The 66,761-nt window shown below is 37.4% G+C and overlaps 1 protein-coding gene across 3 annotated transcripts; it reads right to left on the bottom strand.

The window, feature by feature from the left end:
• Window positions 1-7,215: 7,215 nt before the first annotated feature.
• Window positions 7,216-36,488, bottom strand: LOC103467057 (uncharacterized). 3 transcript variants are annotated; one of them, XM_081608616.1, is made up of 14 exons: window positions 36,357-36,488; window positions 36,200-36,235; window positions 35,797-36,108; window positions 34,401-34,709; window positions 33,812-34,123; window positions 33,346-33,654; window positions 29,838-30,116; window positions 27,354-27,638; window positions 26,912-27,190; window positions 22,543-22,827; window positions 11,034-11,318; window positions 10,560-10,883; window positions 9,203-9,337; window positions 7,225-9,118 (listed from the first exon to the last, which is right to left on the bottom strand). In XM_081608616.1, the coding sequence occupies exons 1-14, from the start codon at window positions 36,403-36,405 to the stop codon at window positions 8,808-8,810; spliced, it is 3,510 nt and encodes a 1,169-aa protein (XP_081464742.1). In that variant the 5' UTR covers window positions 36,406-36,488; the 3' UTR covers window positions 7,225-8,807. The 3 variants fall into 3 exon arrangements, with proteins under 3 accessions (XP_081464744.1, XP_081464742.1, XP_081464745.1); XM_081608618.1 differs by lacking the exon at window positions 22,543-22,827 and having other exon boundaries at window positions 7,216-9,118; XM_081608619.1 differs by lacking the exons at window positions 7,225-9,118; window positions 9,203-9,337; window positions 10,560-10,883; window positions 11,034-11,318 and adding exons at window positions 20,368-20,776; window positions 20,872-21,009; window positions 22,073-22,396 and having other exon boundaries at window positions 36,357-36,486.
• Window positions 36,489-66,761: the final 30,273 nt, after the last annotated feature.

The raw sequence follows: 66,761 nt of genomic DNA, 5'->3' as shown, positions 1-66,761 counted from the left end.
TTCAAAATCTGTCTGCAGATCAAGTATCATGTTGAAATGTTTTGTAACTTTCCTCTTCCTGCCACTAATGTGCAAATGAAGTTCCTGTTACTTATTATTTACAGCTGCCCACCAATATTGGCGGGCAGCTGAGTTGTGGTGTAATGACAAGAATAGCATGAGGGAAAAATCTATTTGGGGAGAACTTCCTCTATAGTTGTCAAAACTGCCTGATCACTTAAGTTATCTCAATCTAGCCTTGTTGGTTGTCCCTTGATGATGTTCCTCAGGACAGTTAGGAAGCAAAAACGAATATAGTGTAGGTAGATATGACATAATAAACACAGACTGATGTGAAATAATGGAAGCATTTCATTTTGTTCCTTGTGGTGGATTGGTGACCCATCTAGCGTGTACCCCACCTGTTGTTCAATCACTACTGGAGGTAGACACCAACCCTCATCACCCACAAGGATAAGTGAGTATTGATAATGAATGGATCCATCCGTCCGTCCATTTTCTGTACACCCTTGTCCCTTAGTGGGGTTGGGAAGGTTGCTGGTGCCCATCTCCAGCTAACGTTCCGGGCAAGAGGCGGGGTCACCCTGGACAGGTCGCCAGTCTGTCGCACAATGAATGGATGGTTATTGTATTTTTTCTTCTGATGAAAAGTATAAGTTTTGATACAAGACTTTCTGTTTTATAAAGAAATGAGCAGCAATGTTTAGGAATTTTGCCTACATTACACACGTGTTCTTGTTAGTTTGGCTTTGATTGTGCTTGAACCTGCTGCAAATTAAAATATAAGCATGGCGTCAGACTCCAAGCATTACCAGCTGCTGTGGATAAAACCGATTATTATTGACTCAGTTTTATCGTCCTGCTTAGTGTCCCGGTTTGGTATTCTATCTCTTAACAGCAAGAACTGCTTGAACCTAATAGTAAAATGGCCCAGTGAGCTGACAGGTGGGGTGCAGCCAAATCCCTGTACTTCATGCAAAGATTACGAGCAACCATCTCAAAGCTGCTGTATGTAACTTTTACAAAAACATAATTTTAAACATTTGTTTAAACTGTCACTATGCTGTGAGAGTGTGCTATGAGTCAGATAAATAATAATAAAAAAAAAAAATCAAGCTCCTCTGCCTCTTGGACCGCCTTTGTTTTAGGTGAGGGGTTAGGTTTAGAGGTTAGGCGTGAATTACATTTGGTTTGGTTTTGTGGGTTCACTCTTTGAGGCTGCGGGCCCACCATGATTGGTTCCCTGCCCGCATTTAGGTACCTCAAAGGGTATGCACTCTCACTCGAGATCGGGGACCACTTTGAGCAACAGGGATTATCTTTTAGGGTTGGTGTATGGTGCATGCGGTGTGCTCCAGGGTTAGGAAAATACTGCTACTGGTTAGGATGAGTGAAACAACCAATCAGAGACCAAAGGAGGGTCTAATTGCTGTCAGTCAACCTTGTGAATGTGGTCTTCAATGTGCAAATGGCAGAAAAACAACAGTGTCTGTTGTTGTGTCTGTTGTAAGACAAAAGTATGCTTTGGTATTGGTCTCCAATATCAACACTAAAGGATGTACCAAAAAATAAAATATATATATATCTATATATGTATATATAGATATATATATGCAGAAATGTGTCTCATCTTCTGCATGGTGAGTTTAGGCTTCTCCTATCTGAATGCAGATATTTGACCACTAAATGCAAAACTGACCCTTTTTGTTCCTGTTGCTATATGTTTCCAAAATCAGTATAGTTTTAATATTGATTTTTTTTTCATCTTGTTCTTTTGAGGATATTGTGATTTAGGCTGTGCTTTCATTTTAGCCTATTGCTTTTATGGTTTTTAATATTTAAAAGTATTTACCACTGGACTACTTTTATTCATATCATATTTATATTTATTATCATTTTATGCCAACTTTCCTAATAGGTAAGAAAGCTGACTTACCTCAATGTAACCAAATCTACCTAATGGAATAAACAAAGCTGACTGATTGATAGACTCATCATCAGGAGTCACATTGACTGTAATAGAAATCCTGGACATGAAGTTCTGCATCGTTCTAGTCAAACTCTTGGTGACAGGCAGATCACCTCCTACCTTGGTCATTTATATATTTCACATAAACAAATGAACAGTTTCAATTTTCCCTCACAGCTTTAATAAATTATCCAGCTGCTGCTTTTGAACTCTCAAGTTTTAACAAACACCTAATCATTCACCAACAGTCTGTCATTATGTAGATGTTTCCATGACGACTAAATGATCAGCTTTAATAAACATGAGGATAAAAAAAACTGATCAGTTATTCACCTGAGAATAACCAAGATTACCATTTATAACATGAAGGTCGATGTACTGAAAAACAACATCGTGTCATGTCCATATGTGAAGACTTTTGAACTTTACCTTATATGTGAGACAGAGGGTCCAATTCACAGTTCTCAATCTCTTTGACCGCCTGTTCAACCATAACAGTCACCTTTAGATGTCTGCAAAGGTCTGATGAGTCCCTGTGGGACTGACAGCTTAAAAGCTCAGAACTCTGTCAGCTTGGTGTGGCGACCCACACCAAGCTGTAAAATTGTGGGTATGGATATTTACTGGTTTTACGTTAGTATATTTTATTATTCAGTAACACAACAAACCAAAAACAACAAATATGCAATATCCTAACAGAAAACTTTTGAATCTATAAGTGTGTGAGACCTGCAGCGCTTATGCTGATGCAAGTCACTGGGGAGACATCTGGAGTCTGTTGTAACTTGTATCTGGTGATTGAACTCTCTTTGAAAACGGATATTCAGATTATTCATTCCATAAAAATTGAAACTACATGTTTGAAAGTTTGAAGATCTCATGCCTTCTTTAAAATTTAGTTTCACACGAAGCACGCCTCTGATCTATTACGGTGTGAGTTGTCAGCAGACTTCCTTAGGAATTACTTACCAAACATTTTGTTGTTTGATCTAAACACTTCACTGAAAATTGAAGTCATAATGAAGGACATCATAAGTTTATGAAGCCTATGTGAGTCTACTACTGGATACCTCTGATGTGTAAGCGGAGCACTGTAATAGCCATGGTGGGGGGATGCACTGTACCTTAATATAGAAAAGTTAGTAAGTGGGTGGAAAGAAGGAATGGAGTTTACAACAGCATGGGTGTTGATAGAGAAGGTGAGGACAGCCTGTCTGGGTTCAGTTACAGATCGGCATCCCACTTTGTGGTTAGATCTGTCAGTTTAATGGAGACGTACACACATGAACTCATAACCATTTGCTTACTAAAGCTTTATGTTTTCCCATCAGCAAATGGACAACATCCCTTACTGAGCTGCAATTAGGGTTTGTTTTCACTGATATGTAGTTCAGACATACAAAGCTTTTAGACTCTCGGTTTATGTCGCAAAAAAAGATCTTACAACTCTTACGTATTTAAAGCGAAATTGCACAAATAATAATAAATGATCAAACCTATTAATATGTAATTCCAGACTTAATATCCTTCCAGCATCACTCGTTGTTATAATTCTTTAAATAGATGACTGTGCTCGCGCTGTGACTGACACCCAGCAGGATTTCTGGGACCTGTCCTCTCCTCAGTGATGTATAGCAAGTCTGTGATTCTCTTGGTCATTGATCCAGACTGTTGGGATGCTCTGGAACTTGGTTACAGCTAAAAGAAGGAAGCAATTTGACATCTGACTCATTGAATCAGTTCTAAATACAGAAATGGAAAAGACCAACAAACAACTGTGATATCGACCTGCCAACGGCTGTTCCCAGGGCCAACGACGGCGCTGACGTTACACTCACATGCACCTTCTCTAGATTTATGGCGTTAAACATTGTTTTTCATTCTTCCTCCACTTTATTCAGATATTATTCTTCTCAGGCAGGGTTATATAGATATATATACATTATTTGACAAGCAAATTTCTACAGGTGAAAACCTTTTAGATTTAACCCAGTTAATCCCAAATATTTTCCAGACATGAAAATATTAAAATCAGATGTCATTCATAGCCCTTTGAACTAATCAAGGGGAAATAATTTTAAAAATTGTGGAAAAATATATGAAAAAGTGTGTTTTATGATCAGTCACAATTGTGACCGGTGGAATAATATGATGTTCTTATACTAAGATGAGCTAAAAGTGCTTTTTCCAAATAGACATGATCATAATATGTGAACATTGTTTCTTTATTGGAATATATCTTGCCACAGCATTACTTTAGTGCAACATTTGCTCTGTAAAGTACAAATTTGACTATCTGTATATTCTAAACCAAGGTAAATTTGAGTGCTTGAGTGTTTATGCATAATTATATTGAACTTTAGTCAGTTGTAGTGTCATCACAGTAACATAGATCATAAAGATAACATCTACAGTAGAGACTTTCATTTATATTTCTGAAAATTATGAACATTTGCCACACTGTCATACAGTAAAACTCAATAGACTTAGTCCAGGGGTCTCCAATTCCAGGATTTGAGGGCCGGTGTCACACATCTTTTCCATCCGCCTCTGCTTCAACACACCTGAATCAGGTGATTAGCAGGACTCTGGAGAACTGAACTGCATACTGAGGAAGTGATCCACTTAATTCAGGTGTGTTGGACCAAGGACACACCTGAAAGTTGCAGGATGCCGGACCCCAAGGCCCTGAATCAAAGGAGAGTTGTTTGGCTCCTTCTCACCATTTGTTGACTTTGGTTTTCTTCAGTTTTGGGTTATTTCATCCTCTCCTTACTTTCCATGTTCTTTCTTGAAGCACTCAATGTGCAATAAAGCTTTGAATTTCTCCAAGGCATGGGTGGTGCAAAAGCAACATTTCTGGAAACGATTCTTGCATTGACTGACCAGTAAGTGTCTTGGTCACATCTTGTCATAACTTGAAGAAAAGTGTCCATTTTCTTTCCATGACTTGCTGGCCCTATGCCAAACCTTTGCATAAGATAATAAGTCACAACTCAAGATGAGCAAATGATGTCGTTCCTCCTACGACACATTTGTAAAATAATATCTGAAAGGTAAATGGCCTGTACTTGTATAGTTCTTTATCAAGTCCAAATGACCTGAAAATGCTTTTCACCACATTTAGTCATTCACCCATTCACACACATTCACACACGGATAGCAGTAAGCTACTAGATTGTAGTTACAACTTCCCTGGCACAGTTTGACAGAAGTAAGGCAGTCATACCCTGGCACCACCAGGTCCTCTGACTACCACCGGCTGACATGGTGGGTGAATCGTCCTCTTGATCAAGGTCACAACGACTGACAGACAAAGTGGGGGTTCCAGCAGGCAACCCACTAGTTACAAGATAAACTCCAACCTGCTAGGCTACCATCACCCTGTTTACAAGTGTGCTTTTGAGATGGGCCACCACCACTTCTTGGACCTGACCATGACACTGAACCTTGAGGGGTTTAGGTCATGAAGGTCTACACATCTCATGTGCTCATTGATCTAGTTGACATCAGTCTCTGTATAATTCTTTCTCATCTTTGTTTCTACTATGAAAATATTGTTGTTTTTCTAGTGGATCAGCAGTTTCTCATCTTGTGTCGGAACCTCATTAGAATCCTCTTTAGTTTTAAAGGGTACGTCAGAGAGACAGTTGTCCCTTCATCATAAACTTTTGCAGGTGGTAACAGAGTGCCACATGACTGATGAAGGGTCAGATTATCTTCTTTTCCCATGAACTGATCATATGCATTCAAAATCAGGCGTGGAAAATAGTCCATCTTCCCCATATAGTCCACGTCTAAGCCACCACTATCAAAATCAGTAAGGATTCCATTTTTCTCACTACTATATTGTTGTATGCTTTGTCTGGCCATCACTAAGTCCAACAGATCAAGAACCACACTCAAAATTAATCTTAAAAAGGAAGAAGTTAGGAATTGGAAGAATATGATATGTATTTAAATAAGTGCACCTAGGTTGTTTGACCTAGGTGCACGTGTTATCCCACCGGTCACTATTGTGACTGTCAACATGTTTACACATTCTGCTCACACATCAAACAAATTTTTGTAAATGCAAAGGTGTATATCATAATTAGACACTTTAAAGATGATGTGCACCAAAAATCTTTGTTGTATGTTTATTTAAACATACATTGCTAGCCTCTTCTTGGGAAGGTTTGTGGCAGTCTAATTCTTGCCAAGGTGCAACCAAGATATAATCAGGTCTGGTCATGTGATAATTTACTCTAAACATGTGATACTGCATAAGTATTATCCAAACACTCTAAACTTTCAATGTTTGCTGAACATTAACTGAAAATTTAATCAGGAAGCTTTTTAGATTCCTTGAAAGTGAAAAAAAAATTCTTGGTCACTATTGGGACCGGTGGGTGAGACATCTGGCACCAATTGTCTACTATAATGATTTTCTATTTAATCTTTCGTTGTTCTGTATAATCAGTCCCATGAAAAATGTAATTTTTACCAAACTGATCAAGGATGTACGTAGATGGGACCAAATCCTCTGAGCCTGACTTTCTTTTGACGGTCCCACCAGGCTCCATTCCTGGTCTTCACATTTTATGTTTAATGATTTACCTGAAACTTTATAAATCCAAAGTATTAGTAATTTTTACACATGCAAATATTTCCGTTAAACATTTTTAAATTTCTCATCAGCATAAAAAGATTTTAATTCTTGTGAATCTTTTCAAATGAAAATATAATTTACTCTCTAAAATCCTTTAGTGTCATGGTTTGTGTTTGAGGAGTGGCAGAGGTAGCAACTGAGTTTGATGATTTAATTAAGATAACTGGAGAGTACAAAAGTTCAGGCAGCACAGGTGAGCACTGAAGCTAGAAGCTCAGACCCTGGTAGCAATTGGAAACTTGACAACACAACGACACGACGAACAACAGCTACAAGGACCAAACGGAAACACAGACAGGTAGGATTAAATGCACAAGAAGTAATCAGGGAACACAGCTGGGAGCAATCTGGGCAGACAAAACGACACAGACACTAAACAAGCACACAGACAAACCAAATCCTTACATTTTGGTTATGTTACATTAAAATGTCTTTCTGAGGAGAGAAGCTATATATTGTACCTACATATTAATGTCTTTGGTTATTCTAGAGCTTAATTTCAGCTTTCAAATATCAAAAAATCTTTGCAAAAACTGTACCAGCCAAGTAGTAATCAGCCAAGATCATATTTAATAGTTTGTACTGCGTTTTTGTATACAATTATAGTTTTTAATTACCATTTTGAAAGGTAATTTTTGAAAAAGGTATGAAAACTTTTCACAAAAATTACTCATTATTTAGTTATCGTAATATTTAGCAGAAACACAACTATATTTTGGAGAGTACAAGACCTTCTACCATCATCTTACAGGGAAGCAGCGTCAGAGCCAAACTCAACAAGCTGACAAGAATGGCTCTGTTTGGGTGAAGCATTGGATCACCAAGTATTCTCCCAAAGAAAAATACTTAGAAAACTGAATAATATTATGAGCATTTCTGAACATTGGCTTCTTCACACAACAGTCAGAAGCTTTTCAGAGTCGCTGTATGACAGACCACTACAGGATTTCCTCCCTTCTCACAGCTAAGACCATACACAATGACTTTTCAAAAAATACAGAGAAGATGGGCTACATCAGTATTTAATTCGTTTTTAGGAGTCAAGTAGTTATTTTGATACAAAGTTAACTAAATTTAAGCTTTTTACAGTTGAACACATGAAACATTATGGCAGCATTTCTACTTTTATAATTACACGTCTTAAAGTAAAAATAGTAATAAGGGCAGTCTAAGCTTATGGAAAGAATGACATAAATTAATAACTTTAGCAAAACTAAATAAATTCACCATATATCATAATATATTAAGAAAACTGCAAATATGTTCTGATATTTAATAAAAGGAAAAACAAATTATTTTTCAGGTCTTTTTCAAATTTACCAACAAAAAAGGAGCAACTCTGATTCACTCTTTGTCAATCTCATTTCTTGTTTTCTTTTAAAACTTGTCTTTCCCAGGAATCTGTTTTACTTCCTGTATTACTTTTATTTATTTTAATTATTTCTGATGAAGCCTGGTGTTCTGTTTCTGTTTTCTTTGTTCTGTGGTTTTTTTGGTCAGCCATTTTCTCCTAGCTCAGTTTCAGTTACTTGCTTTCTTTTACAGTTGCACCTGTTCCTAATCCACCACATCCTTTTTTAAAGAATCGCCTCTCCAGCTGAAATATCACTTAGCCATTCCTGTCTCCTCTCTTGTTAGTTTTTCCTCATTTAATGACTGACTACATGGTGACCATTTTACTTTCAGATAGGTTTTTTTTATCTGATCAAGTATTCATGGCAAACCAAACACAATCAGGTCATCCAAACCACAAAATTCTTCAGTATGGAAGACGACTTTAGCTAGCTATTTATTTTTCAGGACTTTAAAAATGAAGTTTGGAAACAAAATGTGCAAAGATTCTATGAAGAACACAATATTTTCTACAGAGGTTTGTGGTCTGTTGCATCAGGTAATCTTCTGGATAACATATGGTGAAAGGAAGAATCTACGCAACAGTGATGACTTTCAAGTTAATGGTTATCCTGCTGTGCTAATATTAAAAGCTACACCCAGCTAGAAATGCAATCTGTCTTATAAAGATGATATTTAACAGAGAAAAAACAATACAACTTATACATACATATAGGAATATGTAATCATGCACTGTGTACTTCACGATGACCGTTTACTTATATAAACTAAATTCTTTCAGGCTAAATATCTTTTATTCTACCTAATTTTGTCTCGGTAATTTTCAGCTTTCATCTATTGGTACACATTTTCACGTTTTTTAACTTGCACCTCATTATCTTTCCAGGTTGCATCAACATTCATGTAGACATCTTCTTCATCAGTGCTTTCTTCGTCTTCTTCAGATCTTTGTTCGGATGGTGCGTAATCCTTTACACCAACACTGATTTGTCTTAAATCAGGGTCTGCTTCCTCATAATCAGGATCATCATCACTTGTTGACTCTTTGTCCATCTCCAGCTTCTTTACTGAGTGAAAAACGTCAATATTTTCATAGTCATCACAATCATTCTCAAGCTCTTGTGTGTTAAACTGCTGGAAAGTCACTGAAAAAAAGGAAACAAAAGAATTTATGAATAAAATGTAGAAATAATTTTAAATGCCTGAGCTTGTATCTCTTGAATACAGACTTTGGTTTTGGTCAGACGGTGTGGGCCGTTTAGAGCAAAGTCTCGTCCTGCAGCCCAGGCAGACTGCTAGAGACACCAGCAGGACCAGCAGCAGGATTCCACTGGAGACTGAGGAAACCAGCAGCAGTGAAGAGGCTAGGAGAGAAAACACTTGGTCAGTTTATGGCTCTAAACCTGCGTTTTACAAACTTTTCCAGGCTGAGGAAGATTAACCTATTTAACCAACAGTCACAGACCATCTAACTTGAAATGACCCAGCAGTAATACATCTTAATATATACAACTTGAAATGAAAATATTAGTCTCTTACTCTTATTTTTGTTTTATTTGTTTTTCCATGCTGTTTAGTAAATGGGAATGGCCACAACAAAGCAATGGACAAGTCTACTGGGGCATTTTGAGTTACTTTGTAAGTGTGAAGTACGGGGGTGGCAGCATCATGTTGTGGGGCTCTTTTACTGCAGGAAGAACTAGTGAAACCCCTAAACTAGATGGCATCATGAGGAAAGAACATTGTGTAGAAATATCAATGCAACATCAAAAGAAATCAGCCAGCAAGTAAACAATTGGGCACAGATCGGTCTTCCAAATGGACAATGACCCGAAGCATACAGCCAGTGGTTACAACGTGGCTAGCGGACAACAAAGTCAATGTTTTGAAGTGGCCATCACAGAGCCATGATCTGAGTCCTGTGGAGAGGTTGTGGGAAGGTCTGAAATCTGAGGCGGCCAACCAAAAGGGACTCAGTTCTACCATTTCTGTCAGGAGGAATGGGCCAGAACTCCATTAAGCTACTGTGAGAGGCTTGTGGAAGGAAACTAGTCTGGTGAAAACCAGCTCCTTATCCCTGTGCGTGTGAGGAATGAGGTAAATGATACAAGTGATACGGGTCTGGGGTCGGTTGGATCCCATTTGTAAACACGAGGGTTAAACTATAACTGGCTTTGTCCAGAGGGTTTGGGCTCTCAGCTGCTGAGAAATAATTGTTTCTGTTGAGGTTTTAGGTTTTACAGCTGAGAGGGAAGACAAATAGCTTAAATAGAAATGAGGAAATGGCTGAAAATATACAGGGAACATGGGAACCAGAGACACAACCAGATATTAGTTAGTGGGGGAAATCACTTTAGAGGGCTTTTTTGTTTGTTTGTTTGTTTTTTTGTTGTTTTATTATTTGACAATTAAATTTAGTATTTTTATTGTTTGACATGCTTAACTAATAATAATAATAATAATAATAATAATAATAATAATAATAATAATAATAATAATGAGAGATTAGAGGAAGACATAGTAAAATATTTTGCTCATGGTTTTCAAATTTAAATATTCTTCTCTTAAATATATATAGTTACTTACATTTGATGATGAGACTAATGGGTTCTGCCTCATTAGAACTGAACCTCTGGGTAGTCATGGTAACCTCATACACACAGCTGTAGTTGCCCTGGTGTTCAAACTCAGCAGCTGGGAAGTTAAAGGAGGCTGAGTTGTTGACTGCTGGCCTGGTTTCTGTGATGTTGGAGCCGGAGAAGATGAGAGAGAAATCTCCCTGAGGATATCTGGGGTTAATGGAGCAAGTGAAGGAGAAGCCGTAACCCTTGGTAACCTCTGCTCCTCCTGGACCCCAGACCAACCCTGCACTTGGTGAAGTCAGGGAAATGTTGGGACTCTCTAGACTCACTGTGAAAAAAAGACATGGACATGGAAATAGAATAATATTATTCCACATAAAAGCATAAAAGCATGTGCATTTGAGAAGATGAATTATGGATTTTCTATAGATAATTATGTGACTAAATATTCACTGTGTACACAATTTATTAATCTTACCAGTAAGATGAACAGAATTACTGAGGAGGGAGGAGAATGCTTGACTTGACATCCTTTTCTCAAACTGACACTTGAATTCTCCATCATGATCCAGGGTCACTTTAGGGATGTTGAAGGAAGCAGAGGAGGAATCTGATGACTGACTAATTCTAAATGAACCTGAAGTCTGTTGGAGGATAAATGTTCCACTTAAAGATGTAGCGGCCACAGAACAAGTGATGCTGACTTGTTGACCCCAGGTGACCTCAGCAGAGCTTATAGAGATGCTGGGCTTTGGAAGGTTCACTGAAAAACAGTAAGTTGTGAGAATTAAATTTTATTCATTTCCACAACTGAATGACACTGAAAATAATAATCTTTTACTGTCAGTTTATTTATTTCTTGTGATCAGACGGCCTGGTGGAGAGAGTACATGGCAGTTTCACCTCTGTCAGACTGACCACATGATAAAGTGTTATAAAAATACAGGCCATTAACTATTATCTTTTGTTCTAGTCTTTAGGTTTTAAACTATGTGGAAGGTTTTTATATTACTTACAACAAACATCAACATCCAGGTATTAAAAAGTGATAAAAATATTGATATTTACTAATGGATCATCTGATTCACTGAGAGTGAAAAACAAATAGTAAATACACTTTAAGCAACTGACTGTACTGCTGAAGTTTCACTAATAACAATTTATTTAATCTTACCTCTAAGACGAACAGAGTTACTGAGGAGGGAGGTGAATGCTTGACTTGACATCCTTGTCTCAAACTGACACTTGAAATCTCCATCATGATCCAGGGTCACTTTAGGGATGTTGAAGTTAGCAAAGGAGGAATATGAAAACTGAGTAATTCTAAATGAACCTGAAGTCTGTTGGAGGATAAATGTTCCACTTAAAGGTGTAGCGGCAATAGAACAAGTGATGCTGACTTGTTGACCCCAGGTGACCTCAGCAGAGCTTATAGAGATGCTGAGCTTTGGGAGGTTCACTGAAAAACAGTAAGTTGTGAGAATAAAAGTTTATTCATTTCCACAACTGAATGACATTGAAAATAATAATCTTTTACTGTCAGTTTATTTATTTTTTAATGTATTTTTTTGTCTCTGGTGGATACAGTGCATGGCAGCATCACCTCTGTCAGGTGAAGCTGACAGAGGTGATGATGAAGTATTATAAAAAATAATTGAATCTGGAGATTGGAAACTATAAACCATTTCAACAGACTCTCTGAAACACAGTACATTGGAAAATAAAACATACTAATGGTAAACAAGGCAAAGATCCATCCATCCATCCATCCATCCATCCATCCATCCATCCATCCATCCATCCATCCATCCATCCATCCATCCATCCATCCATCCATCCATCCATCCATCCATCCATCCATCCATCCATCCATCCATCCATCCATCCATCCATCCATCCATCCATCCATCCATCCATTTTCTCATTTCCTGACACCCTTATCCCATTGGGGTCAGGAGTTGCACTGGTGACTATCTCCAGCTGTCAACGGGCGAGATGGACAGGTGACGCCCTGGGCAGGTCGCCAGTGCATCGCAGGGCAGATTCATTCATAAGCAATTTACATCTGAATTACACAAAAAGAAATCACCCCAATTCTAAAGTCCTTCCAATTAGGTTATCAATCACTGAACAACTTAGCACCATAATACATTAAAGATCTTCTGCTGTTGTTGTTTCAACCTTCCAGATCTCTAGGTCTGTATGATGTGTGTATTGATGATCTTGATGAACGGCCTTTTGAACGGCCTTTTGAACGGCCTTTTGCTGAAATGTGCTATACAAATAAACTGGAGTGATTGATTGCTCAAATGAACACTAAACACAGTGGCTACTATGAGAGAAATAATCAAAATCATATAAACTAACCCAGCACCATATTCAAGAAAACTCCAAGTTTATGTAGAATTTCAGTTCCCATTGAATCCATTGACACACAGAGAAATCTGCAGATGATGAGAATCAGGTAGTTTGTAAATAACGCTGATTGGAGACTCAGTCATTTTCAGATCAGCTAATACATCACACATAAAAATACCTTTCATTTTGTGTTTAGCTGCTTTAAGACAAAAGTATACTGGCCATTACATCTGAACATTAAAAAGGTGAACATTTAAATGCTATTGTATTGCATAGAGGCTGACTGGTGTATAATAGAGAATTGGGTGAAGAACATAGTTGTGTAAATCCATATCTAAAATGAAAAATGAACTATGGACTTTCAAGAATATTAATCTGACTAGTGTTGTAACATGTCTGAGGACGTGTATTTTATTGTTAATTAGCTGCTCCTGCACAGCAGTAAATGTAGAGGGATGGACAAACTACAAGGCGGGAAAGTTGAGCCTTAGTCCTTCAGTAAAGCCGTCTTTTGTTTCCAAATGAACAACACACATTAGTGAACTCAGTTTAAGCAGAAGAAACATTAATAAAGATGGAGCTAAGCATTTGACTAATGGGACATGTATTTGAAGTCACCCCATGATTCTGTACATTGACAACAGAGACGCAGGTGGTCCAAGTCCTCTAGAATCTTTTCCTCAAAGAAATATGTCTCCTAGAAAGATTTGTGGTCAAACAATGGCCAGAAAAGAAAAAGCTTCCATTTAGATAAACTCCACTAAATGCAATAAGGTCAATCGGATATATGTATTTTTAGATTCAGGCACTTCAGCTACTTTGCTGAAGTGTCAAATCTTGTTGGCAAAAGAAGTAACTCTGTTATAAATCATGGGAATCATATTCTGATCAGTGAACACACAATACACAAGCTCTATCTTTCAATTTGGGTTTAAATGCTTTCAGTCAAAAATCTGCACTGACTAATATGTCTGAACATTTAAAATCAAACATTAAAATATTTGTAAATCATTTCTCCTTTACCTGAACAGATCACACCAGCATCCTCATTGTGACCACAGTCATGTCTCCCATAACCTCTGTGTGAACAGCTGGTTAGAGAGCTTTCATGTCCTGAGCACCGAACATCATCAAGCCAGATTGGTCCAATTCCTTGACCAAAGTGAGCAGAACCTGGTGTATTTGCTGCTGTACCACACCCCAGCTGTCGACAAACCACATTAGCATCAGCTATGTCCCAGTTATCATCACAGACTGTTCCCCAGGTATTTCTGTAGTAAACTTCAACCCTTCCAGAGCAACGAGTTGATCCACGTCCTGCCAACCTGATCTGACCTATAAGAATAAAATTTTATATAATTATGTTGATGATGTTCTGATAATAAAACACTTCTATATACTATGGGAATAAGAAAGAAAAGATAGACTGACCTGTAGTGAATGATGATGAGGTCAAAACAAAGGTAACTGTAAGATAAACACTTGGACTGTTATTTTGTTAATAAATAGTAAGCAGTTCATGCAAAATATAACATTACTTATCTGTATATCAGGAACGTTATAAAACTAAGCAAATATTGTAAAAAAAAATAATAATAATTAAAACTTGAACTTACAGATAAAACCTGTAAAAAGCTGAAGGTTCCCCTGGTTTCTGTTCCACATAGCTGCATATAGCTTCACTGTGATCTTCAACTGGTGTTCAGAAACATATTTGGCTTCATACTAAGTTCATTCCTGCGACACTTCCTCTTCACATATGTGGTTTATAAAATGTTACTCAACTCAGAAAAAAAAACCTTCTTTAAACAGCAACACTGTCCATGTTGTCATGAAAGCAGATGAACCTGATACACCGCACTTCAGAGGAGCCTTTAAGATGTCAAATAAAATTTGTTTTACAACTGAAATCACAGCCTCAGCAGACGTGGTAGCATAGAAGTGGGCTTTAAACACACAAGACAAACAACCTCACACAGTACCAAGGGAAATTTAGAGGGACTGAAAATCTAACTGTCATGTTTTCCGACCGAAACACCCCAGGCCAGTATTTGTACCCAACTAGAGATCAAGCTGCATGTTTTTGGAACATATATTGAGGGGACTATTAAAAAAAGGTTGCATTAAAAAAGACAGAAGATAAATACAGACCACTTATTAGAAGTGGAATAATAAATGCCTTCCATGCAGTGTCTTGCACTGACTCAAGGAACTCTGGAGTGTGAATGCTGTAATGGTGTTAACCTAAAAGACAGACAGTGTCTCAGACATTCACACCACTTAATGTTCAAGGAGTGGCAAAAGCAAAACTTCCTTAGCAAAAAAGCAAAAGCAGAAGAAGCTGTGTTTTAGGTCAGCTCTTAAAGAGAAGCATGCGTCGAGGAGCATGACCAAACATCAAGGAGGAAGAGAGAGCTTGACGTTATGCTTTCTGGAACTTCTGCAAATGTAGCATGGCTTCAGTTTCTTTATTTGGTGGCATCCAGAATGCAAAACAAACAAACAAACAAACAAAAAAATCCGCTGTGGCGCAGTGTGCTGGTGTATGATGGACAGAATGGAACTGCAGACATGTCAGAACCTAAAGAACCAGAAATGAGCATCTCTTAATCCCTCAATCATCTCCTGAGGCTGAAATAGTACATAGCAAATCCAGGAGGCCCAAATTAACACTGTCAGATTTGATTTCAACACTTTTAAAGTGTCTATATGGGTCCACACCAGAAAGTGTTAATTTAACTCTTTTTGGAGAGTTAGTACCTCAACTCTTATAAAGTGTCAGATATCAAATCTCCTGGAGTTAATAATTTAACACTTACTAACACTAATTCAGTGTTAGATTTTAATATTAACTCTCACAGAGAATTAATTAACTACAAAATTAATTAATTAATTTTGTAATTAATTACAAAATTAATTAATTTTGTAATTAATATTAAATAGGTAGTTTATTGTTTCGAACATTTAAAAATTCTTTGGAAAATAAACATTTAATAAAGAGACAACGAATTTCTCAAATGAATTTATTTCAAAACGTGCACTATAATTACAAAACATTACAACTTGGACTAATGTGCATGTTTCACATGTCACTATTGCTTTTTAAAAGATCTGACATATCAGCTGTGCAACACAAAATGCAGTATGCTTAATACATTTTTCTTCAATACCATATGCATGAAATTGTTCAAAGAACAAGGCGGAGAAAAGTAAAGCCTGTATCGGGAGTAGGAGGTTAGGCTGACGACTGGAGATTCATCCTAAACCAGACTGGTTCTAATTAGAGATGTGCCAATCGATCGGCCACCGATCATAATCGGCCAATTTCTGGGAAAAAGTGTATGATCGGTGATCACCGATCACAGTCTCTGTTGCCGATCACACAAACCGATCACCTGCATCACCTGGTCTCCTCTTTCCTTCACACTGCGCAAGTGCGGAGCAACAAATCCTAAGTGATGTGGAACTATAACGCACTGAGTGAATGGGGAAGTTTGCATGTTGCGGCGGAAAATTGAAGCACGTCAAAATACATCAACACGACGAATCTAATATGGCATAAGAACAATGGCATACTTGACGGAGTTTGGCTACATCGAGGCTCACTGCAGTAAAAAAGACGATCAGATAGCAGGTAAAGCAGCGTGCAGCTACAAACACTCACCCGGATTAGCATGACGGTCAGAAAGCTAAACAAATAACCCGCAAAATTATTTAAGTCTTCGAGCTGCGATGTAAGACGCTGGTTCTGCTCTCGCTGGTAGTAATATTTCACAGACGGAGCGCCGCTTCTGCTCCACTTGGTAGTGACTCTCACACCGAAACTCTGCTTAAAGCTGCAGCATCTAACTTTAAAAAAATACATTTTACATACATATTAAAACTTTCGCTGTCCTAACATGAGACAGATAATCTCTAAAAAAAATAATCGATCTCCTCCCTGTTCTGCATAATTACTCCGCTCAGTCAGAAACAGCCACTCAGAACTAGCAGTAATCAGCTAGCCGCCATGCTATCAGAAAGTTTTCATTCAGTAACTCTGGATTGTTTATTGTAATGGATCCTGTATTTGCCTTTGAAAGTTTTATACTTGAATCTTTTGGCAATGTTGAGAGGTTTTATTTTGACTTTTTGCATTATTTAGCCGCTTCAGAGCCTTCATATGTTTTCAGTCTGTTAAAGATAGTATTATCAATAGCAGTACAATTTGCACAATGCCTGTTTTGTTTTTTTTCTTGGAAAAAGCTATTTAAAAGCTTTTATCTAAATTAAGGTGAATTCATGGTTCCTTTTTCCACATAATGTAACTGTAGTGCTTATGATTAAAAAATAATAATTATGTGATCGGTATCGGTGATCGGTATTGGTGATCGGTATCGGTGATCGGCCCTCCAGGGTGATCGGTATTAGTATCGGCAGGAAAAAACCTGATCGGCACATCTCTAGTTCTAATATATACAAAAAGGCAATAAAAGGATTAAAACATGCTGCAAAACGTGTATGATGACACAACAGCGGGAATAATGCTCTCAACGTGAAAAAGCCTTTTACATTTTTTCAAATGAAAAAAATCAATCAGAAAGGTTGATAAATCTGTCCAATATGCATGTAAACGTTCAATATCATGAAAAAACATACTCCAGATTATTACGGGTCTGTTCAAGTTAGCCAATAATTTGATTGAATGTTCACCGGCTTGATTTTTTCCAACATTTATACTCCGCTAGCATTTGGCATGCTAAGCTAAAAATGCTAACACCGAGCCGTGTGGTTTGTCATACAGGTTAAGCTCAACTCAAAATAATAGTTATAAACCATCTCAGAAGTAACTTACTAAGCGCAGAAAATAACTCGAACATGTGGAAAGTAAAAAGTCCTGAAATGACTTGGCTTCTGTCGCTTCTTCAGTGAGAATCTGTGATTCTGGGGGCGGAGTCAGTGAATTCAGAGTTTTCAGTTCAGAGTTCAGAAGTAAAGAGTTATTGATTCCTTTTTAACACCTCTAGATTTTATACGGAAACACTTTGTTTTAACCCTGGATTTTAACTACTAATAATATACACCCCAGAGTTACATAAACAGAATGTGACTCTATTAGAGTAAAATTAACTCTGCTTTTGCACAAAATCTACTAACACCAAAACATTTAACACTTTTGAATTTGCTGTGTACAGAGCATTTTATTATTGATTAAGTTTCTTATTGTGCTTTTAGTCAACTGTTATGAGTTGATTATTTGCTTATTTAATGTATAATAATATCAGCCAAAATAATATGAATGGTCATTTAGAGAACAAATCATACTGAGAGATTAACAGCAAATACATAAATTCCCTACTTTGAAAGGTTTGTTAGGACTTTCTGTTTGTTTTATTAAGAAATGTTGAATCTTTTATTAATTCAGTGTTCTGTCATTTAATGTAAAATCAATGTCAGACAAAGACCTGCAGCCCAGGGGCGGATCTAGATGGGGGCCAACAGGGGACAGAAGAAATTATGCTAAATACATGTCTTATGGTGCTGTACTTTTGGCTGCTGTATGGAGACAGCTTCACACTTTCCATCTGCCAGGGATCTGCAACCTGGATCTCTGTAGACACAAGTTGCTCTTTGGCTCACTTATGATGAAATATTGCTATGTTTCTTTTTTTGTTTCATTTTTTTAAATTGTCCTTATGAAAAAGCACTGACTACCCTGGCCCTACTGGTAAATTTGTTTAGATCCAGCCTCCAAACCCAACTCATTATTTGTATAAATATTTTGGTAATACTCTTTACAATACCATAATTTTCACATAAAATGTTTTTCGATCCCTGTCTGAGGACACATTTTGATTATTAAATTAGGTGTTATGATCAGTTAGTCAGTACTAGAGCAGTTTACCAAATACATTTTATACTTGCTTAATTAAACTTGTTAAAGCTATGCTCTGATTAGAGAACAATTTTTGAGTACTCTATACATGAATGATGTATAGAGTGGATTACTTTTTAAAAACTAAAACCCTGCCATATTATCTATCACTGCAGTGGCAGTGAGAGTAGGGCGACACACGCCGTGGTGGGGCGTCCCTTATTTTTATTTCTGAAAGGTGGCAACAATAGACATGTTACTCCTCCAGAATTAAAACGACTTAACCAAAAAGATGTGGTTATATATATGAAAGTAAACTGATAACAAGTTGTTAGAAACAAGCGATATTCATGGCATTATTCCAGACAGACCGTTTACATCATTCATACGGAGTTTCTGACTCTGCTGCCTCCTAATCACTCTGAGCCGATCCGAGGTGGGATGGGGGAGGAGGAAGGAGCGCTTTCAAAATAAAGGCATGTGAGTAGAAGATTTAAACATTTTTTACAAAGTTTTGAAACTGTATGGAGCCCTCTGGGGGACATGGGAATTATTTTTTTCTTTTGCCTTACCTCGTAATAAGTTTTGCGTTCCTTTACAATATTAAAAGTACTTATATTAAAGTACTTGTATTATGCCCACATTATTTACACGTCCCACCCGAGTCCCATAGTTACTACGCCTATAAATGTCATACAGTCTTATTCAATAAATAAGGATTTACGTCGTGATGAGGCTTGTCAGATTAATAGTATCTTTTGAAAATAACCTTTTAGCAGGTATTAAACATGCTGCAAAATATAAATATGTTAAAACGTATGTAATTAGGTTAGATACGTATGCTGATGTTATACATTATATATATATATAGATATGTAATGTCTTTCACTTGGTGAAAGACTTTAAAATACAAATGCTTCCTCTGTTTAATTGCTCTATTGTTCTTTTTTGTTGGATTCTGTTAATAGGAATGTTCTGTCGTTGATCCTCACTGTTCTTAGAAAGGAGAAAAGTCAGTTTGTCTGCAGTAATACTGGAATACTGTGACATTGTATAAAAACAATACTCTGTCCTTATGGAAATAGTTTTCACAAGCCATCCAGCGTGGAAGGGTGGCTGGATCGGAACCAGTTTGAGGGAGCAATGAAGCGCTGCTGGCCTGATAGAGATGTCCAGAGTGTAATACCGAGAGGTTAAAGCTTAAAGTTATTCCTGCTAGCTTAAGAAACTCAGTTTTGGAAAAGATGTACAAATGTCTTCAAGAATGATTAAAAGCAGCGAACATGTCCGTCAGACAATATGGTGGCCGGGTTTAAGCAATCAGATCAGAGACTTTGCTCTCTAATGCAGAAAGTCTGTAAAGAAAGAATCGACATGAGAGTCACTTTAGTGCTCACAAGATCTTCCAGACAAATCATGGCAGAGGACAAAACCTATTTGCTTCTAATGGACTAGTATGGAGACCTCACTCAGTCTGCTCCTGCCATTGTGCATTTAAAATATTCATATTAATATTAAAATATGTTAGTATTCATATAAAATGTGAATATTACCAAATGCAAATGCCAAGAGAAACGTTGTAAAAAATGACAATAGACTATTGGATGTGAATTACTAAAATTTAATTATTAAAATATATCTACAACCTAAAATTATGTTTTAGGTTATAGATGTATGTTAGCAATTCTGAGTTTTTAGGCCTTGCAGGCCTTCTCTGCAAATACATAGGTAAACATGCATAACGTATTTCACTGCAGACCAAACATGTCCTCTGTCTTAAATTGTCTTTTTTTTTAACTAAATAGCTCTTTTATAATTCATGTCAACATTCACATAGTGATCGTCTTCATCCTCTATGCTTTCTTCATCTTCTTCAGATCTTTGTTCTGCTTCTCAGTTATCCTCCGCACCACTGAATCGTCTTAGATTAGGGTCTGCCTGACATCAATAGCTTTTATAGTCATCATAATCATTCTCGTGGTCTTGTGTGATTAAGTGGTGGAAAGAAACTGAAACAAAGAGAAACAAAAGAACTTATGAATAAACTGCAGAATAGCAATTGGTTAATTTTAAATGCCTGAGCTTGTATCTCTTAAATACAGACTTTCGTTTTGGTCAGATGATATGGGCCGTTTACAGCAAAGTCTCCTCCTGCAGCCCAGGCAGACTGCTAGAGACACCAGCAGGACCAGCAGCAGGATTACACTGGAGACTGAGGAAACCAGCTGCCGTGAAGAGGCAGCTGGAGAAAACACTTGGTCAAAAAGTGTTTTAATGCTCTAAACATTCAAACTCCTAAAACCAGACATGTTCTACTGAAATAATCTGATAATCCGCTGAGCTGCTTATCTGGTCTTTAAGCAATACATTTTCATATCAAAACAATAACTTGAGTAAAAATGGTTTTCAAGCAATGATTTACTTTAGAAAAAGCTAGCCAAACCAACCTGCACCACCTTCCTTGTTAAAACACTGTGTTAAAATATGGGGCCCCTGAAGCCCTGGGGGGCCGTATTGAATTTGGATTAAACAGAAGTGCAAATAATTGACAATTGATTCATTTTAATTGTATTTTTTGATTTTATGTTTTTAAGACTAGTTGTGAGTTTAAACAGCATTTCACTGGCGATGTTTTGCCTTAACATATAATTACCCAGTAATATTTTTACATTTCCTGTCACCTTAACATCTTTTACAAAAACACGGTAGGACACTGTCGAACCGCTTCGGAGCCCCGACCGGCTTAGCAAGTTTTCTGGGTGAAACCCTGCAACTACTGGAATAAGTTGTAAGGAATCTTAACTTGGAAGAAAGAATGGAAATCGAAAGACTGACAAAACTTCAAATAAAGCAAAACACAAGACCGTAGTTCCAAATTTAATGACACAACCAGTTCTTAGATTGTGGGAGAAATTACTTTTTTTTTTTACAAGGTGGATACATGGTTTGTATTTTTCTTTCTATAATTGAAATCATCATTTGAAAACAGAGTTTTGTATTTTTTCTGGTTTGGCATGTTTACCTAATAATGTATTAGCATTGGCAGAGGACAGGAGTGCACAGTATGTAATATTGTTTTTAAAGGTTTTATTGGCTCTGGTGACCTTTATTTGATAGTGAACTGAAGGAAAGTGGGTAAAGTGGGAGGGGCGAAGACAGCCTGGGAATCTAACCTGAGAAGCCATGATGAAGATTAAGGCCATATGTGGGTTGTGTTTAACCCCTGCACAGCACCCCAACACAGTATGCAATTTTACTCTTTTTTTTATCTAAATGTACTATTGATAAATTATATTATTACCTACCTTTAAGAACAAGACTAATTGGTTCTGCCTGAGCAGAACTGAACCTCTGTGTAGTCATGGTAACCTCATACACACAGCTGTAGTTGCCCTGGTGTTCAAACTCAACAGCTGGGAAGTTAAAGGAGGCTGAGTTGTTGACTGCTGGCCTGGTTTCTCTGATGTTGGACCCAGAGAAGATGAGAGAGAAATGTCCCTGAGGATATCTGGGGTTAATGGAGCAAGTAAAGGAGAAGCCGTAACCCTTGGTAACCTCTGCTCCTCCTGCACCCCAGACCAACCCTGCATTTGGTGAAGTCAGGGAAATGATGGGCCTCTCCAGACTCACTGTGAAAAAAAGACATGGACATAGAAATAGAAGAATATTATTCCACATAAAAGCATCAATGGGCATTTGAGAAGATGAATTATGGATTTTCTATAGATAATTATGTGACTAAATATTCACTGTGTACACAATTTATTAATCTTACCAGTAAGATGAACAGAGTTACTGAGGAGGGAGGAGAATGTTTGACTTGACTTCCTTGTCTCAAACTGACACTTGAATTCTCCATCATGATCCAGGGTCACTTTAGGGATGTTGAAGTTAGCAGAGGAGGAATATGAAAACTGAGTAATTCTAAATGATCCTGAAGTCTGTTGGAGGATAAATGTTCCACTTAAAGATGTAGCGGCCACAGAACAAGTGATGCTGACTTGTTGACCCCAGGTGACCTCAGCAGAGCTTATAGAGATACTGGGCTTTGGAAGGTTCACTGAAAAACAGTAAGTTGTGAGAATTAAATTTTATTCATTTCCACACTGGAAATAATAATCTTTTCCTGTCAGTTCATTTATTTATTTTTTGTGGTCAGACGGCCCGGTGGAGACAGTGCCCTGTCCCCTTTGTGTCCTGCTTTATGAACACAAAGGGGACAGAGTTAAAAACTTGCTGGCTTGAATGAATTCTGGGAATGCTCTGTATGGAGAGTTTGGAGAGTTAATGGTCATGCAGTAAAAAAATAAAAAATAAAAATAAGGGGAGAAACATTTGACTTCAATGCACAGTAATTACATTCTTGTAGACAAACCACTGCCTTAGAATTTTGTAATATTTCATATAATTAGAGTTCCAAGCCCGGGGAAGCCAATGCAAGGCATGGCTGTTCGCCAAATGTAAAGAAGATTCTGGGATATGATATTCCTGTGAGCAGCATAATACTACTTCTCTGTAATTATAACAATATCAAAGAAAATGTAAAAGCAAAGGATAGGTATCTGATTAAGATCATGTTAATTGCTACTAAGAAAGCTATTAGGAGGAAATGGAGAAAGGACCCACTTGTCACGAACAGTGGGTTGAGATTGATAGAGATTTTTTGGTATTATCATTTTGTTGTTACTTTAGTTCATATTCAGGTTAAAGTGTTCTCTTCTTTAAACTGTATGTGTGAACTGACCTGGAAGTCACAGCTGCCTGTTATCTTCATGTGAAACAGTTTGACCGAGATTTGAACCGGGCTCAGATAATGGGTCAGATGTTAAATTGTTTTACGACCCTTGCTGTGTTTGGGTACGATGTTTTACGACCCCTGCTGTTTCCTCTGCTGTCTTATCTTGCCTATCCTCCCTCTTTGAATTTTGAAAATAAAAGACAAGCTCTACCCAAAGATTTTCAGAACGCTCTGTGAACGGCTCGGAGGAGCTGACAGAGTTTTTTCTCCTTCTGCAGAAGCTTTGTCATGAAATTCATATACGTTGTCTGTGGTTCTTTTATGTAGGTTCTAGGAAAATACCTATCAGAGATGATAGAAGAACTTTACATCATGGAAAAATTGACATATCTCCTGAGACCACATCAAACACAAATATAAAAAAAATGGGAGAAATGGGCACTGTTCAAACCAAAAGACAGCGACAAAAAATACAGAAAGAACTTGGAAAAACTAGAGAGGATAAAAGATCTAATAAAAAAATTGCTCCCAAGCAAAAGTTTAAATTCATTTTTATAATGTTGGATGTGAATTGTTTATGTATGTTTTATTTGAAAAATGCCAATAAAAAGTTGAATGGTGAAAAAGAGGGGATGAGATTTTATCACAATGTGTTCAGTTTTATACAGTCTTGATCAAAAATCTAACACCGTAGTTTGTTTTTGAATAATTTAATAATGTGGGTTTTTATTTTTTAAAACAGCCATGAACTTTTCTTTTCTTTGAAAAACCATTAAATGTACTAATCTAATAAAAGACTCATACTGTTCTACATGTAGACCTGACAATCTGGGAATAATTTGGTAATGTTTTAATGATTTCTGAGTTTTTTACTTTTGTTTTTGTACATTTAGATCAGAATTGTTAAAAGCATAGGTAAACATCTATTTTTATTTCAAATTGTACATACAGTATGTGCATATGAGACATGATTCATAGTGTTCTTTTAGCTGACAAGGACGTCTGCAAACACTTTTAGAATATTTTGTTGGAAAATTGATTACAAATGGATTTTTATAATTTCAAAGTACAACCATTGTTATTTGGGCTTTTAGATGGCAGATAAGTATGTTTAATAAAAAAAAATGATCTAAGGATTTGGACATATGTTTATGCTATTTCGGTTACATACCCAGTCATCAGTTAATATTATTTGGATTTTTATAATAAACTGTATTTTATATGTTTCTTTTTTTTTTTTTCTTTGGATAAGAAAAAAATATAAAAAATTACAATTTATTTATTTATTTATTTATTTATTTTTTATCAAAAAAGTGTTCGATCCAAGGGCACTGGATTGGGTGTATATTGTTCCAGAGGTAGAAATTGGAATATTATAATGAATTATGCCTATAAAAAAAAAAAAAGTTTCAGTTCTTCCCAGAGGCAAAATCTGTTTTATTGCAAAACACTGAGGGAGTAAACATTATCCTGCTAATTCACAACTCTTGGTCAACCCGCCATGAGACCCAGTAAGACCGCGTGGATTGGATGGGGGCAGGAGAATCTAGGGAGGGGCAAAGTGGACTTGGTTATACACTAGTGTACATAGACTAAATTCAGTGTAATGGCAATGCCTTAACCAAATGAGCAGTAACCTGCAGATTCCCAACTCGGTCGATATGTGAAGAGACTAGGCAACAACGGGCTGACAGGACTAGGGGAGAAACAGTCCACATACTACATCCAAACAGGTTGCTTAATTTTTTTTATTATTAGTTTCAGCTTATTGAAATGTTTCTCTAAAATGCCTGTGACTAACAGTCACAGGCAATGAGAAAATCCAGACTTCTCAGAAAATGCAATGTTGCTGCATTTTGTTCAAGTTGAGGAATATAGCTTTAATAAAAAATGTTTTTTCCACATTTGTTAAAGCTGTCATGATGTCATGACAGTTTGCTATGAAACATATAATCTGTGAAAAGATCAATCTCTTCCATCTCCTCCCTGAGCTGCTACTGCTGGCTAAAGAAATGCAACAAAACAACCAGTCAGAACCAGAAGGACGGTCTTAGCGATGTCAATCAACCTCATTCACTCACTGCTAAGTGTGCTAATGGAAGATTTTGTCAAGATTGTTTGAATTTTTGTTAATAATAAATACATTGTTTTTGTTATGTAACTGCAAAAGGGGCAGAGAGACAGGAAAAATCCACTTAGATGTTCTGAAAGGATCTAACTTGTCATTGAACACAGTGTTGCTCATCTTTTTCACTGGGACAAGAGTTATAGGATATGTTAGAGCTGCTGCTGACTGACTCATCTGTTATGTGTGGTAAGAAGTACAGGAACAGTTAAATATATAATGCTTTTCCTTCATTTATTAAATGCTAGTGAAATGGAAGCAAGCAGTAGTTGGTAGCTAAGCTAACTATGCTCAATGGTTGACAGTCTACTCACCTCTCTTGCAGAAAAACTGGAGTATAAATTGACTCTCCTGACTTTTCTCTCTCTCTCTTTCAAATTCTGACTTAATAATTTTTCTTGGCATCACAGTAACTGCCACAGTTGTTCTGGTCTTCTACTGACTGCTGCTGAAAATGGTCAAGTGCGCTAAGAGGAAAAAAAAACATTTCATGCAGATCCAGGGGGGTGCTCAGTGCAAATATGGATAAAACAATTTTAAAAACACTACATGATTAATTTTTTAATTGACAGGGCCCCCAATTTTATTCTATTTCTATAAGAAAAAAAGAAAAAAAAAAGAAAACATTTGTGGGAGGGCCCCCTGTCGGTCAGGGGCCCTTGGAATTGTCCTAACTTTTCCCCTCTATATGGCGTCCCTGATGGGCGGGGCCGGGATGGACTTGCTGAACTGGGCTTGGAACCCATTAACCTTTTTACGCCTAAGTTTCAAATGTCTACCTATATATTTCTTCCTTATTTTAATTGTAAGTAGTTATTTAAATGTCCTGTGAGATGATATACTTACCCATGTATCCATAACAACTGGAACTTTCAATATCCAGCAAGTTATTTTTGTAATTTACCGTCTATTAAATGAGTGCCCCCCGGATTAATTACACTCTCTGTAGCTGCAGCTGTGAAATTACCGTAATAACCCGATATTGGCTAAAAAATGCAACCCTTTCAGAAACCGTTGGAGTTTTTCAGATAACGCTACATGTGGCAGAATTACGGTACTGTGTCGCCGGCGACACGTTTCGGTCTATTAAACACTGATTTCAAATCAAGTTTAGCTTTTCTGAATGTTTCTGTAATTTTTAGGACACAGATGGGTGACTAAACTCAATGACCTGACATGCATTTCTCAGGCCGAGAGAAAATGTGAGAAAAACAGATATTTACACTTCTGACTTTTCATTGTTATTTAAAGGAGTTATTTAAATAATTTATTTCATCTTACCAGTAAGATGAACAGAGTCACTTCGGACAGAGGAGTATCTTAGCCTTGACCGATACTGACACAGGAATTCTCCATCATGATCCAGGGTCACTTGGATTTTGAAGGTTTCAGAGCTGGAAAACATTGGCCGAATCATTCTGAATGAGCCTGAAGTCTTTTGGAGAGTAAATGTTCCGAAATAAATTTGTGTCATTGCAATAGAACAAGTGATGTTGACTTGTTGACCACATATGACCTCAGCAGCAGGGCTAATAGAGATGCTCGGCTTTGGAAGGTTCACTGAAAAAGAGTATTTTGTTACTGAAATTGATCGTTCCTGAATATTGCCAGATATTTAGGGACCCATGTATGATGGGATTTATTGACTTGAATTTTTTCCTCAAAACTGAAAAAAAAAAAACACTTTTGTCACTGCATTTTCAAATAAATTAATTCATCTTACCAGTAAGACGAACAAAGTCACTGTAGACAGAGGTCAATGTTTGGTTTGACATCCTTTTCTCAAACAGACACTTGAATTGTCCATCATGATCCAGGGTCACTTTAGATATGTTGAAGGTAGCAGAGGAGGAATTTGATGACTGAGTCATTCTAAATGGTAAAAAAGTATGTTGGAGGATAAATGTTCCACTTAAAGGTGTAGCTTTAACAGAACAAGTGATGTTGAGTTGTTGACCCAAGATGACCTCAGCAGAGCTTATAGAGATGTTGGGCTTTGGAAGTCTCACTGAAAAACAATAGTAGTAGTCTTTATTTTATGCGTCATACACCCTTACAGGTGCCAAGTCCACATCGGCTTACAAGACACAATAAAACATATACATATCTATGTCTTTAAATTTTATGTTTAAAGACATAGATATTCTTTAAACAAAAAGTATCCTCTTTCTAAGGTGTCAGTCATTCAATATAAACTGTGCCAACCGAAACAAAAAATACTTAAATAAGTAACACATTTTATCCTCATCCATTAAATAAAAGAAATCTGGATAAACATCAAGTGTTTTAATAAATAAATCATTTCTCAACGTCAAGTACAATAAAACAAAAAGTGCTCCTCACTCAATTTCACCAAGATCACACGAAAAACATCTTCAGTTTTCCTCTGGGACTGAATGAAAATGTCCCGTCTCCAAAGCCAAAGGCAAAGTGCCAGATCTGAACTTTGTTTTTTAGACAAGTTTAATGATGGCTCAAGATTATAAGCATTCTTTATTAAAATATAAGTGCATAATTTTGGATTATGTAAGATATCGACTGCCCACAAATGTTTATAAACTTCAAAATGAAACTGTTTAAGTAATTATGTTGAATATTACATCTTATTTTACTCCTATAAGTGTCCTGGAAATCTGCCTTATTTTACTCCTATAAGTGTCCTGAAAATCTGCCTTCTCAAATATCTTCTGCATTTGTCTGGCCTTAGCATAGTATTTCTATGCACATCTAAGAAATACCACAGGGCTCTACAATGAACTTTTTCACTGTAAGGTTGTTGACAGTAACCTCAGACTCCCGCTCCACAATCTAATACAGGGGAAACACAAGATCCATACAGCTCAGTATACACCCTATATCCCAGGTCACAACAGTCTTTGACTGTATTTATAACTAGTTTTCTACCAGCTGAGTCCAATAGGATTTTTGTCCCTTCTTCAAATGTTAGATATTCATCCACAGTAAATCCCAAATATTTATAGGTTTTTGTAATAGACAAAGTAGTAGGCCCAAAACAAAATGTAAATGTTGTCAATGCTTGACTCAGTTTTCTGAAATGAATAACTTCAGTTTTATCACAAATTTATCCTTAACCTCATTTTGTTACACCAGCCATCAGTAATATTTAACAGTTTCTGAAGATGTGGCTCACGTTCAGCAATAAGCACAATATCATCTGCGTACAGATGATAATCTACTCTCACTCCCACATTTACCTCTTTAATTACCATTACCAAGTCATTTATATATAATGTGAAGAGAGTGGGAAACAGAACATCTCTTTGTTTAACATGATGTGGTGGTAGAACAACCACCCTGTTCTGTAATCGTTTACCTGAACACAAGATTCTGAGTTATGATAAACAGCTTTTATAGAATTATAAAAGTTTCCATCATGTCCTGCTTTTAATAACTGAAAAAAATAACAATTATCCGTTAACACAATCAAAAGCTTTTTGGAAATGTAGAATAAGAGTTTATTAAGCAAGAGCCTGCAACCTCAGGCCCCAAGTGTCAATTTGGAAATCCCACATTGATTCTGAGTAACTGAGTAAAAATGACAAAAAAAACAACTAATGTTTTTAATATATATAATAAATATAATAACAAATTTAAGGTGTTTTTTTTAGCATATTTTAGTGTTTCCTTAAAATAATTTCATTGCATAGCCACATAAGAATGAAACTAAAATCAATAATTGTTTGATCTAATTTTCTTAGCATTAGGTAGGAAACAATGTGGGGTTTCTATTACATCACTTTACAAAAATATCAACATCTCATGAAAGAAAATGTTTCCATCCTGTTTTGTCATAAGTGTTATGTTTCTCTTCATTTAAAATATAACTATATCAATGAAATTGTATTTCTATAAAAGTGATAAACTTGCTTGAGTACATATGTATCAAAAAATATAAGTTGTCTTTAATTTAAAAGGTCAGACAACGTTGGTAAGTCTAAAAAAGTTTCATTTACCCAGACAGAGAGTAAAAATGTTTATTCGGACAGTGAAGGTTGCAGAGCCATTCATTAGAGAGTCATAATATTTTGTGAAATGTAACATGATATGGTGTCCCCAGAATGTCCCCAGAGTTTTTGGGAGATTAATGAATGATTTGATTCTGTTCTCGAAACAAATAAAGAATACATTTTAAACAATTGGTTGCACTGCTGAAGTTTCACTTTGTATGCAATTTATTTAGTCTTACCTCTAAGATTAACAGAGTTACTGAGGAAGGAGAATGTTTGTTTTGACATCTCATACTGACACTGAAATGCTCCATTATGATCGATGGTCACTTTAGGGATGTTGAAGGAAGCAGAGTTGGAATCTGATGACTGATTCATTCTGAATGATCCTGAAGTCTGTTGAAGAATAAATGTTCCACTTAAAGGTGCAGCTGCATTAGAACAAGTGATGTTGACTTGTTGACCCAAGGTGACCTCAGCAGCCGGGCTAAAAGAGATCCTTGGCTGTGGAAAATTTGCTGGAAAATAGAAAGTAGTTAGAATAAGATTTAATTTCTGAAAATCTTTGAAAAATTTACCTTTAAAAATGATTTTGTGTATAAATTGTTATCAAACAAATCCATACTGAGAGACAAATCTATACCGAGAACCTACAAATACAGTTTAATCTGAACTAGATGACTGTTTTTTAGCTGGAACACTAGATGAAGAGTTTTAATCATGAAAAAAGACTGACAATTCTGCCACAGAGACACTCGGACATGGATGGGGAACTTCAGTCCTCAAGGGCTAGTGTCCTGCAGTGTTTAGATGTATCCCAGTATAGATTCATTAAATAAAAAAGTGATATTGGAGAACCAGGGTCCTGCTAAATAATAATCTGCATACTGACATTATTCAGACATTTTATTTAGGTGTTTTTGATCAAGGACATATCTCAAACTTTCAGGAAACTACCCCTTGAGGACAGGAACTGCCCATCTCTGGACTAGGACATGGAATAATGTGACCCTAAAAACCAAGGAGCTGATGCATGGAGAGGTGATCAATGGCATGGAAACCAGGTGAGTTCAATCAAGGGTATGCTTTTTGGTGGAAAATCCTGAATCATTTGATCTCAATTGTAGAAAACTTGCAGACATATAAAACATGGTAAGAAGCAGCAGAGCATAGCAAAACTTTGCAAAATACATATAGAAAAACTGTTGAAGAGTCAAAACTTTAAGTCAATGCAAAAATGATACCCAAAGATTATTATAAATCAGTGCAAAACACTGCTTTCAAAGCTAAACTATGAGGTCATAATAATTTATAAGGTAAAATCAGTTAAAAAGCCAAAGCTAGCTGACATACTAATAATAGCATGTAGGTTATCACTAGCAAGTTGACCTACAGTAAAATACCCCATGCAGGGTGAAAAACCCAAGTAAAAGTTAAAATTAGCCAAAAAGGCAAAGCCAGATAAAATACCAATGATAGCATCTAGGCTAGCTGTATCATGTTGAACTACAGGAAAGTACTCCGTGCAATGTGATAAAACCCGAGTAAAAATTGAAATTAGCTAAACGTTAAAGCTAGCTAAACTACTAATAATACAATTTTTTGACTATCACTAGCATGTTGAGCTATGTAACATACTCCACTCAATTTGCAAAGCCCTACATAAAAGTTAAAATTAGATATATAAATAGAGTTAGCTAAAATATTATCAATCAAAATTTTATTTGCAAAGCACCTTTCAGCAACACGGCATTTCAAAATGCTTTACATTATAAAAACAAAAAAATATAAAGTCATGCTGTCATTACACATCACATTATTGATTAATGTTTCCAGATTATGTTTCAAAAGCAACTCTAAACAGCTGGGTTTTTAGTCCAGATTCAAAGGAATCCAGTGTTTCAGCTGTTTTTCAGTTTTCTGGAAGTTTCTTCCAGATTTGTGGAGCATAGAAGCTAAATGCTCAGGGAAATGTTTGTATATAAAATAAGATTTTGCTTAGAGATGCAAACTGTATGACACAGATCACCATCACACCAAAACCCACAACACAACCCCCATCCACCTCTTCACCACTCGTGGCCAGTGGAGGAGAGCAGGGGCGGGGGTTCTGGAAAGGTGATTCGCCCAGGGCGCCAAACATGCTAGGATCACCTCTGCACAGTGACTCCCATTCTCTAGCCATTCTCTGTGTTCGAATTCAGGGCCTACATCCTTTCTAGGACTCAGTCTAAGTAGGATGAGTCCTTCGAAGGCCGCAAATAAACGGCAACTGGAAAAGAAAAGCTGTGATTTCAGACAGATCTAGCCTTCAGCTGGCCATCTAGCCTCCACAGCATGAGTTGCCTAGCCTGTTGCCTAGCAGCCGTGACAGTGTGAAGCTCAGAGCAGCGAAGAAAAAAAACCACAGAGCTAAAGTTTGTTTTTTAACCATGTACTACTCCTAATTTCTGTATTATGCTTCATCTTTTGTAGTAAAAGTTGTTATGTTGATTATAAAATTTTCAAACATATATAGCACATTTCTACAAGGAATAAATATAAGCAAATTATTCATTTACAAATTTAATCTCTCCCGCTCTTAGACAAGACATTACAGTTAAATAAAGCTACTATGTTCGAAGGCTTAACTTTAAAAAGTCAAACTGATTTTTTCAGATATAAATTAAGTACTTTGGTAAACCAAACTTTATATGATACTGCTATAATGACTAAATAATATCAGTGTTTAACTTCCACTCATTGGGGAAAGCTAGCGGCAGTTTTCATAAGAATGTGCTCGGAGTTAGGCGTTCTTTCCCGTTATACCAAACCTGGAGTGCCCAACCAGCTGACAGCTGGTGAGGGGAGCAGGCTGTCAATGCAGCGGGAGCAGACATGTCTGAAAATGTCAGAGCAACATTGCAACTAGGTGATGTATTGATGAACTGAGCAGATATTTAAGACTTTCACAGCTACATTCTCACCTAAAGCATTGTAAAAAAAAAATCATAACTTAAAGTTTAATGTAGCAAAATAATTTGCTGCTCTTCTCCGCCATTACTGCTTTGCCTGAACAACTGGTTTGGACCCACAATGAATCATCGGATATGGTGGGCCATGACGGATACACTAGACCCATCCTTCAAATCTTGGGAAAAGAAGGATGTATTTGTCGGCTGCATTTGGAGGAGTATTCAAATTTGGACAAACCTTGTTGCTATGATGTAAGTGGTCTACAAATCCGGCTTTTGAAGGATGCAGCCCTTAAGACACAGCTTCTGTCCCGCACTAACAGGTGTGTTGAAGCTTGTCTGACGGATAAGAAAAAGAACTAGGTGCCCAGCTACACACGAACTACTAATGAGTCACTTATGTCAGTTTGGTAGCATAAATAATGTTATTATTATCCTGTGATAAACAGTTGTAGACAACATGCCAGTTAATGTTAAAGCAGTAAGTAAAACAGTAAGATAAATGTGCTTAACCACAGCAACTAGTGAGAGTTCAAAGCCCAACCTGGCTCTTTCTGCAGTCAAGTTACACATCTGTGTATGTAATATATAATCAGTCTTTATAATTAGGCCTCCAACAAGCCAACATTGAACACAGTGTTAGTTACATCCACTGACTGTGTACTCTTGCATGTCTTTTTTGTCAGATGTGCTTTTAGTTGATTTTGAATCAAAGTCCTAAAAGTTTTCCCATCACCTATGACTATTTCAGCATTATTTTATTGTTTCAGGAGTGATATAGAGCTTTTCTCACCTGAGCAGACCACACCAGCATCCTCGTTCTGTTTACACTTGTGTGTACCGAACCCTCGATAACGGCAATCAGTTAGAGAGCTTTCACTTCCTGTACAGTTCACATCATCAAGCCAGATTTGACCAGTTCCTAGACCAAAAGCAGCTGATGAAGTGGCACTTAATGCTGAGCCACAGGATAACTGTCTGCAGACCACCTGAGCATCAGATAGACCCCAGTTATCATCACAGACTGTTCCCCATTGGCCGTTGTGGTTGATTTCAACTCTTCCAGAGCAGGAAGTTGATCCAGTCAATCTGATAACAGAGTCTGTTAACAATAATTTTCTGATTAGTGAACATACCATGCATAAGTACTGTCTTCCACTTTTTGTTAAAATGCTTTTAGCCAAAAACAAAACTGGCTAATCTGTTTGAACATTTAAAACTGAACATTTGATGCTGTCAGTAAATATTTTTTTCTTTACCTGAACAGATCACACCAGCATCCTCACCATGACCACAGTTGTGTTTCCCTTCACCGTTGCTTCCACAGCTGGTTAGAGAGCTTTCCTGTCCTGAGCACTGAACATCATCAAGCCAGATTGGTCCAACTCCTTGACCAAAGTATGCAGAGCCCGTTGCATTGAGTGCTGTACCACACCCCAGCTGTCTACAAACCACATCAGCATCAGCTATGCCCCAGCTGTCATCACAGACCGTTCCCCAGGTATTTCTAAAGAGGACTTCAACCCTTCCAGAACAACGAGTTGATCCAGGACCTGCCAGCCTCACCGGACCTTCAAGAAATAACATTCACCATATTTATGTTAATGTTCCAATTAGAATAAAATACCTTTGTACACTATAGGAATAGAAAACAAAGAGAAATCGGCCAATCCTGAGAATGAGCTGTTTTTCACATAATCCTGATTGGTGATTCAAATTATTTTCTGATCAGTGAATACACTATACATAAGCATCACCTTTTATTTTGTATTTAAATGCTTTCAGACAAAAACAATACTGACTAACATATGTGAACATTTCAAATTTGTTAATTCAGTTTTTTCTCACCTGAGCAGACCACACCAGCATCCTCATTGTGTGTACAGTTGTGTGTCCCAAACCCTGGATGCTGACAGTTGGTTAGAGAGCTTTCATTTCCTGTACAGTTCACTTCATCAAGCCAGATTTGACCGGTTCCTTCACCAAAAACTGCTGATGAAGTGGCGTTTAAAGCTGAACCACAGGATAACTGTCTGCAGACCACATCAGCATCAGATAGATCCCAGCCGTTATCACACACTGTTCCCCATTGGCCGTTGTGGTTGATCTCAACTCTCCCAGAGCAGGAAGTTGATCCAGTCAATCTGATCCCAGAATCTGGTAACAGGAAACAGATAAACTATAGCTTTTTCTTTAAAAAGAAAATTAGCAAATTAAAGACATTACTATTGGTGTCTTCTCTTTGTAACCCGCTTTGCTTTACCTTAGTTATGATTTATTCAAATCTGGAGCACAGAAACTATTAACCCTGACATGTACTGAAACACAGTACATGGGCAATTACACTGGTATTCAAGCCAAAGATTTTGTCAGATGGAATTTATATCTGTGTTACACAGTCTGCTACATTGTGCATTTTGTACCTGCTACTTAGCTGGTTTAAATCTAACCTCTCAATATAAAATATAAATAAATAAAACAAACAGAGATTTAATGTGACAACCTTTAATAAATAAAAATGGCATCAACACACAACAGCTTTGTTTGAAAGACTGTTCAAAATTGCTGCTTTTATAGAATGGGAGAGGAAATGGAAAAGCTAAGAAATACTAATTAAATCCATTTGATTAACTGAGCATCAAATGTGATCACTATACCATACAGGTGCATGAGAACATAACTTTGGAGAATCAACAGGTGTTACACATCAATCTGGATGTGTATTTATCAGATGTGTAACACCTGATGAAGAAGCCAATCATGCAATATTTATGAATGGATGGATGGATGGATGGATGGATGGATGGATGGATGGATGGATGGATGGATGGATGGATGGATGGATGGATGGATGGATGGATGGATGGATGGATGGATGGATGGATGGATGGATGGATGGATGGATGGATGGATGGATGGATGGATGGATTTATTCTGCTATGTTAAACATGTTACAGGGTACAGAGCACAAGCATCTAATAAAGAACTAAACATAGTGGTCGCTATGGAAGAAATAATCAAACTCATGCAAACAAACCCAGCACTGCATTCAAGAAAATGTCAGTACCCACTGAATCCAGAGATACACAGAGGAATCTGCTGATTATGAGAATCAGTGAACTCACCACACATAAGCTCTACCTTTCATTTTGTGTTCAAATGCTTTCAGCCAAAAATCTACACTGACTAGATCTGAGCATTTAAAATCAAACATTTAAATATTTGTAAATCATTTCTCCTTTACCTGAACAGATCACACCAGCATCCTCACTGTGACCACAGTCATGTCTCCCATAACCTCTGTGTGAACAGCTGGTTAGAGAGCTTTCACGTCCTGAGCACTGAACATCATCAAGCAAGATTGGTCCAATTCCTTGACCAAAGCGAGCAGAACCAACTACACTGGTAGCCGGACCACAGCCCAGCTGTCTACAAACCACTTCAGCATCAGCTATGTCCCAGTTATCATCACAGACTGTTCCCCAGGAAGATCTGTAGTAAACTTCTACCCTTCCAGAGCACCGAGTTGATCCACGTCCTGCCAACCTGATCTCACCTATAAGAACAACATTTAATATGCTTATGTTAATCTTTTGATAAAAGTAAAAGACTTTTATATACTATGGAAACAGGAAAGAAAAACTGACCTGTAGTGAATGCTGATGAGGTCAAGATGAGGGTAACTGTAAGATAAAAACTAGGACTGTTATTTTGTTAATAGAATGTAAAATAAGACATCGCTTGTGTTTATATCACAAAAGTGATAAAACAATACTATTGATAATAATGACAATATGAACTTACAGATAAAACCTGTAAAAAGCTGAAGGTTCCCCTGGTTTCTGTTCCACATAGCTGCATATAGCTTCACTGTGATCTTCAACTGGTGTTCAGAAACACATTTGGCTTCACACTAAGTTCATTCCTGAGACACTTCCTCTTTATATATGTGGTTTTTAAAATGTTGCTCAACTCAAAAAAAATACACTTTAAACTACAACACTGTCCATGTTGTCATGAGCGCAGATTAACCTGATCCTCCTGCCTCAATTTGAAGCAGTCTTTAAGATTTCATTTAAAGATTGTTTTATAATTACTGTAGTTGAATTCACAGCCAGTAGATCTGTCCCTGGACGCAGAAAGACTCCAGTTAAAATAGCATCACTGTTGGACAATGGTTTTCATATGTATGTTCAATAAACATGCATAAATACGCAAAAAAAGTGAGTTGCACATCTCAGATTGTGAGTACAATATTTGTTTCTGATAACTGACAGTGTTGGACAGAATTATTATTGTTGTTTTTTTAAATATTTTTAACAATTGTTACTCTTTTATGTGAACCTACATGTTTATGCTGCTGTTACACATGATGATGATGATGATGATGATGATGATGATGATGATGATGATGATGATGATGATGATGATGATGATGATGATGATGATGATGATGATGATGATGATGATGATGATGATGATGATGATGATTAAAAATAAAAGCATAAAGTATGGTTTAAACTATCTGGTTATGAATTTTCGTATTTTTCAGTAATCCAGTTTCTTGGAACTGTTAATATGTCAGAAAAGCAAAGGCTGAAAAAGCTGCATTATTTCCCTCTGTAGCAGCTCTAACCTGATCCTCCAGGCCATCAGGAACATGGGTTGGAGGAGCAGGAACAAACATCGGCGAGGAAGAGAAAATGACGACTTGAGCTTGAAGTTTTGCTTTCTGCCATGACTGCAAATTCAGCAATTCGACAGGCTTCTGAGTTTCAAAGTATATCTAAAAGTATGATCAAAATCGTTTGAAAAGTCAAAAAGCTGCAGTTGCATTTCAGCTCAGTAAACCAGTCAAGGGGAAAAAAAACCTGCTGAGCCAAAATTGCAGAACAAACAGTGAACGGTGCCATCAAGTGATGTAGTGATAGTGGTCCTATCTCAACCAGAGATTCAAAGTCTGGATCCACACAAACACAACTTCTGGATCTTTCACCACACAATTCAAGAAAGACTGAAGATGTGATTACTGTTTTAACAAAACCCTCTTCAGTTCATCAGAATGTTTAAACAAGAAGTTAACAAAAAGAGTAACACAGGTGTAACACGGCCTGTACTATTTGGATGGCTGAGAGACCTGGTGCACAATGCTGACATGTAGTTGCAGGACAAGGCTGTGTAAAGCAAAACAGTTGTTCAACGAACACCTTGAATGAAACATCCCAGCTGCTTTCATTGAAAAGGCTTTAGCCTGGACTTCTATTGCAATGAAGATGCAAAGATGTTGCAAGCGGTATCTCTTTTTTTCTGTGGATTTCATAATTTCGTAAAACAGAGATCCTTACAACATATGGGAAATCAGAGCTCGGTTTCACAATTTTCTTTCATTTATTAAGAAGCACGTGAAAATGGTTTCAGATCCTTGATTTGGAGACATCCAGAATGCAACATCAACAATCTCTGCCTCAAAGGCTAACGGCAGGCTGAAGCCACAGTCGACCAAGCACGTCAACCTCCCATGAACATGGATTACAACAACATTAGAGGGAAACTTCTGACTGCTGCTAAATAGTCAGCCTGTTCAGGGATGAATCCCATCACATTTACAATGAACAATTTGTTCCACAGGAGGAGGGAAACTATGAGGTGTAAAATTTGAGCATCCCAACAAACTTTAATTATGCAGTAAAGTCTTCTTGTTTTCATTGTACTCAACAACATACACAGTACAATGTCATCACTATAAACAGGAGAAAAACAAATACAAAATACTTTTTTTAAGGAAAAAAGACTATTTGTGTCCAGGGCACAAAGATGGAGCTAAACATTTGATATGTGGTCAAAGTCATTCCACCATTCCCCTTACTGACAACAAAGACACAAGTATTGTAGAAGTAAGAAAATAATAATTTCACTGAAGGGGTTTGTATGTTTTCTTTTGTCAAAATAGGCAAATGTTATTGATTATGATTGATTTGTAGAAGCAATTAAAATGATAAAACATCCAAGACAGTGAATACTTTTTATAGGTTTTGCATAAACCTACAAGTTCTTGCTAAAAAATTAAGACTTGGAACATTTAGTCTATTGACCTAAATCAAGGAGTTGAAATACTGGTGCTGCTGATGTTGTTAATCCACAGGATGTTGTTAATCCACAGTCTCAGATGTGTTCAGTAAACTTCACACCAGTTAAGATTTAACAAGTGGAGAAATAATTACAAAAAAGCAAAAGCTCTTTATTGAGTCATCTATAAGTAGACTCATTAGGTTTGGGAGTTCACCCAATGAGCCTACATGTGTTTAATTATCCAGAATAAAAAAATAATAAATATAGGCCAACAAAATAGCCAATAATTGATCAAAAAGTAATTAAATTATAAACTTTTCACTATTAATTCAAACATCTGCGGCTTGTCCTTCAGATGTACAATTTTTTATTAAACTTTCTGTAATTAAAATGTGACACGTTTAAGTTATTGCTATGAAACTAAAAAAATTCACATTATGCTTTAATTTTGGAAAAATAATACTTCTGAGTACTTTTAACTTGCCAATTTTGGCCTGTGGGGCAAAAAGTTTGGTCACAACTGATGTTGGATTGTGAAATATGTCTAAAACGGTTTTTTCATAATCACTGTGTAAAAGGTGAGTACAACGTTGAGAGTTTTTCATGGGAATGATTTTTGTCACTCATCCTCAAAAGAGGAAGCCTCCAAACCACTTCGGCAAAGTCTATATGCTTTGTAAGCAAAACAGCACCAGTCAGCTCAGATATTTTTGCAATTGCTCAAGTGCTAAGAAAAATACAAAGAAAACCACTTAATATATATGAAAAAGGAAGACGATTTATCACTATTTTCCAATAATGCTGCCGATTAAGAGATAATTATGTATTTACAGCTTTGCTTAGAGTTTAGACTCACAGTGGACATAAATATCATGTGATTTTATTTACAAGAGCTCAAAATGAAACATACAGGGTCGCACAGTCACCCCCTTTGATATTCAGAAAATCTCCCCTAACAAGTTATACATTTATCATAACAAGTTTCTGGTATAATTCTACCGGAATTAATTTGAATTGGTTGGTTTCTGAGCACTGACTCTGTTAAATCAACTTTTTTAAAGGGGTGGTAATATATATCTTTCATATGGATATTGCCATTTTATGGTAGAATGTAGTCTCTATGATGCCTTCACAAAAATGCTGTATATATCAAACATGTCTTAGTAATTTGATACGTTGAAATTGAGCTTCTGTCTCTCTAACAAACGCCAACTTATCCCAATTGTCCTTGTCTCAACACATCATCATGACAATTTATGCCGCTAACAAAAGTTCTAAGGTGCGTTGGACTGAGAAGTAGTTTGTATGATAAGCTTAGCAGATGTAGAGTTCTGTATTTGCTAATTGTTGTTGGCTAGCCTTGAGGATCCGTGTAGGAAAGGTTTGTCTGGGAACTGCAGCCACAAGCAGGAACTCTGTGGAAGCAGCACTTTGCATGTAGGCATCCCTGAATGGTTGCTATGAGAGATTTAAGAATTCCTCAAACAAGAATGAAAGCATCAAAGTAACATTATGGGGTAACACTTTATTTGAAGGGGGGTGAATAAGACTGTCATGACACTTTCATCAACATGACATAACACCTGTCATGAAGATGAATAAGCCTTCATGAATATTTATGACTGTTGTCATAAAGCGTCATTTGGTAAGTTATGACACTTTTAATACAAAGTTGACATTATTCAAAATGTCTTTGTTATGACAACTTGACATTAACCAAGAAATTATTACTGATATAAATTTTACCTTTAATAACAAAGTTTTCTAATTTTTAAAGTGCAATCAGTAATACTTTTATAACAAATTTAAAGGGGTGGTAATATGTATTACCAATAACACACATGACAGGTGTTATGTCATAACACCTGTCATGACATAACATGACAGGTGTTATGACATGTTTATGACTAACATGAGTTAGTCTTATTCACCCCCCTTCAAATAAAGTGTTACCCATTACGGTCATGTTTTTGATGAGAGAATAATATTACTAAATAAAATAAAGCTTGAAGAAGCTGAAATCCAACCGTAAAAAACAATTATGGGTAAAATCGTTTTTTTTTTGTTTTATGGTGGAATTTCGGCAACCCCAGCTGCCGGCTTTTTACCGTAAAATCTACGTTTTATTTTTTACGGTGTATGTATAACATCAGTTGCTGTCATTGGTGCTGTAATGTAGCAAATAACGTTTTCAGTCTACCACAGCTTGTCACCAGGTGTTCAATAAAGAAATATCACACTGTAAATCTGATGTTCTCTGGTCAGAATGTATCTGTACATACAGTGAACACAGGCAGCAGAGTGTTGTGCTTTTGATATCCAAGATTTTCCTGGTATGTGGTCATGAATAAAACAAAAAACTGGTCTAATGCCATTTCTTTAATCTAGTCTAGTGTGTGTGCTGTGCTAGATGTTTTGGCAAACTAAGTGAAATCTTGTATAAAGCCTTTCACAGATAAAAATCACAAAGTGCTTCACAAAACACACAAGAAAAGCCCATCAAAGATAAGCATCACATTAACTAAAAGCCTGTCGGTAAAAATAGGATTTTAGCTGCATTTTCAAATAATCAATGGAATTGTCAACGTAAAAACAATGGAAAAGATACAGCAGCCTGAAACGAGTTTTCAACAGAGTACATGGAGTTAACAATAGATTTTTAAAGCTGATATATACACTGCTCAAAAAAATAAAGGGAACACTTAAACAACACAATAAAACTCCAAGTAAATCAAACTTCTGTGAAATCAAACTGTCCACTTAGGAAGCAACACTGATTGACCCGACGAGGGTCCCCGTTGTTAATCAGTGTTGCTTCCCTTTATTTTTTTGAGCAGTGTAGTTGAAACCACAAGTTTACGTATACAAAATGGTAAGACACGTATACATTTTTTAACTGTCTTAAGGTAAATCAAGCCAAATTTCTCTCTTTTTAGGGCAGTTAGAATTACCAAAACCAATTCTACTTGCTAAACTGCACAATATAAAGAGACAGGATAGGTCATAGGTCAATGACTTATTTATTATCTTCAAAATCAGCAGTTTACATAGATAATGATTACTTTATTTTCAAACAATAAAGGAAAGCCCAGATATTCTGTTCAAAGAATTATTTTCAAATATAGGCTTGATGGCAATATCCAACCACCATTTCATTCAGGAAAGAGATTGGTTCTGTGTCCCAAAGATGAGCATATCAAGGTCCAAAATGAGCAGATAGACCCCAGAGCAAAAGCCAAAGACCTTGTGTAGATGCTGGCTGAAGCATCATCCTCCTGCTGTTGCTGCAGGAGGAACTGGTATACTTCATAAACCAAATGGCATCATGAGAAAATAATATTATGTAGAAATATAGAAGCAACATCAGGAAACATCAGCCAGGAAGTTAAAGCTTGGATGCAAATGGACAATAACCCTAAGCATTGTGCCAAAGGGGATATAAAGTGACTTAATATTGCAGCATGGAACTTTTATAAAACAAAATGTTCTTTTTACACCTTTGTTAAAAGTGTAACTATGTCACAGCAGCATAATATGAACAAGAGTCAGTGAAAAACATGCTGCTCATACCCAATCTCTTGCTGTCTTCTACACTGCAGAGTTAAATGACAATAAAACTTTACTAATCTTTGAATGTTCAGCAATCTCTAAATTGGTGACTGAGATGATATGCTCACACAAGTTGTTGATCCTGATTTATCTTTTTGTTGCTTGGTGTGTGATTATGCTCTATTTATGGGCCCTTAAGTTGGAAAGGCAACATAGATAGTAATGGCCAGAAAAACTGCCTAAAAGTATGAATGAAATAGATTTTTAAAAATTAGTTCAGTCAACGTTGTCAAGATTAGAAACAGCTATTTTACAGGGTAAAAAAAATAAATAAATAAATAAAATAAAATAAAATAAAATAATAATAATAATAATAATAATAATAATAATAATAATAATAATAATAATAATAATAATAATAATAATAATAATAATAATAATAATAATAATAATAATAATAATAATAAATTTTATTCCTGTATTGGTTTTCTGGAAAAAAAAAACAGACACTTTACAGAAAATAAACTAATTACAAACAGAACACTTCAGCACATTAACAAAGTCATCAAAGGAAAACACTGGTGGACAATTTTCATATAGGGTAAGACAGATCTTACAATCTCTGTCTGTATCTTTTTTACGCAAAAGGATGAATAAACTCGATTGAGAGATTTCATCCAACACTGCTCGGCAATAACATTTTTTCCATGACAGAGTGGTGCCATGATCCCGGAACCTTATGAGCAAACTAACCAAATGTCAGGCCGATTGATGGACGTCTCTTGTAGGAGTTTGATCAAATGCAGAGGTTGTAAACAGCCAAAACATGAGGTCAAAATAAGCCAAGATAGCCAACTTTCTGTATTTCTGTATGCTGCCCCTTTAAATTATGCTGTGGATTTAAGAAGGAGCTAATGAAGGGAAGCTAAAATAGGAGAAATATTATCAATTTTTTTGGGAAGTTGTACAACGGTCCCAAATTTCATAACTGTATGATGAAGTAAGGTCAGTGGAGAGGGGCTTTTGAAATCTGCTGTTGAGTTGTCAATGTTGGAAGTTTGGCAGAAGCCTTAAAATGCACATTTCATTCATGACTGATGACAGACTTAATTTGACGGCAAAAAAAAATAAATGCACAAATTAATAATAATAATAATAATAATAATAATAATAATAATAATAATAATAATAATAATAATAGCTGACAGAGGCTGACATGGCTTCAAATTGGCAGAAATTATGCAAAGTGGCCATGAGTTCCAATGATGTGTTTACTCTTGATATTTCTATGGCTGCCAAACAAATATTAAAACTGAAATGGAAAACGAGGAGGGAGTCTATCTCTGTTTTTCTCTCTCCTGCATTTGACTTTTTTTTTTTTTTCATTTCTGGATTTCATTTCTGGATTCCAAACTCAACACCCACACAATGGTGTCCTTATGCATGCCTTGCAGTTTGTGGTAATTGAAATAATTGTGTGGTATGAGCCCCGTGTCCACTGCCGTCCATGTCCACTTGTTCCTGTGGCAGGTGTAACAGGGTGGCTCAGAGATTCCATGGAGGTTTTACAGGCAGCAGAGGTTTGGAAATGTATCCCTGCTCACAGCAGATGCCACAGATCCCCGAAGGACTTCTGTGTTGCTGGTTACGGTGTGTTTTGTTTTGTCAACAACTACTGTAAGATTAGAGCGCCGCCTTTCCCGTGTGCTGGATCTCTAAGAATAGCTCGCTAGTAGATGATGCTATGTGAGGCTGGCTCACAGAGGTGTGGAAATACTCAGAGGGAGGTGGCGATGTAAGCAGAGGTCTTAGTGTGTTTTTGATCTTAAGAGGGTCATGAAAAACAACAAAATATCTTCTGGTACTGCTGATTGAGGCCGTGTTGTCTGTGTTTATCGTGCAGAATGCCAGATCTTTTGGTCATTCTACTAGTTATAACCTGGCACAAGCAGGGCTGTCCCAAGGATGAATGTGGCCTTAAGCAGGAACCGATTTGGGCTCCCCTTCCTGTTAAGATCATCAGCACATCTAACAGCATACAGACACATTCAGTAAGTTAAAACTATCATTGAAAAGTTTATTTATTTCACTAACTCTGTCACCAAGTGAAACACATCAATTAACTAGACAAAGATTGATGTTTTAACTTCTTTATTTCTCTCAGGAAGATTTTCTGCTCTCTGCCAATACAAACATGACAATTAAGATTAGAATTTTACACCAGACCAATAAAAAATATATATATACATATATTTTATTGGTCAGCACAGGAAGTGCTGAAATTGTCAAATCAGATGCAGTAGTATTCTAACCCTTTGCAATAAAAGGTGAACACTGGGGAATAAGATAACATTATGTAAAGCTCAAAAGAGTCAGTTTTACATAATACTGCCCCTTTAAATTCTGCTGCGAATTTAAGAGGGAGCTAATAAAGGTAAGCTAAAATAGGAGATATATGATCCATCTTTTAATTTTCATCTGACCTCTTGCTGCAGCTGAAGGCTTTTAACTGCATTTTGTGGACTTTCTGATGATAAAGAATGACAGTTGTCCAGCCTGGAAGTAACAAATATGCTTAGTTTTTCAGCATCATTCCTGGACAGGATATTTCTAAATCTGACAATTTTTCACTGATGAAAGAAGGGAAAGTTGTTTAAGACGGGAATGACAGGACATGTCCTAAACAAAAATAAATAACTAAAAAAATGTGTTTCTTTTTTCAATTATTTTTATTTAAATGATAACATTCTCAATGCATTTTGAAAATATTTCTTCTCACTCTTAGGACTACGTTGTACATTATTCCCATCCTTAGAGAAGGTGAGAGTATAGCTGCCCTGAATATTTATAGTAAAGGGTGTCTGGTTTACGAGCTCTGATAATGAAGTGTAAAGACCACTGACCCATGTTATGTCATGCTGAAGGCTCTGGAATGAACCGTCTTTCATTCAGACATGATTCATCTGTGCATCTTCTCTTTGTTAAAGCCTGGCTGACCTGTTCACCTCTGGAACACAATGATGGAAACTCTCAGTCATGGCCTGTGGTCCGACAAGCACTTGGCTACAACTGGTCAAATATGTTGTTGATTCACGTCGGATCAAAATAAAAAGTCAATCACGCTGTTATTTTGGTCCAACTGCCTTTTTAGCTCAAGCATGGGTAAGGTGGTGCGAAAAAGAAAATGAAATAGTGCCATCTTGTGGTTCTAAATGTGAACTTCAGCTCTGGTGGTAGGAGGATTAAAGTAGTTACACAACTGTAAAACTACCAGTCCGATTTGAATTTATTTATTTTATAAAGGGTATAATGCATATTAATCAACGTGAATATAAATATGCCAGGAATAGTCAAAGAGTCCCCTAATAATTTGATTGATGGAAAGGATTAAAAAACTTACAATTAACATACATAACAACATACATGACCTATTTATTATATATGACAAATTTCAAAGTATAGCTAAAGGTACTGCAATTCAGTAAACATTTATAAAACAAAAAAAAGTCAGATCCATTAGAAAAAAACATGTAAAAACAGTTCATTTAAAAATAATTCCAAACAAGAGTAACAGTTTTTATCATCTGGTAACTAAGTGGTTTTCTGAAACAGTTCAATGGTGTAATATTTATTAGTTGTAATTGTTGTGCATTCCAAAAAATTTGAAGCAAGAACAGGAAATGAAATGTTCCTCCATGGTATTTTACAGTCTCTCCCCTATGAACTGCCCTTGTTGTAACGTTTGATCGTAAAAGTAATTGGACAAAGTTCAAATAAGCTTCTTCTGGCACCAGAATGTCATTTATGTCACTAAGCTGCACACAGTAATGGCATTTAATCATATTTTTGAATTCACTGATATTTATTGATTCATGGAACAAATGGTGGAGAAAATATAAAAAATAAAATTTCCAAAAACACTGTAAGTTTTGGTTTTGTTGAACACCGATAATGATAAATCAAATTAATGCAATAATAATTTTTTCACGATTAATGATAAATGATGTGTTAAATGCCCTGAACATGGGGAGAGCAAGCTGGATCACTTACTGTCGCTGCTGAGCAGTTAACGTGTTCTAAGATAGATCTTACATTATTAACTAACTTAGACTGAAGGAGTGAATGAATGAATTGTAAATATTTTTCATGTTGTTTCAGAATTAAAGAACAAACAGAACATGTCTGTTCTGCTTGTCTTTATTAGTGTAGAGTTAATAAAGCATCTTATCTCTGTTTAATCTGATCAGTTCATTTCTTCCTATATTACATCCTACTATTCACAAAGGCTCCCAATTACAATTTAAATACATGGAATGTTAAACTGAACCTATTAGAAAACTTTACAATGACCTACATTAAACAGTCTTAATACATAAAAACAGAATAATACACAAAATATTTAATGTGGATTTTGTAGCTTTTCACTGTTTAAGAACATACCGTTAAGTGACCAATAGAGGGCGCTCTTAGCATTGCATTATTTTTTTATGATATCTAGCCTTTTTTCATACATTGTAATTCAGTTAAGTGGTTTTACATAATAGAACAAAATCAGATAAAGAGCTGATCTGCTCTTTATCTGGTTCTAAAATTATTTACATTTAATCCCAAGATAAATAGATTTCACTCTGTCATTAGTTCATAAATAAAATTGAAACCAACATGAAAATTAAATACCCTAAATAAATCAATTTGTGGTTTACAACTTCAGTCTAGCTCAGTGTAACTACATAATAACTAACTACATTAATCATAGCTCTTCTTCTCTTCAGTGTTTCTGTCAGTTTCTGGTGGTGCAGCTCTGTGCTGCCTTCAGGAGAATGGGACATCAGAGTATCATCCATAAAATTTCACCCACATGGCATTTATTGTGCAAACCAGAGCTTTCAGTGGAAAAACTAAAGTTCCAGATCCTTTTAATGACATACAAATATGAGACAGAAACATGGATTATATCTTTATATAGACCTGTCTATTGATTATAGATGAATAGTTTTACTGAACATAAATTACAAAGAACAAATCTGGTTCTTAATCAAATCCTAATGAATCAAATTGAAAGTGTCATGGAGTCGTCAGCCTCATGACATTAACACTGACATGAAAAATAATATTGAAAAAATAAATATATCAAATCTAATTAAAAACATAAATAAGTGATAAGTTATTTTCTGTTATGGTTTGTAAGATAAATTTATTCTTAGTATGAGATTTGGTCTCAACAAACCCATGACATTTCAATATTATGTTACCTTTTTTCTGGAAATAGTGTCTGTTTATTCTTGACATACAGTCCTCTGTATTAATTATTGCTTGAAAGGTCTTGCCATACCAGTTTATTCCTCTGTATTTACTTTAGTTTCTTAGTTTATTCTTGCATTTTGTTCTTCATTCATTTCCATTTAGTTTCCTTTGATTAGTATTATCCTCTCTTGGCTTATTGCTATGTCCACTTTAGTTTATTTCCTGTTGCTACATTTATTTTATCCTTTATTGACCATCAGTAATCTTCACTCATCACCTGCTGCTCCACCTAATCGTCATGTGTTTCACATAATGTGTTGATTTTTCACTGTTCAGCGTCGGATTCTCTGTTTTTATGTCATAATTGACATCTAGTTCGTCGCTCTGTTTTATGTCCCACTTCTCCTGTTTCAGAGTTTTGTGCAATGTGCGCGTAGTTTTTTTTTTTTTAGCCCCCTAAGGTGCAGGGCGGTCGGGAAACGTATCGATGGGGAAAAGGCAGACTGACATAAACCTTTTAAAACAACGGAAACAATGTATGTATTCTGATTATTGAAATTTAAAAGTGCTGTGGTACCGTTGATCTATCACACCCGTTTCATACCAGACCACTAACAGTACCGGTGTTAACGCTATAAAATGAACGCTCTCTATCGTGGTATCACCCATGGAGGGATTTCTTTATTTAAATAGGTTCATTTTTCAGAGGGATTCAAAGTTAGGGTATCGTGATTTTAATAATTGCATGTTTATAAGTGCGATTTTATGTTGTCCTTCCATGGAAGCGGGCAGCTTTCAAACGGAAATAAAACACTTTTTAATATAAGTTGCTGCTTAACATGATCACACAACTGCCAATACCAGACAAAGTGAATCACAGCAACGTCATCAGCCGGTGTAACGCTGAACTGATGCGGTGAAGCTAGCAGGAGAACGGAGCTGCGCCAAGAAGCTAACAGAAGCTAACAAACACTGAATAGAAGAAGAGCTGCCATCGATACAGTTGCAGCCAAGCATGATTTAATGTTACACAATACAGTTTTACAAAGTTGCTCAAAGTCTAAACTGGTATTGTTGTGCATTTTATGGTGTAAAGTTTACCTTCGACCAAACGCCCCCCAAAGGCATCCCAGCACCACCATTTTGTAAAAAATTCCACCAGCGCCCCCTGGGGGGCGGTACCGCCCACATTGAGAACCGCTAGTCTAGATGGTTAATGTCTGGATCGGTTCGAACCAGGTTGAGAGTGTCTCCATTACAGTTGCTCTCTATCATGAACAGGAGCATGTGCAGCAACATGGACAAGAACATTAGGTAATACAGTCTAAAGATGTAAACTATTATCTGCACATTGAAAAAAAACAGACAAAAACATAATATGCAAATCACACCAAACTGCTGTCACGCAATTCTGTTGTGTCAGACTGATTGGCACAAAGTTTAAAAAATCATTTGTTAAAAAAATATTCTCACCAAGTTTTCTAGCATTTAGCAATTAATAATGTTGACAATTCCAACTAAGCTAAATCTAGCAAAGTTTGGTCTGATTTAACTCCAGACAGTGTTTATGTCTTCTTATTATTCAGTGTATGTAAATATCCGGTTTCAAATGTATTGGTTTATCGTTATTATGCAATCTGCGTGTTGTGTCAGTTTGAGAACCTTTTTCAGCTGCCAGCTCAGTGATGCTGTTGCTGTGGATGAAATCAGCAGCATCTAAACAAATAGAAGCAACAAAGCTCAGAAAACCCAAAAGTGGGGATCCAGGAAACACTACAGCTCTATTTATCCCCTTTACTCTTAGCTGATAACACAATCTATAGGTCAGCTCTACAAAAGTTAACGGTCCAACTCAGAGAAACCTCTTCCCAGAGGTTAATGGAAAGATTTCCTGATGATGACACATTGTTGGAGAGGCGATAGGGCGTGCAAGCTTTTTTTTAAAAGGCGCAGATGAAGGTGAACGTCTGAGTGACAGCTGTGCAGAAACAGAGAGCAGGCAGCGCTGTCACACCCAGCACATGTCACAGCTACACCAAAGCTGGATGTGTCAGCCGAGCGCACATAGAGGTCAGCGTCAGTCACTTCTGTCACAGGTGTCGATGTTGCAGTGTCGCTTGTTCCTGTTGGTTTGCATGTGCAGGAAATGTTGGACTGTTGAGTGGAATACAAAAAAAACAGGAAGAGCAATGTCTGACAGCAAAACATAACAAGTGTGACATAAAAAGAAAGAGGAACCATTTGGGGTTACTGGAAAGGCTTCGCCTGTTCTCACACGTCTTCCCCTTTTTTGTCTTGTGTCAGCAGTCATTGGTCTCGCTGGTTTGTTTTTAAGAAGTCTACTTCACTTTTCATGTGAAAGAAGTCAGTTTTGCAAAGAAGCTTGTTTTATGCACAGTTACTCAAAGTGAAAACTGATTATATATAAACTCGAGACAGTGTTTGTGTTTTTTAAAAGCCCTGCTATTTCCTATAGCTACAGCCTACAATTTACATGCATGGTAGAGTTAGAGAATACAGCACTATCAATCAGCCAGCGCAAACAAGTGAACATGTTTGTGTGAGGGAGTTGGGGATGGTGAGCCAATACAGCTTGTAAATAGGTTTGCCAGTCCAGTGGAAAGATATGTGTCCATAAAAGTGAAAGAAACTACTTTATCTGGTCGGAAGCAGAAGCCTAAAACCACATGCTGGTTTCACAACTCCACTGAAAATATCTGAATAAAGATCAGTGAATTATTAATAAATCAGTCAGCCAAGTTCAGTGACTGAAGCACTGATTGGCCACCGTCTTTTGACCTTTTCAGTCAAGGGAAACAATTTCCCCAGAGCCAGTCACTGAACTGGAGATGCTTGTGTCTAAGAGAATCTACACAAAACCAAGACAGTGTCTCGTCTTGTCATAGACTAACCCAAAGTAACACATAACTGTGAAGTGAAAGGAAAGTTAACCAAAGTTTTCAGTAACTTGGATTGAAAACGTTTGACTTCCATTTGGATTCAAACTCCTTTACTATGATACTGCGAAATACTGTATGTTCAGGTCACAAACATAGTCTACCGTGTGCAAGAGTGAATTTCCCTAATAACACAATTGACCGCCCAGGTTGTGCTCTGCCTCTCACCAGACCAGACTCTGTAACCCTGAAAGGACAAAGAGAACAAGTAGATATTGATGATAGGATGATGGACAGATGGACAGATGTCCTTATTGATCTGGACAAATTTGATGATTGGGTGCCAAAGGAGGAACTGTTTTACAGTGACTTTAGATGCATTTTCATTGACCATATGATTGCGCAATTTGACATTTAGAAAATAAATTAACTTAACAAAAACATGCCAAATTGAAAAAAAAAAAACTTGATGAAAAGTTTTGGCACTAAAATAGGGCATTTTTGGTCGTATCATTTATCATTTTGCAAAACTGCAAAGCACTTTTCGAATCAAACATGATCAACAACTAGATGTTGCCGCTGCCACAAACCACAAAGAAGACAGGAAGAAGTCAGAGAATTATGTTGAAGGATAATGTCTTATGAATGATTCACGTGTGATTTCAATTGTGCTTCTTATTTAATGGAAACACCATTCCACCAAATTAGTGGAATATCGATAACATTTTGTGCACATTTGTAATGGAGACGTAGCTAGTGAGACGGTAGTGAGGTGTGCTCCAGGAATGACACACAGGTTGAAGGCTAGGGTGGCCAAACGTCAGCTCTTGTTCTTCCAGATAACTGACAGGTTGACAGATGAAATTATACTCCTGACAGATGACATTGTTATAGATAGAGTAGATGACAGGTGGAAAGGAAGTATTTAGGGGCGTAGCTATTCCCTGGTAAGAAGAGCAACAAAACTCAGTAGATTCAAGACAGTCCATGAGTTCACGCTGGATTTAGGTACATGGGATCATTTGAATGAACATAAGTTGCTGAGAGGAAGAAGAAAAAGAGAAGGACCACAAAAGGGTTGTGGTCCAAAAATGGTAGAGTGTGTGTGGCAGAGAAGGAGTGTGACCTAGGCACATTATGTATTGTGGCAATCCGTTTTGTTTCTCTGTAAAGCATAAAGCTCTGAAAATAAGTGTCAAAGGTGAACAGCTTCAGCCCAGCGATAATCCCACCAGCAGAGGGTGCTGTCGTATAGCTCAACAGGACACTACACAGTAGCTTTTGGCGGTTTCCAGAGCGGTCAAAATATGGCCAGCTTCACATAAATCATGTTCAGTTTGAAAAATTGCCTGCAGGATCCTCTGGTTTCCTCTGCATGCAGGCACATAGTACGGAGTCAGAAGCTCCCAGCTGCACCTGTATGATCCTAGAACAAGCTTCTTCAACCAAAGATCACACTGAGAAAAATCTGTCTTGGCATTCAGGTTAAATTTAGGCAATGAAAAAGGCTATTCACCTATAAAACAAATTTATGAAGAATTTTTTTTTATTTTTTCCAACAAAATAAAGTGTCAATGTGGTTCAAAATCGGGATTTGAAGCAAGAACAACTAATTTTTGTGTGCTTTTGGGTCTCACGATTGCGGCGGAGTCAGAGGGTTCATTTTTGTCATGTGATTCTCCTTCCTTATTTGAGCGCCTGTGAATGTGTTCGGTTTTGAAAAAGTGCATTTGAAGCCGTCTCACCACAGCTTCCGTTTGACATGTGGCGAGCTTACCGTGGTGAATTCTCAGAGTTACAACAGTCGTCACGTTTTCTGAAGCACAAAGCAGAAATTTAGCATGTATGGGTTCTGTAGAGAATCGCTTCCATAACACACAATTTGAAGGATGAAAGTAATGTAACATGTTTCACTTTGAATCCTACAGATAACCACAGAGCCATGTTTTCTGTAATAATGAGGAGAATACTGTGTTGATTTAACTTTGAAAAAGAATCGTTTCTGTTGCACCCCTTCTATTTTAATGTAAAAAGTCACCAGGTTTTCCAATACAGTGCAAAACTTGCCGACAGCATATGACTGCAACTGGAATACGGAAGGAATTCCTGAGCTTTCATCTTATGTAACACTGAATATAACTGCATTTGATGATAGCTTTTATGATCAAATCAAGAATCACAAGTTTGACAAGCAATTTGCTTCTTGGCAAAAGTGAAGCTCCTGTCATATGTTGTATAATACATGTTTGGTTGTGTATTTATGGCTAGTTTATGCCTTGTGTCTGCAGTTATGTCACAGAGAGCTTGCCCTATGTGACAAGAGAAAGGCCAAACATGGTTACATTTTGGGCTGCTCCCCCCTTTGCATGCACGGCTGCAGCTTGTTTCCTTGGTAACAGAGGAGTTTGGCTGCCAGCCATACCCTGCATTGTGGAGTCCCACTGCATCAAAGCCAGCCTAAAATATACACACAAATTCTGTCACAGCCATCACTTCAGTACCCACTCAGCTGCAGTTATCATTTACTACAAGGGCGTGTCCACATACGGCTGTGAAATCACAACTGCAGCATGCAAAATGCACGCCCACACACGCACCCCCCCACCCCCCACACACACACACACGCGCGCGCGCACACGCACACACAAATATATAAAGTGCCGTCTAGAAACAGACATCAGGTGAGTGTGTGCAGCCTGGCTCTTCATCCGTCTCTGCCACTCAGTCAGTCTAACCTTACCTGCGCTTCTCATCCTGGTGAATCCTGTAAAACTGTGTGGAGAGAAAAATGAGTGAGGATTTATGTGTTTGTGGGTCTCTGGGTGTGTCATAGTTACAGCACCATGACAACACTTCCATCTGCAAGAAAAGCTTTCAGATGTCCATATGTTCTGAGAGGCAAATGGTAGAGGAGTTAAAAAGCAAAGCTGCATTTAAAGGAGCAGTACCATGTGTTTTCCAGCCACATACTGTCATTTTATGACATGTATGACTTATTAAATATGAGCTGAAATAAATGAATGTAGACATTTCTTCGCCAACTTACTCTGGCTCAAATGACAGCACAAATGTAAGGAGGTTCAATATTTCTTTCCAGCGCCTGATAAAGGTCAGTCAGGACTGAACATCATTGCTATTATTCAATTCATTGCAGTTGAGTTTTTTTCTTTGCAGTTGTTGCAGCAGCAATAGTTGCCTAAATGTCCCATTCCAAGAGCTGGCCATGTAACCATGACCTGAGAATGAAACACCAAGATTGTTTCATGCATGCATGTTTGAGAAATCCTTTAATCTCCCATGACAACCATTCAGCTGTTTAAAACAACTGGGTGGACCTAGCCCCGCCTTCGGGTGCAAAGCTCCTCCTCAGAGCTTCAATTTCCACATTTCTGAGCTTCCACCTCACAGGGCAGCCTTCCCCCACTCAGCTCCTTCAGACTAGCTAGTTTCAGAAAGAGCAGGAGTTTTTAAAGAGACAGATTTCAAGGCCATAAATTACGTCAAATTTGTAGGTAATTTGTATTGTAAGTCAAATTTCTTTTAAGTCATATTTGATAAGCAAAATAAGCATTTTTATAACAACTGACGTTAATATAATTACTTGATTGTGCTATAAAATGACACTATGTGGATGGAAAATACATAATACTGCCCCTTTAAATTCTTCTGCTTGAGGCCTCCAAACACAGAGGGAGTAATCGGCCTTTTTTTAAACTGAAAAAATGTAATCATCAGAATCTCTTTCTGGGACCCTTTGTTCAGTAAAAAGGTAACTTACCTTAATCTTACAAACATTTGTTTAGAAATGTCTGCAGCATTCAGTTAAAGGTCTCTGTTCATCCTGAAAAAGTTCTACAAGCATTTGCAGAGGGAATAATTATGCATCTGATGTATTCAATCTACATGACAGATTATCTGCTTTTAGACATTCTAACATCTGAATGAAATGAAAAAAAATATGATATACAGGTGTATGAAGTAAATAGAATCATTAAGTACGGTGATTTGAGAAAATGCTCCGGCTCAGTGCTGGGACTCCACATAGGTGACTGAGCTAAATCTTGTCCGCATTTGAGAATTTGCTCTGTCACGGTGTTGGCAAATGCATGTTTGTGTTAAAATGCTTCACAATTGGTCAGGCGCAGTCTCAAATGCCCTTTAAAGCGAGGGGAAGCAAGTGAGATGGCTAACCACAAAGTACCATCTAAAGAGGAACCTTAGGAACACATAAAAAGATCTCTTTATGCAAACTTCTTCATTTCATATTTTCTGATAAAATCTTAAAAGGACAGAATGTTCAGAATGATTGCCTTTACCATGTATAAGAGAATATGAGTATCCCTTTCATGCATAGTGGTCAGCCCTGCGACAGACTGGTGACCTGTCCAGGGTGACCCCGCCTCTCGCCCGGAACGTCAGCTGGAGATGGGCACCAGCAACCCTCCCGACCCCACTGAGGGACAAGGGTGAAAGAAAATGGATGGATGGATGGATGGATGGATGGATGGATGGATGGATGGATGGATGGATGGATGGATGGATGGATGGATGGATGGATGGATGGATGGATGGATGGATGGATGGATGGATGGATGGATGGATGGATGGATGGATGGATGGATGGATGGATGGATGGACGGACGGACGGATGGATGGATGGATGCATAGTGGTCACTACAGTGGACAGCCATCTAAAAGACATTTTCTTGTTCTTCTTGTGTATTTCTATGTTATAAATGCACACAGACCACTGAAGTGGACACTAATGCATCATAAAATACACTATCAATTACTGGCCGTCAGCTGCAAATGCAAGAAATTATTTTTGTTAAATCCAATATGGCCGACAGACATAAAAGCATGCCAACCGACCCGGTCCATCCTTCTACTGTAGACGAGTCTTGCAGATAAAAAAAATATTGTGACATCAGATAACCCCTAAAGAACAATACTACTGATATATTTTTCAATTAACAACTTTGTATTTGGAGAAAATTACAATTGACCACTTAAAAAAACACTACCTTTTTTTTCTCCAAGTTTTTCCAAAATTTTCAAGTTTAGAAGGCACCGTAAAGATGCCTTGAATCCGACAAAGCTGTCCAACAGAGAGCGCTGTGGCTTTAACACGGCGTTGAAATGCACATCCACCTTTGACCCTTAGCTTCCACCCAGACTAACTATTGTCACATAGACTCAGATGATCTAAATCTGTAAATTCCTTATCAGAAGTTGAGTTAAACTGAACAGGGTACAACACCAAACCATGCGCTTTCACACCTGCAGAGGCAGATTACCGGAGTCAGGACTGCAACAAATATTGTGTGTTTTCACAGAAAACTGGCTCAGTGTAAATGGGATCTAGAACCATTCACACACTAGAAGGACACTAAAGAGAGACACTAACGTGACACTAAATTGTCCCTCTAGTGACACCCCAAAGAAAATGAACGCTTCTGATCAACATTTTCAATTTATTGAATGTCTTCTGCATCCTTGTCCTGCTTTATGAAGTTCAGCTAGCTTCCAAGCTGTGTGAACTTAAGTTTACACAACTTTAAGTGTCTGAACACTTTGAGCACCTGAATCTGCTCAAGACAGTTTTGTGTAAGAACTCTCATCTATCAAATAGCAGCATTATTTCACACCATTTCTTACATTATATACATTTTCCAGTGCACATAGGTGGACAAGATGAAAGCAATGTTTTGGGAAGCTTTCGATGGCTTCCCTTCTCTATAGGCTTGGATTTGAGATGCCACTCAGATGGAGAGACAAAAGTCTGCTCCCCACAAGACATCCAATAACTTAATGGCCTTCATCACATGCCTTCAAATTCACTTTGACCCCAATTTCATCATGCTCTTCCAGCTCTCTTTGGGAACCGTGCGTCAGCAGTAATGGGTTGTGACGGATGTTTGAGAGCGGTGCTGTGGGAGAACGGGGCCTGGTGTGGTCCAGTGTTTGCACACACCATGGGAAAAGGAGCGACGTCTAGCTTACAAGCCCACCAGACTGCACCCGCCTAACCCACACACACACACACACGCACACATGCGCGCACACATGCGCGCACACATGCGCGCACACATGCGCGCACACCCCCACACACACATACACACACACACATGCACGCATACTTCATCCTCTCCACCTTATCTTTATGCATATTTTGAAGTAATTCTCTTGCCTTAACCCATTTAGATTAGGTGAACACATTTCCAACCCCCCCTCCCCCCACCCTTCCCCCCCATCACCTCCTCCATCTCATTTCTTTCTAGCTCTAACCTCCTCTTGTCTTTGCAGCACTTTTGTTTCTCAGATCTTCAGATCTGCTGGAGTCCGAGGCTGCTGGCAGCCCCCTCCCCCCTCGTCCCGCCTGCCCCTCCTATCACATTCCCATGCTGGGTCATTGTAGGGGGGAGCCGATCAGCCGGGGTCACAGCCAAGGAAGTGAACTCGGAAGTTTAACAAGAGTTTTACATCTTCCACATGCAACCTAAATGCTGTGCAGGAATTCATTCAGGTCAAAGCTTTTCTTCTCTGCTTAAAAAGTTTATTAAAACTGTTTTTCTTTGACAAATACATGTTGTCGAAGTTTTGTGAAACAGTATTTTGGTAAAAATTATCTTAATTTTATAGAATTATTTAATAAGTGACTGTTTTTGTTACTACTGGTAACTTTAGTTCAGATTAAGGTTTTCGTAACGTTTAATACCAGGAATAAATTAAAAGTTACACTGTAATAACTTCTTTCTTTACTTCAATCTCAAAGACAAAAAACATGTTTTTTATTAATGTTTTCTTTTTCTTAGGTCAAATTAAGAATTGTTGCAAATAAAATATTTTGAGATTCCAAAATATATATCTTTTTCACAAATGTTAATCTTTCTCACGGTGTAGTTTCCTAAAACCCTATTTTAGTACTTATTTTACTTGCACAATATTAACCATTAAACATCAATTTGCCTAATGGGCTTTGTGTTTTACCTTAAATTGGCCATGTTACACATGCTACATTAATGGTAATTTGAGGGCAATTAAGCCTAATGGTAATTGCTTTCCTTCAGATATGATGGCATTTGTATTGGGTTCCAGATCAATCAGTTTCTGCTTGGTTTGGTGGTCATACTTCTTTTTTTTTCATTTAATGTGGGAGGACAAAGCAATGGGTGCACAAGGAGGGGATGGGGGGTGCAGACACACCACACATACACATCAGGGCGCAGGGGGCAGGGTCTGAGGCTCCTGCAACCGACTCTGGTGAAAAGATCTGTGTGTGGCGGTCGCTGCTGTTCTGGGCCCTTTCTCCTCAGGAGCCTTTATGTCCCGTCCTAAGACAGCCCGATGACAAAGAAGCTGGAAAAAGGAGGGAAAGTGAGGTGGATGGTTCTCTTTTTCCAGCCCCTTTCTGCCTAATGCTGCTTTCTTTTCAAGACTTCAAAGGCTCCAGTGCTTGAATGCTTGTCAAGACTCAAACCAAGGCTGTTTGGTCATAGCTTAGGCCAGGCATGCGGGACGACAAGTTTAACAAGGGGTGTGGAGGTGGAGGGGACACTTAGGACCACTGCTTGGCTTCAAATTGCCAGCTTTAAATTCTTCCTATCAATATGCCTGTAGCTGTGTATTACTGCTTTATTCTTTCTCAACCTATCATCGTATAAACAGCAGCTGTGTTTCCATTGGCTAAAAAATTATGCAAATTGATAAAACCCACATTTTCTGATAAAAAATGGAAACTGTTTTTTTTCCTTCACACTAGTCATGTGGTCAACAAGCAGATGTTCCTACTGGTGAAAAACACAAAGAGATATCAAGAGGTAGTTGGAGGATCATGATTTTAAATTATTTATCGTGTTAAACTTATTCACATGTAATTTTAATGGAAACACTTCAGTAGTGATATTGTTTTTTTCATATTAGTGGAATATTGAAAAGGTTTTAAGTACATGTGTGTTGGAAATGCAGCTTCTGTCAGCCCTGAGGTTTTTACCCAAAGGATAATGTTACAGCATCTGTCACCCTGTGTCTTCTTTCACCATGCATGAAACTGGTCTAAAAATGATTGTTATATGTGCTTCATACATTACATTTGTTGCTGAATAACTGCAAATGACAGCAAGGAATTTTCATATATCACATAGCTTCCACACACACACACATGCACACACGCATATAATCCAACTGCATAAAGGTAATTCAAGGGTAGGTTATTATTGCATCAGTATGATCTCCCTACTTTGATGGTGTCTTGATTTAATAAAGTCAATCACTCAATTAGGACACCAACTTTAGACATCCGTTTTTAGACAAATCTGCCCTAGCACATGGAGCCAACCATCTTCTCGACATGGTATGCCAGAAATGCCGAGACAGAATGTAGAAAAGAAATAAAAACAGAGTCTAAGGGTGCCTTCACACCACCTTTGTTTAGTCAGCTTGAATCAAACTGTAGTTTCTTTCCCTAGAAAATCCGATTCGCTTAGGAAAGTGTCAATGTGCAATAAAAGTCTGACCAAAAAAGCAAACTCTGGTCTGTCTAAAAACTTCACTTTCTGATTGGTTGAAGTGAACTCTGGTGCGGTTTGAGTGGGTATGTGAACGCCATGCAGACCAGAGACCCCTCCAAAACCAGGAAGTGGACCCCTGCATTCCGGGTAAATACTACCAAAATGAACCTGCAAGTCTAGCGCCAGTGGGAGGAATGGCTCATGTTTTTTTAGCAAAGACAAAAGAGAAATCCTAGAACAACTAAAATTTCATGCTAGTTCATCTTTGTTTACATTTGTTGAAGAAGGAAGTTGCACTCAGTGTCTTCTTTAAAGGTTTTAGTGTCGTCTCCTTCAGTAGTTCTTGGTGCAGCGCCCCCACAGGTGAGGGCTGGGACAGGTTTTTCAAAGGGTTTGGTTAGTTTGATGCAGTGCAGTGGTAAAAAAAAAACAAAAAACACAGCTGCTGAAAATAGAACAAATGTTGTAAAACCAAACCTACTGGACTATTTGGTGTTAAAACACCCTAAATGTGAGAGATTAAAGGAAATTTGTAATCATTTTGTGTTTAAGGATTAGCTAACCATAAGACGGCAATGCTCTGTCAGAAGTGGTCAGATAATAATTTGCCAAATATATGGGGAGCTGTCAATTTCACTTTCAGATTCAAGCATCTGGTATATCGATGTGAGTGAACCTTCATCACTTTTGACAGCATAGCGTGTAAGTCATGTTATTATTGGGTTATTGCTGTGATATTTGAGTGACAGTTCCATTTACTCTGCATCAATAGTACACATGTGGGATATATTTGGTGTTTGACAGCTGCTGTACTGCAAAATCTTTCTGGTCAAATCTGATCAAATTGTGCAGCATCAGGAGCATGTTAAGGTAATGGAGCATTATTTTCCTTTGGCAATCTGCCTCCGTATACCAGCAACAAAATACATATAGTTGCTGTTAGGTTCATGTTCTCTTCAGGGATTATTTTATTATCCACATTTAGCAATGAGAACTGTAACTAGAGAATTAAATAACTTCCAGACTGAAAGGCTATTGGAAATTTCACACTACACTTGGGCAGTCGACTCTTTTTCAAACAGTCCAATCAAAGTGTCTATCAGTAGTTGATTTTAGATGAGAACCCACACATGAACACTGTAATCTTGTTATTCTTTCATATGAAGATAATTTATACAGTAAAATCATTCAGTCAGCTTCTCTGTTCATCTCTCTCTCCTATCCAGTTACTTTGAAAATAAATATCTCTTTTCCACTGTGGGAAAAAAAACTCCACTAAAATTCTCAGCTCATCTGCTAATGCTCCATTTAGCTTTCCAAGAAAGCAGGCCATCTTGGAATAGAAACACCAGGAGGATGGATCTGTGTTTGCATTACGGTCCGGCTGAGGGGTGTAAGTGTCTCTTATCGAGTACGATCCCATTAGTAGGGTAGCACTTGCCAGACTCATATCCTGACTTACACATTTATGCTTGCACTCTCACTCAAACAGACACTTTTTTTGTAGGATTGAGGATGTGTATTATGTACGCGAGGACCATAACAGGCGTCTAACCAAAGTGCTTCCACGTGTCCACACATAACAGACACACTATGAAGCTCAAGAGCTGTTTTCCGGCACTTTCTGCTAATAAGTGGTTTTGGGATGGGAAGCATTTCCTTCCTGGCCTTTCCCCTCCGCAGTGCTCCATTAGGACCCTATTAATCACTGGATCACATCTAAAACTCTTTCTTCTACTCATGTCTACTGGCTTTACAATAATACAACTAGAGCTGCATATGTAACTTTTATAACAAATATGTTTTTACACACTTGTTAAAACTGTCATCATGTCGTGACAGTATGTTATGAGACAGATAATCTGTGAAGAGATCGATTTCCTCCACCTTCTCCCTAAGTTATTATTGCCAGCTGAAGAAAGAAACGACCAATCAGAGCCAGGGGGAGGGTCTCAGCGCTATCAATCAATATCATGTACGCACTGCTCAATGTGCTAATTGCGGAGATACAACTTACCATTACAGGAAAATCATTTATCCCCCGTCATCGGCCATGCCAAGCAGTGTGAGCAGAGAAACACTTAAGGTGATTGACAGCGCTTAGACCCGCCTCCTAGCTCTGACTGGTTGTTTTATAGTTAGCACAAGGAGAAGGTAGAGTTTGATTGTTTCCACAGACTGTTTTGTATCTTAATGCCACGACATAGCGACAATTTCAACAAATGTACTAAAACCTTTATATATATATATATATATATATATATATATATATATATATATATATATATATATATATATATATATATATATATATATATATATATATATATGGGGTTCAGTTTTTTTTATGTAGAATGTGTGTTGAAAACTTTTTGAAATATGTTTTGACCCTCTTGGGCTCAATCTTCAAGTCTTCTTTTGCTGATCTCCACATAACTCTAAGTATCAGTCTGAAGCATGGGAGCATTAAGCACTTGATCCTTGATGATAGATTGAAATATGAAACCAAATTTTGAAAAAGACTTTCAGATTTGGCTCCATGGTGTCCAACTCCTTCCAACTTGCCCATAAGCCCACACATTCCCACTCTGCCCACAGTATTCACAGTTACATAACACTATAAAAATAACAAGTGCTAGTCTGTGTACTTGGGAGTTTTTATAATTAGGAAACCTCCACGAGTCACATTACAAAGGTGGTCATGAGGGATTTTGCCATTTTTGCAAGTTTCCACTCAGAAACATGTGCTTTAATGCTGACTGATGAGTTATTGTATTCACATTCATTGATCCATATCAGTAAATGGGTGCATATTTTGTAAGTTTTGTTGAGATCTTAAGGAAATCAGCTAAATACAGTTAATAAGCCATATGAGTGTAAAAAGGAGCCCAGCTCATAAAACAAAAGAAATTAGGCACAGAAATTTAGCGATATCTTGGTGAAAATTTTGAAACATTTTCCACATCACAAGCTGGGTTTTTAATTATATATAAATGAAGCATAATTCAGCTGAGGCTTGACTGGTTTAATAGGATCCCAATACAACTTTAAAAGTCATGCAGGCTTCCACAAATAGAATAAAGTCTTTTAAAAGACAGTGTTATTTTTTTTCCTTTCTTTAAATCTCTGTTTAGGTTAGATATAATCAGTCTGGGTTAATTGCTAATAATGAACAATTTAAAAGCTTATTCGGCAGTGGGAGCCGAATAAGCTCCCACAAAATATTGAATTTGTGATAATATTGTCACAAAATCATATTAAGAAGAAGTGAAGTAATAAAAAGAAAGTAGAACAAACAACAGCCTTTGGTGAGCACTGGCTGTTACTTCTGCAGAAAAGTGTGTTTGGATGTATAGTCAGAACTGAGAGTAGTGGGATTGTGAAGTGATAATTAAAATATAATAAACATTTTCATCCATCATTTACATCTGGATTCACTGCATATGGCTTCTGTAGAATTATGACTCACGTCAGCGAAGTAAAAACCGAATGAATTGCAGCTTGGCCATTCAGGCTGAAAAAACTTTGAAAACTATCATATATGTGTCTGATTTAGTACCACATGTGGAGGTGGCACACATGAGATTTTTTTTATGGGGTGAAAATATCACAATTGGGCGTAAAAAAGTCAGGGATGGGTCACATGTGGACAAAAAAAAAATCTGATTGTGGATGTGAAATCAGAGCACATCCAAAATCCACAAAAGAGTATTGGCTGCTGTTTGAGCGTACGCTTCATCCTTCACTCAAAAATATTGCAACGTTTTATTTTAAGATCTGTGACTAATAAACCACAAAGGTCCGAGATTATAGTGGCCAATGGAGGCTTGCAGTAATACTAATAATTTGCCACTAACAAAAATATAAAACTCTCAATTCTTCAGATTATAAATTGTGATAACTGCATCATTAATATAGAGTTTTCCTTCACATTAGGAGAATTTAGAGAGAGAAATCAAAACCTCCTTTCCTTTTTCTAGAAATAAGCCCATCTGAGGTAAAAGGTCCCACTATAAAAGCACAGGAGGCTGCTGTACTCCTAACCTCTCCTTGAACTTTCCTTTCTTTTGTCTTACTCATCATTTTTTCTCTCTCCTCTCTCTTTCTCTCTGTGTGTCTCTTTAAGTGTCTTTGTGTCTAAATCTATCCGTCTCTCTCCCTTTCATGTCCCTCCTATAGCCCTCACTATCCTGGATCCCAGAATTCCCGCCACTTTTCCACGTTAGTATGCAGCTTCTGAGAGCAACTGGCATGCTGTTGGTGTGTGTGCGTGCGCATGTGTGTGTGTGTGTGGGGGGGGGGGGGGGCACAATGGTGAATTAGAGAAGTTGGCAGGGTGGAAAAAGCTTGCAGTAAGAAATGAGAGAAGAAACGGATTTTGAAAATATGTGACATTATATTTTAACTTCACAGATTATTAATCAGGACGTAGAAAAATGAATCCATTTAGAATATACATTTAAATATATAAATAAATAAATGAAACTAAACACATGAACTTACATGCACTGATGTTAAAATACTACTACTACTAATAATAATAATAATTTATATATATATATATAAATTATTATTATTAGTAGTAGTAGTATATATATATATATATATATATATATATATATATATATATATATATATATATATATATATATATATATATATATATATATAAATAAAACACAGTTTTATTATTTCCATTGCAGTTTTGCGAAATGCATCATCTCGATACGGCTGATAAACCACCTCATCCTAGTGCAAGAATGTTTTATCACTTAACATGAGTTTTTTTTTTTTTTTTTTATTGCCATGTTTCCATTAAGTGAATTTATTTTCGTAATTTCAATTTGCGCAATTTTATGGTTGATGGAAAAGCAGCTACCAAGCGAAACTGATAAAGTCATCCTGAAACACAGAGCTGGTTTTTCAGGGAACCTAAATGTCCTCCATCATAAGTAACTCACAGAGAACTGATTTCATGACCCTGCCACCCACGGTCAGCAGCAGCAAAGCTCCGGACATGAAAAGAGGTCATTGATCACTCAAGTGACCACATTAACTTTTAACAATACACGAGCGAATTTGTTCATCCAAACGCCTGGTATCTGCCGTTGTGGTTAGTGACATAAATCAACCCCATAGGGGAGGATGTTGACAGAGGGACTGGCCCCAGAGGCATCACTTCAGGGGTCAACAGCACTAAATAGGACAGGATGACCCCAGAAGAGCAGAAGCTGAGGAACTAGAAGAGTCTAGATAGTTAAGTTTGCTTTAGAAAAACTATGGACTTAAGAAATGGAAAGAAGGGAAATCAAGATATGGAGAAGTGTGAAAAATAACAGTGGATGCAGCCTGAGCCTGGTGGTAGGTCTGAAAGAATGAGAGAGATCATCAGAAACTGGAAGAAAAAATGTGCAAAAGGGTCAAGGGGCATGAATGAACCTGAGAGTGACCTCTCTATAGCAGAGAACACAGTTTACCAAAAGGTTGTTCCTCACGTGCAGAAGAAGAAGACTGGTAGTAAATCTGGGCTGAGCTGTAAATTTTAACTGCTATTTCAATTAGAATTGGAACATGAAGAAAATAAATGTTATGAGCCTCTTCCTTATTTTGATGGAATTGATGACCATGAAAGGCTTTTTGTTCAACATATTGGTTTATCCTGGTTTTACCTTACAGTCGAGTTGAGCTGGATAACTCAACTGAGACGCCCTGTGAAGGTAGAAGTTTGCCATTTTCACACATTTCCATCTCAAAGTCCAAAGTGACTGCCATGTGCTCGAAACAAAGTGATAGCTGTAGCTAATCTGGAATTCTGATTTGGATCCCATTACATCAGTCACTCATGTAGTCCAGTACAATCTGCTAGTGAACGCGTTAGCATGATCAAATGTATAAAAAAATGATACAGAAATGAAACGTTTGAGGGATGGTTCTCAAGTCTTGGTAGAACGTCTGTTAGGTCAGAAAGTAAGCAGAAGAGTAATGAAAAAGTATTGAGAAGCTAAAATAAAGTGAATGACTTGAGGAAACTGGGAATAGCATCACTTCCAACGTATCCATGCTGTAGAAGTCTTACTTTCTCATGTGCTTGTGCTTAGCATTACAGGCTAATAGTGACGCATCTCTTAGCAAGTGCTGATAGTTCTGTCATTTACGGACACTTATTAAATAGATGGCAACCAAATTGGATTTTGAGTCAGTGAAAATGTCAGACTTCCTGTCTTTATGGTTCTTTCTGCTGAGTTTTACTTTTGAAGTCTTGAAATTTAAAAACACTGCATCCTTTGACTGAACTCTTACAGCTACAAGTCTGGAAGTTCTGCTGGCCTGACATGTTCATACGGATATAATTGTAAAACTTATCATTTAATGAGATGGTACTTGTCCTGAAATGTGTGTGTGTGTATATATATATATATATATATATATATATATATATATATATATATATATATATATATATATATATATATATATATATATATATATACTGTATATATATATAGTTAAACCTCATCTGGTAATGAGATGAGAAGCACAGGGAGAAACAGACACAAGGCGCATAATTTCTTATGTGGGGGTTTCAGCACACGGGGTGTGTTTATGTGTTTGCGTCGCCGCATTTCGTTTCTTGAGTCAAAGATGGGCAATTAGTGGGGAGGAGGGAGGAGAGCAGAAGGCGTGGCTGGGGAGAGGTGAGGAAGAGGATGAAGAGCATTCCTCTGTGCTGACTTTGGTAAAGCTCCTCTCTGTTGTGTGATTGGCACACAGGAGCAGCTCACGCAGCACCTGCACTGTCTGACTTTTTCAATGAAACACACTTTGCAGAGCATTCTATTTCGAAGTTTGGTGGATGCTCTACTAACTTGTTAGCTCTAAATCAGCGTGCTTTCACACCATGCTGCTGCTGACCACACACACAGAAAACACACACCCATGAGTGTAAAGTGGAGGAATACACCCTCAGATATCTTCCAGCCTGACCAACCCCCAACATCCCTGCCCCCAAGGCCACTAAACCACTCAAATCAACCCCCCGCTTGCGCCCCTCCTTCACATGCACTCGTTGAACCCATGAATATCTGCGCCGGGCCCGCCTTCTCGATGGTTGCGACAATGTGGGGAGAGCACCCGGGGGGGATATTTGAGACGGCGGGGGTCTTTGTGTCTCCTCGTGTGTGTGAGGGCTGAAATCCAGACAAAGACAGCAGCTAACATTTACTTATCTTAGATAAATAATAATAATAGCAACGAATTCTTTAGTGCAGAGTGCTTTCTTGTTGGTGTTGTTGGTTTGCATCACTGTAAGTAACAAAAACCAGAAATCAAACCACAGATCGTTACCTCACTAAGTCTATTTGTAACTTAAAAAATAAATAAGTAAATAAATAAAAATTAAATAAACAAAAATCTTGTCTGTTGACGTCAGTGAACTGATCAAGTGAGAACAATTAAGTAGCTTTGGACAAACACAAAAAAATACCCAATTTAAAATTCTGACATCCATCTTCTTACACTTTTGTCCCTCAGTGGGGTCGGGAGAGATGCTGGTGCCCATCTCCAGCTAGCGTACCGGGCGAGAGGCGGGGTCACCCTGGACAGGTCGCCAGTCTGTCGCAGGGCAACACAGAGACACACAGGACAAACAACCATGCACACACACACACTCACATCTAGGGACAATTTGGAGAGGCCAATTAACCTGACAGTCATGTTTTTGGACTGGGGGAGGAAACTGGAGTACCCGGAGAAAACCCACACATGCACAGGGAGAACATGCAAACTCCATGCAGAAAGACCGGGGCTGGGAATTGAACCCAGAACCTTTTTGCTGCAAGGCAACAGCTCTACCAACTGTGCCACTGTGCAGCCCTCTAATTCTGACAATTGAATCAAATTGTATTTATCTGAAAAACTCATTGTATGTAATTTCAGCTGAA

Source organism: Poecilia reticulata, chromosome 7 (genome assembly GCF_904066995.2).
Source record: "Poecilia reticulata chromosome 7, P_reticulata-male-v2, whole genome shotgun sequence".
Taxonomy (NCBI): Eukaryota; Metazoa; Chordata; class Actinopteri; order Cyprinodontiformes; family Poeciliidae; genus Poecilia; species Poecilia reticulata.
This window is presented reverse-complemented; position numbering and strand designations above follow the sequence as displayed.

Excerpts from the sequence above, each read along its gene's own strand:
- LOC103467057 (XM_081608616.1), bottom strand. The coding sequence starts at position 36,405 with ATGTGGAACAGAAACCAGGGGAACCTTCAGCTTTTTACAGGTTTTATC. Across the intron at positions 22,828-26,911 it reads TGACTCTGTTCATCTTACTG|TGAACCTTCCAAAGCCCAGT; the intron begins GTAAGATGAAAT and ends ACTGTTTTTCAG. Across the intron at positions 9,338-10,559 it reads CATTAGTCTCATCATCAAAT|CCTCTTCACTGCTGCTGGTT; the intron begins GTAAGTAACTAT and ends TTTCTCTCCTAG.